At 41.5% G+C, this 72,089-nt stretch overlaps 1 long non-coding RNA gene across 1 annotated transcript; it reads right to left on the bottom strand.

The window, feature by feature from the left end:
- Positions 1-19,062: 19,062 nt before the first annotated feature.
- Positions 19,063-35,285, bottom strand: LOC126062551 (uncharacterized). The gene is made up of 4 exons (XR_007514094.1): positions 34,836-35,285; positions 22,258-22,340; positions 20,667-20,779; positions 19,063-19,182 (listed from the first exon to the last, which is right to left on the bottom strand). It is a non-coding gene; the product is annotated as an uncharacterized LOC126062551 (long non-coding RNA).
- Between the last annotated feature and the right edge of the window lie 36,804 nt (positions 35,286-72,089).

Genomic DNA, 72,089 nt, shown 5'->3' on the forward strand with positions numbered 1-72,089 from the left:
CAGAGCGCTGCAGCCCAGCTCTTCCCTCTGCCCAATCCCCCTTTCTTCCCCTCTCTTTCACCAGAGGTAGATCCCAAATTTCTCCCTAATAACCAACCTGCATACCAATCTCAGTCTTGGGGTCAGCTTCCCAGGGAACGCAGCCTGTGACGGTGCTAGGCATGGGCTGAGAAAGCAGGTGCTGAGGTGGGATTTCGGACCTTGATCACCTGCCACCCAGATGCAATCAGGACATCTTCACTGATGATTGTGGGACATAAGTAGCCTTCAGTACCAGATAACAGTGCAATTGTTAAAACTTTCCCCAGTGGTTGGAGGGGGAATGGGATGGTAGAGCCATGAAGGAAGCGCATTAGCTGGTACAATGTATTAGCCTTTGAATATAGGGGAAAGAGCAAACAGAAGGACAGTGGATTTGGGTGGCTATTGCTAAGCTTGATTGGCACTGGGAAAAAAGAAAAGCTGTGTGATGAATCAGCAATTAAGAGATAAGTAAGAACACTTCCTTGACAGCATTCAAAGAGGCTCTCTTTGCCTCCAGCAGAAGGCCGAGAAAGCAGAGGATTAAACATTATACCTGCTGTTGAATGTCTAACATACCCACAACTGAGACCAATGCAGAGCCACTAATATGTCACTTTGGGGACTAAGGTGCACCTGACCCAAGACATGATATTTCAGTCTCCTCATATGCATGCGAAAGCTGGACAATGAATAAAGAAGACAGAAGAAGAATTGATGCCTTTGAATTATGGTGTTACCAGAGAATATTGAATATACCATGGACTGCAAAAAGAACACACAAGTCTGTCTTGGAAGAAATACACCTGGAGTACTCCTTAGAAGAGAAGATGGCAAGACTTCACCTCACTTCTTTTGGATGTGTTATCTGGAGGGACCAGTCCCTGGAGAAGGAGGTTATGCTTCGTAAAGTAGAGGGTCATCGAAAAAGAGGAAAACCACCGACGAGATGGATTGGCACAGTGGCTGCAATAATGGGCTCAAGCATGTGGGCATGGTGCAGGACCAGGCGATGTTTTGTTCTGTTGTACATGGGGTTGCTATGAGTTAGAATCAACTCAATGACAACTAACAGCAACAACCTGAAGAGACCGATGAGCCATAGGTGGCAGGTTTATTGTTTTGGACTCTTTCCATCTTGGAAGCAGTAGCAATTCATTTGAACAAAATATTTGGGGTAAGGGATCGACTTTCTTGACTTCAAGGCCTAACTCAGCCCCACAATCCAAAGGCTAACAGAATGTTTAATGCATAATATGAGATCCGGAGGGATCCACTTTATAGCACAGGAGGTGTGGGAATGAACGTAAAACCTCAACACTCTCCAACTCTGAAGGGACATGTAAGCTCCAGAGTTCCACACAGGGTTAACTGAGGTCACCATTGGGGCTCTTGTCCAGGGCTCAGAACCAGTTAGTTCCAGTTTGAACTCCTGCTGTAAATTTGCATTTCTAACAAGTTCCTAGGCTGCACTAATGCTGCTGAGAACCACTAGATGAGCCCACCACTCACTGCTGTCAAGTCGATGCCAACTCATGGCAACCCCATAGGGTTTCCAAGGCTGTAAATCTCTATGGAAGCAGACTGCCACTTCTTCCTCCCATGGAGTCACTTGTGGTTTCAAACCACCAACCTTTCAGTTAGCTGTTGATTGCTTTAACCACTGCACCACCACGACTCCTTACTAGAAGAACAGTGGTTCTCAACATTTATTATACGAAAGAATCACCTGGGGACTACGCCACCAGGCTTTCCAAAGCAACCCTAGGGAGGCACTATTTACAATAGCCAAAAGGTGGAAATAGCCTAAATGTCCATCAACAGATGAGTGAATAAACAATGGGATACTGCTGAGCCATAAAGAGAACTGAAGTCCTGATACATGCTACAACGTGGACAAACCCTGGAAACGTTATGCTAAGTGAAATAAATCAGTCACAAAAGGACAAATATTGCATGACCCCACTTAAAGGAAAATGTATAGAGACCAGAGTTTATTAGTGCTTACCGGGGTGGGAGGGAGAAGGAAAGGGGGATCACTGCCTAGGGGACACTGAGTTTCTGTTAATGGTGGTGGGATAATTTGGAAAAGGATACTGATGATGGCTGCACAACATGATGAAATATAATCAATGTCACTGAACTGTACATGTGAAAATTGGTGAACTGACGAATGTTTTATTATGTGTTTCTACCACAACAACAACAACAACAAAAATCACGCTGGGTGATTTCCACGTAGGGTGGAAATGCAAATTCTCCGCAAGGGCTTGAACGGGAACAAACCAGTTCCAAGCCCTGCTGTTATCACAACACTTGTGTTCGCTCTGCCCAATTCTCCTTTCCTTGCCTGCTTCCCACAAGCGTGGATCTCAAAAGCCCTGCATATTAAACTTTCCTCATGCAAATCTCTATCTCAGAGTTGTCTTCCTGGGGAACCCAACTTGTGACAACATCTCTCAGGGGAGTCGCCTTCATTTATCACTATTGACCAGACAAAGAAATTATGCACAGTAAGCCATCACGTCTGTAGCTGGGAACGTTCTACAGTAACAGCCAGTTTTCTAATCCTGCTTCAAATGCTACCCCAGGGTCTCTAAGAAGCCGAATTCCCTTGATACGAGGTAAAGGAATTTTAGATAGGGGCAGAAAAAAAAAAAATGTCGGAGAAGAAAAATGACAGAGGGGAAATTTCCAGCTTAGGTTCCAAAAGGAGACATAGAAGAGAACATGGGCAACAAATAGGTAAGCAAGTCCTTTGTGGAATTCTCTGTTATCTGGGTAACTCTGTTCTCTGAGAGCAGAGCCATTCTCTTCTAGCTTCAGTATAGAAAGGGGCTGCACCCTGTTCTCATTGATGTAGATGGCAGGTACCTCTGCTTGGCTGAACTGATTTGCCTGGAAAGAAAAAGGAAGGACGCCGTAATGAATGAATCATCGGTTTGGCAACAGGGAGGCACATTAGCATGGAGTTCAAGAGAACAGATCTTGGCTCGGGTAGGTGCTCAGAAATTGGGAGTTAATGTGATCATGGTACCGACGATAATTATAACTTTGGGAGTTGGGAAGACCTGGCCTGGCATCTGCTATTAACCTGCCCTTGTCTTTATGGCATTAACATTGTTAGGCCATGTGGCAATATGATGCCTCCGATTTCGAATGCTGGAGCTTGATTAACATGTTGGCTCTGCCCCCTTAGTGGTTGGGAAACCTGGAACATGTTATTTCACATCTCTCTGAAATATGTGTATTCTCCCCTGTTCATGATTACTTTGGAGTAGATAATATCTAAAATATCTTCCATCTTGCTTACTCTATAACCATGATATTCAATACAGTAGCTACAGAGCTCAGCTGCTAATTAAAAGGTTGGCTGTTTGAACCCACCCAGCAGCTCCACAGGAGAAAAACCTGGTGACCTTCTCTCCTAAAGAGTCTACAGCCTAGGAAACCCAATGGGGTAGTTTTACTCTGTCGCATGGGGTTGCTATGAGTTGAAAATGACTCGATGGCACCTAACAGCAACAATAACAATAGTCATAGGTAGCTATTTACACTTAAATTTAAATTAATTAAAATCAGATAAAATAAAAAATCCAATTCCTCAGTTGCACTGGGCACATTTCAAGTGCTCAACAGTCCCATGTAGTTAGAGTCTACATACTGGACAGTGCGGCTATAGAATGTTTTCATCATCACAGAATATTCTATTGGATAGTGATACTGTATAATACCACTGTAATTTATTCCATTCTTTTTAGGTCCAATACATATACATGCATGCACGTAAATAAAAATAAGAACAAAAGACTAAACTGGTTATGCATTAAGGCTCAGAGCTAGATTTATATGCATTGTCTCACTTAATTTCCTTCTCACAACAACCATATGAAATTGATGTTACAATGTTTATAGACAAGGAATCTTCTTGATTTCTTAAAGTGATAAAGACCCTTGCCCCAGGCACACAGCTAGGAAGTGCTGGGATGAGGATCCAATTCCTTCCTAAGCCCTTACCCTTGAATACTATGCCCACCTGTCTTCCAGCATCGTTGAATATACAATGTGATGGTCGTCTAAATTCCAACATGGCCAATTCTTAGGGGCTGGAACTCAAGCACCTAGAAACTTCCCTACAGGCTTTTGGAGGCAGAGGCTGGCCTGGATTCCTTCTGGCTTCTCGGGGTAGCCAGTTGGAAATAGAGGGAACATTGTCTGGAAATTCTTCCTTGCCTCTGGCTTTCAAGTCGATTATCGCTTGCCTCAAGCTGACATTGTGACCACTTTGTGCACCTTCATACATATCCTTCTTCGTTAAAACATAATATTTTTTCCTTATACTGCAGTCTGAAAATAGCATAGAGGTCTGGATGCTGTGTTATTTAAACTCAGTAGAGCTCCATCACCCTATATGCTTCTTTTAAATTATGCATAAGTGTATGTGTGTGCGTGTAAGAGAGAGAGAGGGAGAATGAAGGCTGCCTAACCCTCAGGACTGGAGGTTCAGAAGGATTCCTTGACATGAGCAAGCTGAAGATTGGTTTTTATGTTTTAGAAGGGAAAGGGAGAATCCCAAACGAGAGCTATGAAATCTAAGTGAATTTCAACTGGCTTTAAATATTTTCTGACATGAAATGATACTATACATTTTAACGGACAATGATACTGCTTAAAGATAACTGTCTTGGAATCAGAAGACCTGCTTAGTTTTGACCTGGGAACATCGGTTAGTACTTTCAGTATTAACTCTGCCATTCATAGCTGTAGGACTTTGGGTGGACGATAAAACTACTGAATCTCATTCCCTTCATCTGAAAATGGTTGTCATGATAATACTAGCCTTACCTACTGTAGTGGATGCTGTGGTGCACTGCTCAGAGTCCTCCTTTAGGACCAAGACAGTTTTTTCTTCAGCTGTAGGAAGTGTTGACTGACAACTCACAGCTAAGTTCCTCCCCAAGAATTGCCCTCAGCCTAAAGAAGCCACCTTGTCCAATGTTACACCCCTTCCCCAAGGGCAGGCCCCATCCAATGATTGGTATATGTGTTGTACAAAGATCCAGTCTCCTCACCTCAACTTGGGACATCTCTGAAGGACCATCCCAGGTCCAGAGCTCCCTCTGGGGACAACTAACACCTCTGTTATGACTACATTGTAGTTCAATTCCTCTTGCTGCCCAATCCTGCTTTCCTACTCCTTTATGGGGGTGTCCCCAAGAACTGCAGAGGGTCAGTGAAAACGAAGAAGGCCCTCAATGAGGTGGATTGACACAGTGGGTACAACAATGGGCTCAAACATGGCAAAAATTGTCAGGATGGTGCAGGACCAGGTAGTTTCGTTCTGTTGTACACAGAGTAGCTATGAGTAGGAACCGACTCAATGGCACCTAACAACACCAACAACCCTCAAGAGTCATCCTCAATAAATCATCTGTAAGCAAATCTCCACATCAGAGTCACCTAGATCCTGCGACAAGCCAGGCTTTTAGTTTCCTCACTTGTGCCTTCCAAAATTTATACTATTAAAAATATGTTTTGTTTTTAAGCCAAAGCATTTTGTTCTGAGATATTCAAACTAGGAGAAAATTTAGAAGTTGAACTCCTTATGTCCCACCAAAATAACTGTAATTTGGATGCAACAAAGGGAATATTTAGTAGCTTGTCTATTATAGTGGTATCTAAGGTCAGAGTTCACATAACATGACCTGTTTTAGAAATCTAAAGCAATTTGGTCAGAAAAGGTTTTCTTTCCCCAAGATAGCCCATGCTCTCATACTTCTGGTGCCATCACAGCCCTGCTTCTGCTTCATGTCTTCCCCAACTCCCACAGTCAAAATCTATCATTCTTGCCATGCTGCTCCTATACCACTTTGTGAAAGTGGGGCATATTTGTATATAGACTTTTCTCCTCCCACTGGATTGTGAAGCTTCTGTGAAGCAAGGATGATATATTTTTCACATTTTCGTCCCCCTGGAATCAAAGGCAGATGGAGAACACAATAAAGAAGGGACAGCTCCCTACCCTTAGGAGACTTAGAGTTTAATTGGGAGTCTTTGTTTTTTTGTATTATGCATTATTATTACTATTATTTTAGACTCCTCTGTACATACCGTGGATACAGTGTGGTTCAGTGGTAGAACTCTCGCCTTCCATGCAGGAGACTTGGGTTTGACTCCGAACCAACGCACCTCATGCGCAGACACCACCCAAATGTCAGCGAAGGCTTGCATGTTGTTGTGATGCTGAACAGGTGCCAGCAAATCTTCCAGACTAAGACAGACTAGGAAGAAAGATCTGGTGATCTGTTTCTAAAAATCACCCAGTAAAAACCTTATGAGTCACAATGGTCCAATCCACAACCAATCATGAGAATGGTACAGGCCTGGGCAGTATTTGGTTCCATTGTATGTGGGTCAGGGGCATGCCCAACAGCAGCTAACAGTAACATATTTGCTGTAGTTTGTATATATTGATATACTGATATTTGTTCCCCAACTTGTCTGTCCATTTGTCATAGTGTGGGGGCTTGAGTGTCACTGTGATGCTAGAAGCGATGCCACCGGTATTCAGATACCAGCAGGGTCACCCATGGAGGGCAGGTTTCAGCTGAGCTTCCAGACTAAGACAGACTAGGAAGAAGGACCCGGCAGTCTACTTCTGAAAAGCATTAGCCAGTGAAAACCTTATGAATAGCTGCAGAACGTATATTGATTGAGCTTGTATATATGGCAAGGGGCCGTCTAAGCTGCATCAATTGGTCCCACCCCACCTGGAGCAAAGGAGAATGAAGAACACTAAAGACACAAGGAAAATATGAGCCCAAGAGACAGAAAGGGCCATATAAACCAGAGGCTCCATCAGCCTGAGACCAGAAGAACTAGATGGTGCCTGGCTACCATCAATAACCGGCCTGACAGAGAACACAACAGAGTCCCTGATGGAACAGGAGAAAAGTGGGGTGCGGAACTCAAATTCTAGTAAAAAGACCAGACTTAATGGTCTGAGACTGGAGGGACCCCAGAAGACATGGCTCCCGGACTCTCTGTTAGCCCAAAACTAAAACCATTCCCAAAGCCAACTCTTCAGACAAACATTAGACTGGACTATAAGACATAAAATGATACTCGTGAGGAATGTGCTTCTTAGCTCAAGAGATACATGAGACTGAATGGGCAGCTCCTGTCCAGAGGTGAGATGAGAAGGCAGAAAGGGACAGGAGCTGGTTGAATGCACACGGGAAATCCAGGGTGGAAAGGAGTGTGCTGTCATAGAGAGAGGAATCAGGGTCACATAACATTGAATGTATAAATTTTTGTACGAGAAACTTACTTGAACTGTAAACTTTCACTTAAAGCACAATAAAAAAAAGTTTTTTGTAGTTATAAAATACAAAAAGTATCTGCTGAGGGAGATTTTGTTTAGACATACTATTTATCTAAAGTCAAGGGAATAAATTAATTACTTTTCCAGGTTCTGTCTAAAGTTGGTACACAGCAGACATCAGCATATTCACCAATACCTTCTTCTTCTCTCTCATGGTATATGAAAAATGGCATCTGTCTGGCGTTCCTTGAAGTTAATTGGGCAGGCCACGTGACTAGCCCTAGGAGTTGTGAGTGGAAGGTATGTGTGCAGTTTCCGGTGAAAGTATTTGAGAGCTGGTAAGAAATCCCTCCATGTTCTCTTCCTCCGCTATGGTAATAATGAAGACAAGGCATGGGCTGATATGGAAGTGTCACAACAGTGAAGCCATCCAGAAGGTTGAGCCCCTGTGGAAGACAGCTGCCCTGGACTATAGCTCAGACCTCGGGGGATCTTTAAACAAGCTAGACTTTTGCTGTGTCAGGCCACTGCAATGGTGGCAGTGCCTGTTCCTCCAGCAGTGGGATTGGATACAGGGTTCATAGGCCTTTTATTCCTTATGGCATCTCTCTCAGAAAGTGTCTGGTTGTATAAAACCAGGAAGAAATACCTAGGTGAGGTGAGTGTCTCCTTCATATAGTCCTAGATTTCTTGCTTTTCTTGTTGAGAATATTTCAGAGTCATGTGGTTGAGATTATAAGGTACCAATCTTGAAAGGCTATAGAGATTTCCCTGGCTTAAGGTAGAATCTGATTCATGGAGTGTCACCATGAACGCAGAAACGAATATTGGACCTGTTGTTTTATCTGGAGGATCTAGGAGAGGCAGTTTAGTGTGCTATCTAAGAGCACAAACCGTGGAGCCAAACAACCTGGGTCCAAAGAGCAGCGCATCTACTTCCTAAATGTATGACCTTAGGTGACTTAGTTAACCATTCTATGCTCCTGAAGTGTGAATCATTATACTTACCTAAGAGAGTTGCAGTGAGGATTAAAAGAATTAATATGTGCCAAGTGTTTAGAACAGTGCCTGGTACACACATGGCGTGCTCCTATACCCTGGTGGTGCAGTAGTTAAGTGCTCAGCTGCTAACCGGAAGGTTGGTGGTTAGAACCCACACAGCGGCTCTGCAAGGGGATGGTACACCAGCCTGCTTCCACAAAGACTAAAGCCTTGGAAACCCAATGAGGCTGTTCTACTCTGATCTATAGGGTCTTGAGTCAGAATCAACTTGATAGCAGTGGGACAGGATTTGCTGTAGAACCAAAATAGAAACAAATTAATCAAGGTGTATTTGTCTACAAGTAGTAGACTCAAGCTGGCTTATATAAAAAGGAAATGTATTCCCATATCAACTAGAAATACAGAGATAGGGCAGGATCCAGGTAAGGTATGGGGTGTGGCTCAGGGACACCACCAAGGGTTCAGATTTTTTGTTTTTTTTAATTTCTTTGCTCTCCCACCTCCCAACATCAGCTATAGCCTAAGGCTCGTGGTTATAAGATGGTTGCAAGTGGCAGTTAGGGCTTTGTGCTCCCTTGCTCCGGTTCATCAAGAAAGACAAAAGCTTCTCTCCGAAGCGTCAAACATACGTTTTCCTTCTGGTCTGCCTCAGTTAACTTAAGGCATGCAATATTTGAGACATACTGTTGTTGGGCACCGTCAAAGTTGATTCTGACTCATAGTGACCCCATGTGACAGAGTAGCATTCCCTCATAGGGATAAATAGGCTGTAAGCTTTATGGGAGCAGATCTCCAGGTCTTTCTCCTGTGGAACTGCTGGGTAGGTTTGAACCACCAACCTCTCCACTAGCAGCCAAGCACTTAACCACTGCGCCACTTAGTTATATTAAAAAGTTATTGATTATTTATCCAGAACTCAGATTTAACTGGATAGCCTCTATTTTATCTGGCAACTCTCCTCCTGAGGCACTTAGATTAACCCAAAATGCCCTCTGGAGAGAGGTGAGGATACCTGAGCAAAATCAGGCTGCATGTCGGTTCCATTTTTAGAAAGGAAGAAGGCAAACTGGGTGCTAAAAATGTAAACATCAATGTCTGCCTCACTAGATGGTAATTAAAGGATTTCAGAACATAAATTCCAGGATGAGTAGTTTTATCCAACAGATAATCTCAAGGTTTAAACCCTGGATTAGTAAATACTAAAGCTCAATCTAGTTGTATAAATATATTTTAATACTTATTATTAACAAGGCACCATTGAAGGTTCTGGACTGCCAGGGAGTCTCTGCCTCCCAGCTGCTTCCAAACTAATGTTGTTGTTGCTGTTAGGTGCCTCTGAGTTGAGACTCCTATCAACCCCAGAGACAGAGTAGAACCCATAGAGTTTTCTTGTCTGTAATCTTTACGGAAGCAGATCTCCAGGTCTTTCGTCCACAGAGCCACTAGATAGGTTTGAACGGCCAACTTTTTGGTTAGCAGCCAAGCCCTTAACCATTTGTATCTCCAAGGCTCCTTCTATCTAGTAAAAAAAAAATTAAACATGTATACCACCCCCATCTGTCAATTTGTCACACAGTGGTGGTTTGTGTGTTGCTATGATGCTGAAAGTTACGCCACTGTATTTCAAATACTAGCAGAGCGTGATCATTAAATTGAGTGTCGACTTGGCAGGGCCGTGATTCTCAGTGATTTGGCAGTTACGCCGTAGTTTGGCGATCGTATAATAATGTGATCACTTCCATGATGAGATTTGATGTAATGTGATCACCCCCATGATGGAATCTGCTGTGAGTAGCCAATCAGTTGAAAGGCGTTTCCTTGGGCATGTGGCCTACATCGAATCTAAGTAGACATTCTGGCAAGGCTCATGGGCTTTTGCTTGTATTGGATCCTTCAGCTGGCTCCTGTTCGACTGACCTTCAGTTCATGGGACCTGAGCTAGCAGCTTACCTGTGGTCTTGCCTGCTGATCTTGGGATTCCTCAATCTTCCCAGCATGTGATCAAGAGCCCTGCTGTCTAATCTGCCAGTTTTGGGTTCCCTAGCCCCTGCAGCTGTGTGAATCAGGAGAAGCCTCCAGCCTGGCCTACGGATTCAGGACATTACAACCTCCAAAATCACGTGAGCCATTTCCTTGACTTATATCTCTATATACAGATATTTCTGTGTTTGGTTGGATCACCTTTCTTGGGAATAGGCATAAATATGGATCTCTTCTAGTCAGTTGGCCAGGTCAGTGTCTTCCAAATTTCTTTGCATAGATAAGTGAGCACTTCCAGTGTTGCATGCATTTGTTGAAACATCTCATTTGATATTCCACAAATTCCTGGAGCCTTGTTTCTGCCAATGCCTTCAGTGCAGCTTGGACTTCTTTCTTCAGTACCATTGGTTCCTGATCATATGCTGCCTCCTGAAATGGTTGAACGTTGACCAATTCTTTTTGGTAAAGTGACTCTGTGTATTCCTTCCTTCTTCTTTGGATGCTTCCTGAGTTACTCAATATTTTCCCCATAGAATCCTTCAATATTGTAACTCGAGGCTTGAATTTTTTCTTCAGTTCTTTCAGCTTGAGAAATGCGAAGCATGTTCTTTCCTTTTGGTTTTCTATCTCCAGGTCTTTGCACATGTCAATATACTTTTCCTTCTCAAGCCACCTTTGAAATCTTCTGTTCAGATATTTCACTTCATCATTTCTCCCATTTGCTTTAGCTACTCAACATTCAAGACACTTTAAGAGTCTCTTCTGACATCCATTTTGTTCTTTTCTTTCTTTCCTGTCTTTTCAATGACCTCTTGCTTTCTTATTATGTATGATGTCTTTGATATCATTGCACAACTCATCTGGGCTTGGTTATTAATGTTCAATGCATCAAATCTATTCTTGAGATGGTCTTTAAATTCAGCTGGGATTGGGTTTTTGGGGATATACTCAAGGTCATACCTTGGCTCTTACCGACTTTTTCTAATTTTCTTCAGTTTCAACTTGAATGTGCATAAGAGCAATTGATGGTCTGTTCTGCAGTTGGTCCCTGGCCTTGTTTTGACTGATGGTATCGAGCTTTTCCATTGTCTCTTTCCACGATGTAGTCGATTTGATTTCTGTGTATTCCATCTGGTGAGGTCCATGTGTATACTCATTGTTTATGTTGGTGAAAAAAGGTATTTTCAATGAAGAAGTCATTAGTCTCGCAAAATTCTATCATGCGATCTCTAGCATTGTTTCTATCACCAAGGCTGTATTTTCCAACTACCGATCCTTCTTCATTTCCAACTTTAAACATTCAAATCACCAGTAATGATCAATGCATCCTGATTCCATGTTGGATCAATTTCAGATTGCAGAAGTTGGTAAAAATCTTCAGTTTCTTCATCTTTGGCCTTAGTGGTTGGCGCATAAATTTGAATAATAGTCATATTAATTGGCCTTCCTTGTGGCAGATAGATATTATCCTATCACTGGCAGCGTTGTACTTCAGGATAGATCTTGAAATGTTCTTTTTGGGGATGAACGCAACGCCATTCCTCTTCAAGTTGTCATTCCTGGCATAGTAGACCATATGATTGTCTGATTCAAAACGGTCAACACCAGTCAATTTCAGCTCACTAATGCCTAGGATATTGATGTTTATGCATTCCTTTTCACTTTTGATGGTTTCCAATTTTTCTAGATTCATACTTCGTACATTCCAGGTTCTGATTATTAATGAATGTTTGCAGCTGTTTCTTCTCATTTGAATTCATGCCACATTAGCAAGTGAAGACCCTGAAAACTTGACTCCATCCAGGTCATTAAGGTCAACTCTAATTTTTTTTTTTTTTTCCTACTTTGAGGAGGCAGCTCTTCCCCAGTTGTCTTTTGAGTGCCTTTCAACCTGAAGGGCTCATCTTCCGGCACTATATCAGACAGTGTTCTGCTGCTATTCATAAGGTTTTCACTGGCTAGTTTTTTTCAGAAGTAGACCACTGGGTCCTTCTTCCTAGTCTGTCTTAGTCTGAAAGCTCGAAAGCACCTGAAACCTGTCCGCCATGGGTGACCTGGCTAGTATTTGAATGCTTGGAGAATAGCTTCCAGCATCACAGCAATAAGCAAGTCCCCACAGTACAACAAACTGACAGATGCATGGTGGTATTATTGAAGTCACACGCAAGTAAAATTTTGCTGAAGATCATTCAAAAGTGGCTGTAGCGGTATATCATCAAGGAACTGCCAGAAATTTAAGCTGGATTCAGAAGAGGAGGTGGAACCATGGATATCATTGCTGATGTCAGATGAATCCTGGCTGAAAGCAAAGAATACCAGAAAGATGTTTACCTATGTTTTATTGGCTATGAAAAGGCTTTCAACTGTGTGGATCATAACAAATTATGGATAACATTGCAAAGAATGGGAATTCCAGAATATTTAGTCATGCTCGTGAGGAACCTGTACATAGATCAAGAGGCAGTCATTCAAACAGAACAAAGGGATGCTGCGTGGTTTAAAATCAAGAAATGTATGTCATCAGGGTTGTATCCGTTCACCATACCTGAACCCTGGTGGCATAGTAGTTAAGAGCTAGGGGTGCTAATGAAAAGGTCAGCAGCTTGAATCTACCAGGCACTCCTTGGAAACCCTATGGGGCAGTTCTACTCTGCCCTATAAAGTAAGAATCGACTAGATGGCAACAGGTTTTTTTTTTTTTTAATTCAATTTGTATGCTGAGCAAATAATCCAAGAGAGTCGCTGCGAGTTGGAACCAACTTGATAACACCTAACAACAACATATAGATGTTTATACACTTTACTGGTTTTGCTTCTCTAGAGAACCCAGCCCAAGGCACAGGGTCACCAATGGTGGACAGGTTTCAGTAGAGCTTCTAGACTAAGAAGACTAGGAGGAAAGGCCTGGCAATCTACTTCTAAAAAGTAGCCAATGCAAACCCTACAGAGCACAGCGAAATAGTGTCCAATAGAGTACTGGAAGTTGACCCCCCTAGATGGGAAGACACTGAAAATATACAGCAACCACAACAATAGATTTGAGCATAGCAATGATCATAAAGATGGCACAGGATTGGCAATGTTTTGTTCTTTTGTACATGGGTCAACATGAGTCAGAGCTGACTCAACGACAGCTAACTAGAACAACAAGTACAGGCAGAATGTGAGGGTCGCCATGAGAAAGATACAAAGAGCTGTAGGCTCCAGTCCAAGACTTTCCTGGAAAAGTTGGCTTCTGAAACATGTGTTAAAGGAGAGTGGATAAGAGGTGACGTGATAGACAAGTGGGAGATAAACCTAGGAAACGATCTGAGACTAGTTTTTGGAGAGAAATTTCAATCCAAACCCTACATGTCCTCAAGTTATCCAGTACAAAGCGTGGTAAAGAAAGTTTCTGAGCAGTACCCTGGCATGATCAAAGTTGCATTTTGAAAAAATTAATCTGACAGTGATGTGTAGGATGAATTAGAGTGAAGAGAGAGTACAGGTGGGGAGAACGTTCTCAATCCTATCAGACACAATCACCCCTTTTGGTAATTTAGATTTTTGTAAAGTTTACTGTCTTGAAATGAAATCCACAGAGGATTTAAACTACCCGTATACGTAATTCCAGAAAAATCAGTATAATGCCCTGGTAAAAAAAAAAACCTGTTGCCATCGAGTCGATTCTGACTCATAGCGACCCTATAGGACAGAGTAGAACTGCCCCATAGAGTTTCCAAGGAGTGCCTGGTGGATTCAAACTGCTGACCTCTTGGTTAGCAGCTGTAGCACTTAACCACTACACCACCAGGGTTTCCAATAATGCCCTAACTAACATAAAGGGAGAACAAGAGGTGATTATTTTATAATGGAGCCCTGGTGGAGCAGTGCTTAAGAGCTCAGCTGTGAACCAAAAGGTCATCAGTTCGAATCCACCAGCTGTTCCTTAGAAACCCTATGGGGCAGTTCTAATCTGTCCTGTAGGGTTGCTATGAGTCGGAATCAACTCAGTGGCAACGGTTTTGGTTTGATTTTGGTTTATTTTATAATGAAAAATATTTTCTAGTGTAGGGTTCAGCAAACTATAGCCCAAAGACCAAATACAACTTTTTACCTATTCTTATATGTCACACAGGATAAGGATGATTTTTTCTTTTTTTCTTTTTAAATGTGTATTTTAAATGGATATATAAATTTCTGTATAATATCCTTAAAGCACTCTTGGCCAGCAAATCCTAAAATATTTACTCTCTGGCCCTTTACAGAAAATATCTGCCAATTCCTGTTTTTAGGAAAGTGTACGGAATCTGCAGGTCCCAGAACAAAGTGGAAATATGGGCCCCTTATCCAAAAATGATTAAGAAATTTTGACAACAAAGCCATCAACCATGAGGCCAGTCCTTCCTGTTCTAGCATATAAATATTGCCGTCGAGTTGATTCCAACTCATAATGACCCTATGTGATAGAGTAGAACTGCCCTAGGGTTTCCTAGGCTGTAGCTTTTTTAATCTTTATGGGAGCAAATCACCAGGTCTTTTCTCCCACAGAGTGACTGGTGGTTTTGAGCCACCAACATTCCAGTTAGCAGATGAGTACTTTAACAGTTGTACCACCAGGGCTCCTTAGTATATAAATACCCAGGTGCAACTCCAGTACAAACATAATGGACTAGTGAGCCATATATACCTATGGATGCACACTGACACAAGCAGGACCACGCACACTGCACAGCTCTATACAACAGTCCCAATACAGAGGTGTTCCATCAACAACTCAAGTGCCATGGTGGTTTTTCCATTCTTGGTATGGTTTCTTAAGATGGCAATCCCTCTGAGGGAATTTTCAAATAATGCAAAGTATAATCCTCTTTTCAGCGTCTGTGAAATTTGCATTTCTGGAATATTCATGAAATATTAAAACATAAAGGACTCTGTACTTACATGTGAGATGGAGTTAGCTTCTAGGCTCAGGTAATTGTGAACAGATGTTATATGAATGTCAAATGAGATATTGCAAGGGTCATGTAGGAGTCAGAGCAATTCTTTGTTCTGAAGCACACTGGCTAACATGTTCCAGAATGACCAGCGTTACTGCAATTAGATGTCACATAAAGTCACCACCAGGAGTCCCTGGGTGGTGCAAATGGTTAAGTGCTCGACTACTAGCCAAAAGGTTAGCAGTTCAAACCTACCTAGAGGTGCCTCAGAAATCAGGTGTGGCGATCTGCTTCCAAAAGGTCACAGCCTTGAAAACCCCCTAGAGCAGCTGTATGCCACATATGCAGGGTTGCTATGAGTTGGAATCAACTCGAAGGTCCCTAGCAAAAATGTCTCCACCTTTCCCACATATTGCCACGTCCCAAAATGTCCACAGTCATTTTCAAGCCATTCTTTACAGAACCAGTTGAGATCCACTGGCCTAGAGGCTCCAATGATAATTCAGTCTTAGGTGGTGAAGGCGAGTTATTTCAGAGACGTAGTTTTGGCCTTTGGCAATTGGTTGAAATGGAGAGAGCATGAAAGGGAAGACTTAAAGATGAAAATCATGGCATTTTGCACTGGGGCAGTCTTTTTTTAAACATATCAGATCAAAATTGCATAGGTGATCTCATTTTCTCTTTGCAACATCTCTTTGAGATAAGTAGGACAAATGCTAATACTATCAGTAACTTAGGTCAATGTAGAGTTAACTTCATCCAGCATTCTTTATTTACATTTCACAGAATGCAAAGTCAGCATGAAGGATCCAAAACCCATTGCCATCAAGTTGATTCTGACTCACAACGACCCTATAGGACAGAGTAGAACTGCCCGTAGGGATTCCAAGGAGCAGCTGGTAGATTCAAACAGCCCACCTTTTTGGTTAGCAGCTAAGCTCTTAACCACTGTACCACTAGGGCTCAGCATGAAGGATAAAAATCAAAAAACCAAACTCATTGCCATCGAGTCAATTTCAACTCATAGCAACTCTACAGGACAGAGTAGAACTGCCCTATATGGTTTCCAGGGAGCAGCTGGCGAATTTGAACCGCCGACCTTTTTCGTTAGCCTCTGAGCTCTTAACCACTGTACCACCAGGGCTCCCAGCATGAAGGATAAAAAAAAAAGTAGTATTAAATTCTTTTAAATATTTTTATGAAAAAAAATGTATATTCATTGTAGAGTCAACTATTAACACTCATTATATGTAAGACACTTTGTTTAGGGATATTGAAAGAAAGAGTCTGAGGCCTAGAAAGATTAAGCAGCTTGCCCAAGTCCCCATAACATAAGACATGAGCTGAGATGAGAATTCAGCTTTTATTATTCTTAATTCTATAACCATTCAATTTCCTCCCCCCACCCACCCCCCCTTGGGATAGAGAAATTGGCCCAGCACCCACTTTGGCTAGTCAGACATTTCAACTCATAAGTTAGAAGAACTAGGAAAACACCATCAAGAATGATGGTGCCTAATTCCCTTCTAAGTCTTAAAAAAAAAACTAACTTGGCAAGGATCTGTAATTGAGGGAAAGAGGGTTGTTCACAGATGGTTGACAAGAACTATGCCAGTAGCTCCCATGAAGAGACTATTCATATCTCTACTTAGGTAAAGCCCATGGAAAACACAGAGAAATGAGACATTGGAGTGTTTTTTAAAATTATTATTGTTGAACTAGGCCCAAAATCCCACTACAGAGCTTATAGGTCTAGAACTTGGCAAGGACCAAAATTAATAGTGTCTTCATAGCATCAAAAAAATACAGATAAATATCTGTGTATGTTATATACATGCATACACACATAAATAGATATTTTAAAAATCTGGATATATATGTGTGTGTAATTAGGAGGCTCATACAGTGTAACCACCTCATCCCACCCGTAAATAATACACATTAGTACCCTAAGAGCGGTCGCAGACTGGAGTAATGTGCTGACATCTGGCTGCTGGCATGATAGCATGTACGGTCTAAACAGATGGTCTTTAATTAATGCTAGGTTGTCCCAGCAAAGGGCAGCTTGGGCAGGAATGGTTATTTGGACTACCGACCTCATGCCTGGCTCCCAGAGCTCTTGGCATACTTTCAGAAGTGCCACCACGGTTACTGCCAAGAGGTCTGATGTCAGCGGGTGGCAGCCTCTTGGGCTACCATCATCATGGAGGGAGGCCTCCTGTACGTCTGAGCAAAGGCGCCATGGTGCAAATGGGCTAGGGAAATTTGGGAGCTGGATGAGGGTGGAGAGAACCTGTGGAATAACTTGTCATCAGGGGAGTTCCCTAGTGGAATCTTTGGGGTTTGAAGCAACAATTGCTGCTTATGCTCTTTGAACTCAACACTCTCGGAATCCTTTCAATGGTGGGGAGAGGTATGAACTAGAGAGCAAACTTTTAGACTTGATTCCTGCAACGTGTGAGTTAAATGGCAGAGGAAAGTCCCCATAGGTCGTAATAAAGAGCCAAGCTGCTGAAGGACTGCAACTCGTACTGCCCAGATCTGAAACAATCAGGCTTCTTTTCAGATCCAGAGAGAAAATGGCTGCCTGTACCTGGAAAGGAACATAACAGCAGGCAAAACCATGTCTTTAATTCACCAGCTCCTGAAAATCCTGAGAACACTTCAGGGCTGAGCAGAGCGAGGCAAGCTCCTTGGTCAACTAAAATAATAAAATAAAATACCCCTGTGTGGCCTGTCCCCGGAGAATAGGTCATATTCTGCTCGTTGGTTCAGAGCTAGGTTAGTTGTGGGTGAAGACCAGAGCTGAGCTCTGCTGTTCACAGTAAAAGCGTGGAATGGTTTGTGGACCTGTGAGTATTTAGCGAATTTCCTATTGAGTTTTTGCAATAATGGCCTCGGAGTTTACTTTTCAAGATTTGATGGTAGTGGAAATCACACTCGTCCAACTCAGGATCGTCAAGCTGAGTGGAAACAACAGAGCAGCATGGATCACCATGCATCGTCAGAACTTTAAGCAGATGCCTTTGTTCACTGGTCTGCTTCCTCAATATCTTGCTTGGCAATTTTTATAGGCCAAAGCTCACTCCAGTGCCATTTCTAAGAATTAAGAATTGGTATGATTTGCTCCATTATACAGAAATTTGAAAAGGTCAGAAGGCATATTTACACATGGAATTTAGGGGATTTGACATTGCCTGGGGAAGTCAATGGGTGGTGAAAACAATGCGACTCAGGAGCTAACAGAAAGGTTGATGGTTCTAGTGTACCCAGAGGTACCTCAGAAGAAAGGCCTGGCCATCTACTTCCAAAAAACCAGCCATTGAAAACCCTATGGAGCACAGTTGTATTCTGACACACATGGGTTTGCCATGAGTCAGCATAGATTCAACAGTCATGGGTAAACTGCTGCATTGCCTGGGTGGGAGTGATCTCTTCCCTCCAGCATAAAGAATAGTGTACAAAGGCCTGACCAGAGATGGGAAGTCTCCTTCTGTTTTGGACAAGGTGACCTTTGAAGAAATCTGAGGGAACCAAGTCATATCTTCTGGATTACTGGGAGATTTTTGGAAGTCATAAGACCCTGGAGAAGTATAGATAACAAGGAGAATCTGGTAAATAAAAGCAGAAGACTTTCCATTTCCACTATACATATGCAGAACATACCCAATCGTATAGGGTATTACATGGACTAAGAATATACAGTCACATGGAATATTACATGGGCTGAGGGTAAGAAACATTGCAATGACTTCAGATGTGAATTTCATGGATTTGAGTTGTAAGTTATCTCAGGTTAAAAGTTCCACAGGTCAAATCAAGGCTCAGGATATTCTTGATTATCTGAATGCCTTCATTATTCTACATTGTTGAGCTCAAGTGGAAGACATCTGGAGATCCTGGTTTGCATTTTGACTCAGCGATTTATTGGTTGTACTATAAAAAAAAAAAAAAAAAAATAGGTGAAACTTTCTGAGCCACCGAGTCTTCATCTATAAAACGGGACCCATGTATACGTTTTTTGTCCCTTCATTTAAGAGATATTTAGTGTACATCTACTGCATTTGGGGCACTGTTTTAGATGTTAGAAATACTGCAAGAAACAAAAACAACAAAAGACAAAACCCATACTTTCTTGGAGTTTATATTCTTGTGAGGGGCTAGATAATAAAGGTATTAATAGGTAAATATATAATGTGCAGGTAGTGGTAGATGATAACAAGACAAATACTGCAGGAAAAAATAACAGAGAGTGACTGGAGTAGTCCAATCCCACTGCCATCGAGTTGATTCTGACTCATAGGGACCCTATAGGGTACAGTAGAACTGCCCCACAGGGCTTCCAAGGAGTGGCTGGTGAATTTGAACTGCCAACCTTTTGGTTAGCACCATAGCTCTTAACCACTGCACCACCAGGGCTCCGACTGTTGTAGAGGCACCATTTTAGATTGTTTGCTCAACCAAGATCTCTTTTCAATAAATTAAATTAGAGCACATATTTGAATAAAGTAGTGGAATGAGTCCGAGATATATCTAAAACAAAACAAACAAACAAAAAAAAACTCGTTGCCATAGAGTCAATTCGGACTCTTAGCGACCCCACAGGACAGAGTACAACTGCCCATAGAGTTTCCAAGGAGTGCCTGGTGGATTCAAACTGCTGACCCTTTGGTTAGCAGCGAGAGCACTTAACCACTATGCCACCAGGGTTTCTGGGATATATCTGGGAGTAGAATATTTCAGGCAGAGGAAACAGCAAGTGCAAAGGCACCAAGGCAGTATCGTGCTCGATGTGTGTAAAGGAACTGGAAGCCAGTGTGGCTGGGCCAGAGGGAGCCAGTGCCTCAGGGAATGGAGATAGAATCACAGTGGAAGTGAGGACCGGAGCACATAGGGCCTCACATGTATTTTTCCTTTGTGATATTTAAATGAGAGACTTTATTTCCACATGTGCATAATCGGTGGAACTCTGAAGCTACGAGAGCTACCATTTACTGAGCGCTTGCTGTGTGCCAGGTTCCACACCAAGTGCTTGCCTTCAGTTACATCACTTACTTTTCACTAGGACCTTAAGAAGTAGGTACTATTATTATTCCCTTTTACAAGTCAGGAAACTTAGGCTTAAAGGTTAAATACCTTGCCAAAGTTGTCCCACCGGTAAATGCTAGAGACTCCAAAGTAAATAAGAAGATACCACAGAAGGGTTAAATGACACACCTTGTTGGTTGAAATCCCCTGCTCTGTGACAAATTTCCAATAGGCCTATCCTTGGCAGTCCTCCTCTTCAACCAGGAAGCAAGACGGGAGAAACCAAAAGAAAAACCCTTTGGAAGAGCCAATGTCTCTCTGCAGACATTCAGCAGACTTGTAAACCCCTTATTCTCAACAAGCCATAGCTCTTTGCCGGCCCCTGGCCTTACGTTTCCATTGATGTTGAAAATCACTCCATGAGCTGAGAAAGGCCTCTGTATTCTTCTACTCATGTGGTTAGAGGTGAGGAAGACTCTGGGTGGCAATGCCAGGGGCCACACCTCTTTGCCAGGAACATGTAATTATAAAAGAAAGAAAAAGGAAAAAAAAAGGCAAATAAATAGCAACCCCCACCCAATTTTTCTTAAACACACGTGCACACACACACACACACACACACACACACGCAGTGGTGGTCCATCACTGGGGTCCTCTTGGATTCTGATGAAAACATATTCCACCTGGCACAGTTAGGCATTAAACACCCCTCAAACCCAACCTGAGACTTGGACCGTCAGTGGAGATATTTTTAAAACCATGACACAGAGGACTGTGACACACTTGGTTTTCTCAGTGGGTGGGTAGAGTGTTATTTCATGTTGTTCTTGTCACTCAGCCCAACATTACAAGTGTGCACTTTATGACTACACTGAGAAGGCCCTGCAGCCCAACACAGCACAGTGTGTTCCCAGAGAGATGGCAACCTGGATGCGTGCAGGAAAGGGCGAGTGGAAAAGGGCTGGGATAAAAGGTGCACTCTTGGGTTCTCCCTCCAGCATTCATTTCATGTTTTGCGGGATAGAAAGTATCACAATTGTTGTTCAAAACTTTGTATCCATCGGAAAAACTCTGAATAGTCAAGTATTTCAGGCCACCTAACTATTACCTTCCACCACCCAACTGACAGTTTGTTGTGCTGTGGCAGCTTGCACGTTGCTATGATGCTGGAAGGTGTGCCACCAGCATTTCAAATACCAGCAGGGTTACTCCTGGAGGACAGGTTTCAGCAGAGCTTCCAGACTAAGACAGACTAGGAAGAATAACCTGATAATCTACTTCCAAAACAAGCCAATGGAAACCCTATGGATCACAACAGAATATTACCCACTATAGCGCTGGAAGCTGAGCCCCTAAGTTAAAAGGCACTCAAAAGACACAGTGGACGCAACAATGCACTTGAGTGTACCAATGATAAGAAGACCTGGTGGTGAAATGGTTAAGCACTTGGCTGCTAAAACAAAAGGTCAGCAGTTCAAAACCACCAGCAGATCCGTGATAGAAAAGACCTAGTGACCTGCTCCCATAAAGATTACAGTCTAGAAAGCCCCATGGGGCAGTTCTACTCTGTCACATACGGTCACTATGAGTTGAAATTGACTCAACGACACATAACAACATACAAGTGACAGTGAAGATGGTGCGGGACCACGCACCATTTCATTCTGTTGTACGTGGTGTCTTTATAAGTCGGAGCCAGCTTGGCAGCTAACGGGGGATTTTTCTCAGCACCACCCATAAAATTTAGGGTATAATTAGGACTAAGTATCCATGCCTCACCATTTGCTTGTAAAAGTGCTAGTCGAGAGCTTTCATTGTTTCCTAGGGTCAGGTAGGATAACAATGCACCAAGAGCGTAGGGGGCAGTGGGTCGTCTACCCTGGCTGCAGGCAATAAAAATGTGAACGGAAGGTAGGGAATTTAAAAGCAATAAATAAAACAATTAACAGTCAATCTGTTTGTTTTTTTTTTTTTTTTAATCACCTTGCACTGGCAATTCTGAGCAATTTCAATGATAAAAGACTCATCTCCATCTGGGAAGACCACTGGCCTGGATGAATCTGGGCCTGGTTGGGGATACAAGATTGGGTTCGGGTAGAATATTTTTTTTCAGCAGAAAAATCATGGGTCTGTGAGTGGAAATCATCTTATTTCCAGCTACTTAGACTCCATACTTATTTTTTCATTGATACCAGCCTTATTTTAACAATTCAACATAATAGGAATATAAATGCAAGGATCCTCTGAGGGGAGTCCCTCGGTGGTACAGTTAAAGAACTTGGCAGTTAACCAAAAGGTTGGAGGTCCAAGCCTACCCAGATGCACCTCAGAAGAAAGGCCTGGTGACCTACTTCTGAAAAATCAGCCATTGAAAACCCTGTGGAGCCCAGGTCTGTTCCGACACACATGGGGTCACCGTGAGTCGAAGTTGACTCAAGGGCAACTGGTTAGTCTCTGAGGAATGACAAGAAACATCTGCAGAAGCAGTGTGGCAAGTGGAAAGGCTAAACAGTGAAAGTGCACAGGTATCCTTGATTCCAGACTTTCCCTCAGCTCCTGGTTTTAATCCACTAGCAGCAAGACTGCCCAGAGTTACCCGCTCAAACAATCCCAAATGCTGCCACATCTTATTATATCCTATGCTATCGGGCTAGGCCAAGGTGATTTAGAACAGAGGTCAGCAAACTACAGCACGTGGGCCAAATTCAGCCCACTGCCTGTTAATAGGTGTCATTAGAACACAGCCATACCCATTTGTTTATGTATCACCTATAGCTGATATTACAAAAGGCTCCATACAACCTTTCACTTAGCGTCCCTTTTGATAACATCTTATCACAACTAAGGAACCAATACTGGGGCATCGTTGGTAACCAAAGTCCACAGCTCCTTCAGATTTGACTAGTTTTCTCCTAATATTAAGGAGCCCTCATGGCACAACAATTAAGCCCTGGACTACTAACAAAAAGGTCAGCGGTTCAAACTCACCAGCAGGAAAATGGAAGAAAAGGCCTGATGATCTCTCTCCTAAAGATTTCACCCTAGGAAACCCTATGGGGCAGTTATAGTCCGTCCTATAGAGTCACTATGAGTCGGAATCGACTCGATGACACACAACAACAACAGCACACAGCTCACTTGGTGCTGAAGGGCTGAATCCAACAGTTGTGGCAGGGCCTGTATTCCCTGCAAAGCCTAAAATATTTACTATCTAGCCCTTTATAGAAAAAATTTGGCAACCCCAGCAGTAGAATGATGTAATAACCTCCTAACTGGACCTATGGCTTTTACTGTTAGTCCCTTACAATCCACTCTCCATCAGGCAGTCACTGATATCTCTATAAAACCAATTAAATCATGATACCCGCCTGCTCAAAGCTGTCCATAGCCTCCTATAGCAATTAGGATAAAACACAAACTTCGGGATTATCCAAGCCAAGATCCTTCATAGTCGGACCTCTGTTGACCTTCATCACCCCTCCATCTGCTTTGGGCACCTCTGAAATGTTTCTGATGACCTCACCACTTTTATATATGCTGTTCCCTCTGCCTGGAACACTCTTCCCCCAATCCTTCTTAGAGCTTGCATGTTCCTACCTTTCAGGTCTTTGCTTAAATTTCATTTTTCTCGAAGAATCTGTCCCTGACCATGTTTACCAAATAATACCTCTTGTTCCTTCCCTTCTGGCACATTCTATCCCCACACCTGGTTTCACCACAGCTTTGATCAATCCCTGCCATTATCAGCTACTGCAAGCAGCCTTGTTGTACAGTAGGAGAGAAAGAAAGGGCCCTATACTTGGGACCTGAACAGCTGAAGAATGGTGACACCATTTACTGAGATCGGGAATCCTGTGGGAGGAGCATATTTGGGGCGGGGGATGAAGGAACTGAGATTGCCATTTTGGCCATGTTGCATTAAACATATCTATTAGATGTCAGGGTGGAAATGTCTGGTAGGCAGTTGGATATACACGTCTGGAATTCAGGAGACAGATTGGGTCTGAAGATAAAATTCTTGAGTCATCAACATATAAACGGTATTTAAAGCCATGATCCCAAATCAGATCGGCCATGAAGTAGATACAGAAGAATAGAGTGCCAAGAGCTAAACCCTGGGGCAAATGAGTATCTAGAGGACAGGAAAATGAGGAGAGACAAAGCAAAGGAGATTAAGAAAGAGAACCCACCGGGGTAGTTGGAAAACAAGGATCCTTGGTGATGTAATAGTTAAGAGCACAACTACTAGCCAAAAGGTTGGTGGTTCAAACTCAGCCAGCAGCTCCATGGGAGAAAGACCTGGCGACCTGCTGCTGCAAAGATTACAGCCTAGAAAACCCTATGGGGCAGTTCTACTCTGCTACGTGGTGTCACTATGAGTCAAAATCAACTCAACGACACATAACAGCAACAAGTAGGAAAACCAGGAAAGCGCTGTGCCCAAAAAAGCTCAGGGAAGAAAGTTTACCATTTCAAATGCTGCTGAAATCTGCAGACAAAAATTGAGAATCAGCTCTTGCTTCTGGCAAAGGGCTGAAGCAGGAGCAAAGTAGTGAAGACATGAGCCTGGTGGAAGAAGTTCGAGAAGAGTTCATAAGTTGAAGCAGAGGCAGAGGTACACACAACATTGTCAAGAAGTTTTGTTACATGCTGAGGCTAGAAGAGGCTACAGGAAAGGGAAAGATTATCCAGGATGTGAGATGTTCCAGTGCATTTACAGGCTGATGGGAATAAGACACTAGAGAGAAGAGATGGTACCGCAGGATGTGGAGAAGGAAATTGCTGGAGCAGTCTAAAATAGGCAACTCAAGACAGAGCTTGGTGCACCAGCAATGAAAGAGGGCTAAGATGGGACCAGGGATGTTTTACTCATTGTAGCAGAGGGCAAAGCAGAACATTTGAGTCCTAAAGGAGGTGGCAGGTGACTCATTTGTAGGTGGTTAAGGAAGTTCCCTTCTGCTTACTTCTGTTTTCTCAGTGAATAAAAGGTGAGGTCATCAGCTGAGAGTGAGGGGGTGGGTATAAAGAGAGAGAAGATGGGTAGTAATGGCTTTGGCGAGTGGGAGAGTGAATTGACCAGAGGAAATGTAATCGGATTACCAGGCAGTGCTGAGTGCCCCTGTGAGGTTTGTGGTCAACAGTTAACATGTGCCAGGACAGGCCTGCCTTGTGTCGTTACCCAGCCATATTCAAATACCCTGGTGCAGGCTCAGAGGAGGTGTAGAGCTAGATTGGACCCGGTAGGAGATTTTCAGACAAATAGGCTGGAGGGAGGGAGGGGCAGGGGAACAAAGCAGTGATTATAATAATGGGATAAAGGACATGAGTTGAGGGGCAGTGCCAAGTGAAAGGGTCAATCGGTATAAGTCTTAGTAGGAGCAAAGAGTTTCTGAGGTTAGGGTAGTACAGAAAATGACCTGGAAGATGGCTTATTGTGTTGGAGAAACCATTAAAAAAAAAAAAAAAAACCATTGCCATCAAGTCAATCCCAACCCATAGTGGCCCAATAGGACCAAGTAGAACTGCCCCATAGAGTTTCCAAGGAGTGTCTGGTGGATTTGAGCTGCTGACCTTTTGGTTAGCAGCTGAGCTCTCAACCACTAAGCCACCAGGGTTTCCTGTTGGAGAACAGGATCCTTAAAAAAAAGATTTGGGAGGAATAGCAGCTATCGAATGGTGTGGGCTGGAGAAGAGTAGATGACAAGATCACTGGAGAAGAATAAACCAAAAAAAACACCTGAGTAGGAAAAGGACTATCTATGTGGGTACTGAAATCACCAAGGATTATGATAGGTGTACTGTTAGCAGAAGGAGGCCTGGTGGTACAGTGGTTTAGCGCTCAACTGCTAACAAGCTATCGGTGGTTTGAACCCATCAGCCGCTCCATGGGAAAAAGTCGTGGGCGTCTTCTTCCGTAAAGATTACAGTCTTGGAAACCCCATGTTGCAGTTGTACCCTGTCCGATGGGGTCAGTATGAGTCAGACGTTGGTAGTAAAAGTGAGCCAGGGGTCAAGTCCACAACAGATGAGGGGAAGACCAAAAGGAGTAGTTGGTGCAGACAGTCGAATGCTATTGGCATCAAAGAAGCTGGGGTGGAGGATGGAGAAATGGGCTGGAGGATAGATTGTAGTGCCAGGAAGACGCATAACCACCTTCCATATCCTGTGTCTATGAGGACAAGAGAAGAAAGACTACTAAAGAACTCTGCAACTAAACCAAAAGCAAAGAAGTTTCCTGAATAAACCGAATGCTTCAAAGGCCAGTGTAGCAGAGGCTGGGGTTAGGGGACCATGGTTTCAGGGGACATCTAGGTCAATTGGCATAATAAAATCTATTAAGAAAACATTCTGCATCCCACTTTGGAGAGTGGCGTCTGGGGTCTTAAACGCTAGCAAGTGGCCATCTAAGATGCATCAATTGGTCTCAACCCACCTGGAGCAAAGGAGAACGAAGAATACCAAGGACACAAGGTAATTACGAGCCCAAGAGACAGAAAGGGCCACATAAACCAGAGACTACATCATCCTGAGACCAGAAGAACTAGATGGTGCCCAGCTATAACCGATGACTGTCCTGACAGGGAACACATCAGAGAACCCCTGAGGAAGCAGGAGAGCAACGGGATGCAGACCTCAAATTCTCGTAAAGACCAGACTTAATGGTCTGACTGAGACTAGAAGGACCCTGGAGGTCATGGTCCCAGACCTTCTGTCAGCCCAAGACAGGAAACATTCCCAAAGTCAACTCATCAGACAGGGATTGGACTGTACTATAAGATAGCAAATTATACTGGTAAGGAATGAGATTCTTGGCTCAAGTAGACACATGAGACTATGTGGACAGCTCCTGTCTGGAGGGGAGATGAGAAGTCAGAGGGGGACAGAAGCTGGCTGAATGGACATGGAAATACAGGGTGGGGAGAGGGAGTACGCTGTCTCATTAGGGGGAGGGCAACTAGGAGTATATATATATAAGTTTTTGTATGAGAGGCTGACTTGAGTTGTAAACTTACACTTAAATCACAATAAAAATTCAAAAAAAAAAAAAGAGAGAGAGAGAGAAATCAGCCAAAGAAAAAAAGAAGTCTGCAAGGGAAACCATGACCTCAAGGGAGGGCTACTTTCAGTTGCAGCAGGCGTTTGAAGACAACATTCTTAGAAAAGGGTAAAGATATGGGGGATCTTGATGGTGGGATGACTTGAGCTAGATTGTTCCAGCCTTGGGAACTTTGCCCTTGCTATCGCTTTGCCTGTAAAACTCTTCTCTCAGAGCTCATGGTTGCTCTCCTCATCACAAAGAGCTCATCTCAGAGGTCACCTGCTTAGGGAGGCATACCTAAAGTATCACAACCTCCTTCCCTGTTTTCATCATCATTTTCTGAAAAGGCACCATTTTCACATTTTTTTACTTGTTTAATATTAGTTTCTCCAACTAGTAGTAAGTTTCAAAAAACAAGAACACTTTCTGCCTTGTTCATCACTCACTCCTCAGGGTATAGATCAGCACCAGATGTGTTATACGTGCTAATAATAACAACAACAACAAAAAGAGCAACAATAATAGTGGATCAATTGACTGGATCAGTAAATCCAGGCATATACAAAGCCTAAGTCATCTGACTTCCATCAGCTTCATTCATAAAGACTTAATTCCTAATTTAAAGATCTAGGTATTATCTTTAAGGTCCTTTCCAATCTTATAATACCAGTTATATAACAGCCTGATATGATCTGAGAGACCACAGGAATGGTAATACTCAATGTACATGCTGATATCTCAAAGCAAGGAGAAGAAAGGCCCCATGTATTATACCTAAAAAAAAAAAGTAGTAGTAGTCTCCTTATGAGGTCATGATAGTTGATCTAATTTGAGCAAGGAATGGTTTTCCTTACACATTTCCTTCCATATCACATTAATCCTTTAAGCTGGAGCTAGACTACATGCTTAAAAGGTAAGGCCAGAGGACAAGGTGGTCCCACAGGTGCAGCTGTTGCTGACTCAGCCACCATCTTCAAACTTTGGGTAAGTTCTTTTCGGATGTGATTGTCCCTTCTCATAGACGTAGAGTATAATTTGAGCATTCTAAACTCAGAAGTAGTCCTGTTCTCCCAAGAATCTCAAAGGCCTTTATCAATTGACCTTAGTCTGATTTTTTATAAAGGAGCTGAAAAGAACTGAGTTCATCCATTTACTTCTTTCTTCAGCCAGTATTAATTTAGTGCCTACTATGCGCTGGGTATTTCCCAAATGGAGCCCTGGTGGGGCAGTAGTTAAGAGCTGTGGCTGCTAACCAGAAGGTCGCTTGTTTGAATCCACCATTCACTCCTTGGAAACCCTATGGGGCAGTTCTACTCTGTCCTATAGGGTCGGTATGAGTCGGACTCCACTCGGCGGACCCTAACAACAACATCCCCCCAAACCATTGGAGGTTCAATGGTAGAATTCTCGCCTCCCATGCAGAAGACAAGAGTTTTATTCTCAGCCAATGAACCTCATGCACAGGCACCACATGTCTGTCCATGGTGGCTTGTGTTGTTATGATGCTGAACAGGTTTCAGCCGAGCTCCCAAACTAAGATGGCCTAAGGAGAAAGGCCTGGGGATCAACTGCCAAAAAACGCCCAGTGAAAATTCTGTGGATCACAGCAGTCTGGTCCACAACAGACCGTGGAGATGGCGCAGGACTGGGCAGCATTTTGTTTCATTGTGCATGGGGTTTCCGTGAGCTGGGAGCTATCTGAATAGCAGCTAACAACTGCTCTGTCCCAGGTCTTTGACCTAAGTAGGTGGAAATGTCTCTCTCTCCTTTTCCTTTCTCAAGCTCTAACATGTCTAACATTCCCTTCTAAACTCAGCTCAGCATAAGGAAGTTGGTATTCTATACTCTATCCGTTCATTCTTTGGCCAAAGAATCCAAATGCCTAGAGAGAGAGTTCAAAATAGCCAAGGTGCTAGTTATTTAGTAAAAGGCTCCCGTCAGTGCCGGTGGTCTTTTGTTGCCTCCTACATTTTCCAACCCTGTATCCCATTTCACATCATTCCAGAGTTATCCTTCCTTTCCCTCGAGTAGTTTCAGGACCACCTCCCCTCTTCCCTCCCTTTCCCCTAAACTCCAAAGCACAGGTCCAGAACCCCCTCATACGCCGGTTAATGTGCCTTTGGTAGTTGTAGGATCTTTATGAGGCTGGGGGATGGAAAGCAGCAGCCTCACAGCTCTGCTGGAGGGGTGGAAGCTGCCACCAAAGCAGGGCAAGAGGCAGGAAGAGCGCAGGAGGCGAAATCTGCCTGCTGACTGGTCTAAAGCTTCTTACGTGAACTTTTGGTTTTATAGTTCTATAAAAGGCAGCTGACAAAAGAGATCCCGTTTTGGGAGGGTCCAGCTGGCCGACTGAGCTGGGCGGGGCAGCCCCACACTTCAGAGCCAGTGCTGATTTTCATCCATGATGTCAGAAAGGCCATGGGATTCCCACTGAGCCAGAGGGTGGGAGCGCAGACAGCCCAGCCCACGCCCTGCTGGTGCCAGCAGCTCCGAATGCTGCCTTCCTGGCTCCCCTGCAAGAGTCTTTCCTCCTCGGAGACTCTTTGCAGCACTTGGAAGGGAAGCTCCCTTGCTCAGCTCCAGGGCGTCTGCTGGGGCAGGAGAACCCCCAGCCTCCCTCCTCAGCTTCCCGGCTCCCCCCACAGCCCTCCTTGGCCCAGCTCTCTGTTTCTTTTCGTTTCTTGGTTGGATGCAGGAAGGTTGAGCGGCTGGCTGAACTGAGGCCCACATCTTTGCTTACACTCCTGAGTCCCCCACTCCTGGACTTGGGGGGCTTCTTCTGCCCTCTCCTTTGACCTGGAGGCTGACCCTGGGCCACTCTACTGCTGCTGCAAAAAGGAAAGTGTTTGGGGATGGGCGGTTGTTTTCAATTAACTCCAATCTGAAAAAAACACTTTTCTTTTTTTTCTTTTTTTCCTTATTCACATCAAACTCCTCCAACTGCTGGCCCAAGTTCTGCACCTTGCTGTGGACAAAGCAAGTCTGCCCTCCAAGCCCTGGGGGAGATAGAGACGAAGCAACTGCTGCTAACCCAGCCCCAGCTCAGAGGAGGTTCCTTGCTCCCTGGCCAGGAGCAGCGCTGCCCAGCCACGGGAGAGGCTCGAGGAAGGGAACCGGAGGGAGCCCAGAGGGAAGTCGCCAAGGGGTGCTGAGTGCTTGCTTTATGATTCTCGCAATGTTTGAGAAGCAGAGGGCCTCCAGCCAGCCTGCAGGACCCAAGATGGGTCTACTCTGCTTGCTAAGCTCCTTCCATTGGAGTCTTACGAAATTCAGAGGCCAGCAGCCAAGGTCAGAGGAACAGGTTATAGCAAACCCCCAGAGTGACATGCTGAGGGGCCTGAAGCACTAAGACCATCCATCACTGTCAAGCTTATGTTATACAGTTAAAATTTCCTCTGTGTTTTCTCAGTTTTTCCTTGTACTGCACAGGGGCAAATAAGTCCTGTGCTCATTCATTTGTTCAATTGTCAAACGTTTTCTTCAGGGCCTACTAGGTACTTTTGGGGACAGTGGTGGCTCACTGGTAGAATTGTTGCCTTCCACGGCTGAGAACTGGGTTCGATTCCCAGCCAGTGCTCCTCATGTGCAGCCTCCATCTGTCTATCAGTGGAGGCTTGTGTGTTGCTGTGACGCTGAAGAGGTTTTAGCGGAGCTTCTAGACTAAGATGGACTAGGAAGAAAGGCCTGGTGATCTCCTTCAGAAAATCAGTCATTGAAAACCCCATGGATCACAATGGTCCAATCCTTAGCTCATCATGGGGATGGTGCAGGACCAGGGAGTGTTTCATTCTGCTGTGCCTAGGGTCATCATGAGTTGGGAGCCTACCTGACAGCAGCTTACAACAACTGTGTACAAGATAATACTGCATTATAGAAAGATGTTCAGTAAGCGCGTTTAAAGGAGCCCTGGTAATGCAGGAGTTAAAGTGCTCGAATGCTAACAAAAAGGCCGGTGGCTCCAACCCACTAGCCACTCGGTGAAGTGTTACAGTCTGCTTCCATAAAGATTACAGCCTTGGAAACCCTATGGGGCAGTTCTACTCTGTCCTACAGGGTCGCTATGAGTCAGAATGGACTCAACAGCAGTGGATATATACATCCCACTCCACACCTATCAACATGGTTAGATTCCAAAGACTAGGTCATTATGCAAAAATCGGCATTATGCAAGAGTTTAAATCAACTCAACAGCACCTAACAATATATATATTGTTTTATATATACATATATATATATAGGAGAAAGATGTGGCAGTCTGCTTTCATAAAGATTACAGCCTTGGAAACTCTATGGGGCAGTTCTACTCCGTTCTGTAGGGTCACTATGAGTCAGAATCCACTTGACAGCGATAGGTTTGGGGTATATATATATATATATATTTATATATATATATAACCCAAAACCAACCAATGCTGTCGAGTTGATTCCGACTCATAGCGACCCTATAGGACAGAGTAGAACTGCCCCATAGAGTTTCCAAGGAGCGCCTGGTGGATTTGAACTGCCGATCTTTTGGTTAGCAGCCGTAGCACTTAACCACTATGCTACCAGAGTGTATATATATATATATATATACACACACAAATACATATATAAAGATACATAAACATATATATAAACATGTACAAGCACATATATGTTTGTATGTGTTTTTATATGATTATATATGTTTATGTATCTGTTTATATATGTTTATATGTTTTTATATGATTATATGTATTTTATATGTTTATATATATTTCATTTTTATTTTAAATATATTGTATATATAAATATATTTTATATATGTTTATATGTTTTTATATGATTATATATATTTTATGTTTATATATTTTTTATATTTATTTTAAATATATTTTATATATAATCCTATGAAATATATATATATTTTATAAGAGTATATTTTTTCTTTATATATATATGTGTCTATACATATATATATCTGTAGCAACAGAGCAACCCACGAGCTTGGTAGAAGCAAATGGGGTGAGACATGGGAGCTGTGCAGTGGGTGAGGGCAGGCAAGGACCTCTCTTCTACCTCTCTTGGTGAGGTCACAGAAACTGCTTAATTAAACAATGACATCTTTTTTAAAGCACTTTTTCATTATCTCGCAGGAGAAAGATGTGACAGTCTGCTTCCATAAAGATTACAGCCTTGGAAACCCTATGGGGCAGTTCTACTCTGTCCAACAGGGTCACTAGGAGTTGGAATCAACTCGATGGCCATGGGTTTGGTTTTGAGTTTTTGGTTTTCATTATCTCATTCACCCTTACAATAATTCTAGAAGGTTGGATTAGGGGAGTCATGCCCACTACAAAGATGAAGCAACCGTGGCCACCGTTGTTAAGTAACTTGCCTTTTTGTAGCCAAATAGTTATATCAGCACAAGAAGAACCTGACCCCAGGACTTAGAGTCAGTGCTCCAGCAGCTACACCAGACCAGGTAGATACAGCTCCACTAAACCTACTGCCTAGAGGATGTTTATTTTTCTTTCTTTTTCTCTTAACTAATACCTTGGGTGGAGATTACACTTAAAAGAATGTTCTAGTTGTCCCATACCTTACTGTTGCCTGGATTAAAAGTCAGAGAGACGGCAGGGTGAGAAGGACCTGCCCACTGTCGCTGACTTAGAAGATGAAGAAAGGAGCTATGAACCAAGGAATGCAGGAAGGCTCTGAAAGCTGGAAAAGGCTAGAAAAGTGATCCTCCGCTAGAGCTTCCAGAAAGGGAAGCAGGCCGGCCAACACCTTGATTTCAGCCCAGTAGACCCCTTTCATACTTCTGACCTTCAGAACTGTAACAAATCTGTGTTGTTTTAAACCTTTACATTTGCGGTAATCTGTTAGAGCAGCCGTCGGAAACAAATATGTACTTTTTCACTCAGCCTGGATCCAGCCAATCAAACCCACGGTTGTCGAGTCGTTTCTGACTCTTAGTCGCCCATAGGGCTCCCAAAGCTGTAAATCTTTATGGAAGCATACTGCCACATCTTTCTGCCTTGGAGCGGCTGGTGGATTTCGAACTGGCAACATTTTGGTTAGCAGCTGAATGCTTTTAACCACTGTGCCACAAGGGCTCCTTCAGCCTGGATAACCCTGGCTAAATTTGCATTGGTCACACACCCAGAGCATATCTCTGGGTTATTGCATTGTGCACCTGGGTCATCAAACAAAGGAAACTGCTGTGAGGTCTTTAGGAATTTCTCTGCCCATCTAATTCCTTAATGATGCTTACTGTTCTCACACCAACAGCATTGCGTCTGGCCCCTCTCTCCTTCACTCCGTCCTAGTAACAATGGTCCCCCACTGAGGCTGACCCCAGATTAAGGGCCACAGCTTGCAGTACATAGACAGAGCAACTGCTCTGCAGCTCAAATGACCTCATGGCTCACATGTATTGGCAAAACGCAGCTTCAAGGAGTCACCACTAGTAAAAGAAACCACAAAACCCAGGGCTTCCCAAGAAGGTCAGGACCATAGACATCAAGCGGGCATTTAGGCTGGATCTGCACAAACTCTTCATGCCAAGATGTCTTCTCTGACCTGCCTGGGGCAAAGGGTCATTCCCAATGGGATGCTAACTTAGATAGTCAAGTAGAGCCTGCAGGAGATGGTGGCTCCTTCCATGGAACTCCCAGACAATGATGCAGAAAACTCTGGGCTCTTTGCCTGGAAGGCCATGGAAGCAGTTGTGAGTCAGAACCATGGAAAGGCCCTGGCGCTTGGCTGATAGATAAACTCTAAACCACAGGATGCCTCCTTGCTCACTTCTGCCTGTTAAAAAATCCAATTTCATAACATAACTGTACTGATTAGCAAGTAAAATAGACGGCAGGCAGAGAAGGGTATGAGTTGTCCTTGTTCTCTGCATGATATAAGAAAAGAGCCCAAAGACCTGAGTCTCAGTTTCTTCTCCCCCTCTCACTGGTGATGGGTCCCCTTAACCTACCTGAGCCCCACCTTCCTCTTCTGAAAAAGGAAGATGATAATTATAATCTCATGGTATGATTTGCAAGATCAAATGAGTCAATGATTGGAAAATGACTAGCACATGATAACCAAAAAAAAAAAAAAACCTGTTGTCGTCGAGTCGATTCTGACTCAAACCGACCCCATAAAACAGAGTAGAACTGCCTAAAGCGTTTTCAAGGAGCACCTGGTGGATTCGAACGGCTGACCTTTTGGTTAGCAGCCAGGCTCTTAACCACTATCCCACCAGGACTCCTAGCACATGATAGGCAACCAATAAATATTAATTTCCTTGCTTCACCCCTTCTTGTCTACTTTGGATTAAAGTATATTATCCATAGAGGTCCTGATCCCCCAACTAGGGTCTAGCCTTCTGCCTTCAAGAATGACCATAATTAAATCATTTTAAAAATGGCAGATCACATTTTAAAAATCTACTGTGGGAGATACAGATTCTACTGTCTCCTTTGACCTATATTTCCGTCTGTCTCTCCCAAGCCCACTTGCTCTTACTCTGTCCCCAGCAGCAGTAATACAAACCGGTTCCTACCTCCTCTTTGCAGTTTCTTGAGACTGTTCCCTTCATGTCACAGGGATGGTATTTGGCAGACTCTTTGTTGAAGCTATTTGTTTATTAAAGTGTTAGTCGTTGGTGTTCAGGTATTCAAACCCTCATGTCCAATGTCATGCTATAAAAAAGGATAGTTCATTGCATCCCCATAACACAGTCTTTCCCTCCACACTTCTATGTCAGAAGGATGCCCTGATGGTTTCATCAGGGAAACATGCCCCACAAGTTTTTACCTCTAGGCTCATGGTTCTCAGATGTGACCTAAGGCTGAGACAATGGAATGTCATTCCCATCTGAGAACATGTTTGTTGGCTCCAGTGAAACCAATTTCTCAGAGGCAGAAACCCAAATCCCTGGGCCAGGTCAGCATCAGGCATTCCCTTCTATTTCGTTCACTTGTCCAGTAAACTTTCTCACTGAGGATAGAGATAAGTCTCCAGAACAGGGACAGAATTAGCCTAGCGAAATGATGAGTTCTCTGAACTCCCCCAGAATGACAAGAGGTAGGAAAAAATGAGTGGATGGGAGAGACTTCCTGAAGCCTACAGAACCAGCGTGGGTTTTCTAGGGTTGATCTTGGTTCAAGGTCTGCCTCTGCTCAAGCACATGCGGGGCCTACTCTTGGCCTTCGTCTCTTGGTTTTTTTGTTGTTGCTGATTATGAAAAATAATATTTAGAATAATTAAAAGCACAGTAGATATTAAGAAGAAATAAAGTCAATCTTATTCATGCTAATTTTTCTACAATATGTAAAAAAATTGGCATAGTGATGCTTACAAAAAGTCCTCACAAAGGGGAGGGCATGGTTGGCAAACAGAAGTAGAAGGCACACTTTACTTGCGTAAAATATGGTAGGTGCCATTTTTAATTCCATTTTACAGACGAAAATACTGAGGTTTAGCAGTGTTTGATGGCTTGTACAAGGTCATCCAGCTACTAAGGTTGGGGCCAGGCATATCATTACTTGAGGGAATATTCTTACCTTTGCATATTTATATCTCTAAATAGTTTCTCAAGATAGCTCCTTAATTAGAGCAATATCCCCAACCAAAAGTGAATTAAGCTGTTCAGTTCACACAACATCCTTGCCCCAAACACTGTTGCATTATTGTGGTTTATTTTGCTGCTTTCTGACCGCTAACTAAGCTGAATTTTATTTGTTCATCTGTTGATAGGTTTGTATTTTTTGTCAATGAATTATCCGTTCATGTACTCTGTCTCTTGTCAACTGGGAGTTTTCATATAAATTTGGAAAAGCCCTTTATGTATTTAAGAGATCATTCTTTGCTTTGATGTATTTGTGTCAAATATTTTGTTTTGTTTCCAAGTTCACTGTCTGCCTTTTAATTACCTTAGGTGGTTTTTATAGGTAAACCTGGAGTTACCAAGCTTTTTCTGTGAAGGGCCAGGTAGTAAATATTGTATAGGTTTTGCAGTTCATCCAGTTCTCTGTCTCAACTATTCAACACTGTCCTTACAGTATGAAAGCCGTTCTTGTTGGGTGGCCTCGAGTCAATTCCAACTCATAGCAACCCCGTGTGGCAGAGCAGAACTGTCCCATAGGGTTTTCTTGGCTATAATCTTTACGGGAGCAGATTGCCAGGACTTTTCTCTCCTGGAGCCTACAGTTAGCAGCCAAGCACTTAACTGTTGTGCCACCAGGGCTTCTTAGTGTGAAAGCAGGGATAGAAAATATATAAGCAAATCGGTGTGGCCAGGTTTGGATCGTGGGCAATAATTTGCCAATCCTGGATTTTAAAAAAAATTCTAATTCTTATGTTAGAAAATCCACCAGTTGCTCCTCTTTGTGATTTCCTATAGTATTTCTTTTTTTTTTTTAACGTATGCTTGTGTAATCTAGATATTTCATGGACTACAGAGCTCTGGTGAAATCCAACCAAACTCCAGTTTCGTAGTTGGTGAAAGCTCAATACCTGGATCCTCCTAGTCATTCATTCCCTTCCCCACCACACACATCATGATATCTTCAAGTTCCTTTGCTTTACCTCCTCTTACTTCCCTTCACCTCTTCTTCCTTCCTTTTTGCTGAAGCACCAAGCAAACTCTTCTCCTTGTCTCCAGCAGAGAATGTCCTGTCTCCCTTTCTGCTTCATAAACTTTCTCCAACAAATTAGTTCTGCTCATAAGTGGAAATGTGGTGAATAAAATTTTCCCCATCTCATTATACATAGATAGACTAAACCAAACTCAAGATTAGAGATAAATTCATCTATATTTTATTTTGGTTTCTTTTGGTGCTTTCAACTATTCAGTCCTTTTGGTCTTTATATTGTGGCATACGCCTTGAGAAAAGAAGCCAACTTTATTTCAAAGAGTTAACCACATATCCCCAAAATAGACTTTAGTATATAGAAGGGTGACTACATGATTAAATTTGGCAGCCAAAATTAGAGGAGAAAGAATCATTAAATAATGCTGGAACATCTTCTCTGTGCATTTTTCGGCCTATCAGTCTTTCTACCACCACCATGCTGTTCTGATTACAATCTACAATAATAGCTCTTAAAAACGTTGTTGGCTACGTTCACTACATAGGCTTCGGATAAATGTTAGGTTCACTTTTTCAAGGCCCCTTTCCCCTGTACTCTTAAGATTTCTGTTAGAATTATTTAAATCATTATTTCGTATAGGAAAAATGTGTATCTTTATACTATTTGATTTTCGGACCCAGGAACAGCTATCCAAATCTTGTTTCGTGTCTTTTTAGTAATTTTTTTAGCTTTAATCAAAAAAAATCTTAATTTCTTATCTGAATTGGAGATTTTGAAAAGGTACGAACCGGTGATTGCTGCTTTAAAAGCATAGTTTACTAAGATTTTCACGCGTGATTTTCGCATTGGTACTCATTAATGAAAAGGCCTTTATTTCCTTCTATAAAATGTCCGAAGTTCTTTTATTGGGTCTTTGTTATCTCTCCTCCCTTTTTGTCTTCTCCCATTCTCTTTAATCTTTCCCTCTGCATTCTGGGAGGTTCTTAGCTTGTTCAACATCATTGAATCCATGTTCTACAGTGTCAATTCTGTTCTTTACTACCTCCAACGTAGACACTATTTCTAGTGTTATGACTCTGTTTCTTTGCATTTATTCTTACTCTCTTCCATCTCTTCCTTATTCCCTGTTTGTTGACATTCTTCTCCTCAGTAGGATGCAAAAACAACTTAGGCTATATGAAACAAAAAAGAGAAAATCATGAAAGAACAGGTAAAAATGAAAAGATTGAGGTACAAAGACTTCCCTTCTTTTTTTCTTTCTAAATTTCTGCTAATTCTTATAAGAAATTCAGAGGTATATTTTTTTTAATAAGTTTTTAGGATAAAGCTCTGCTTTCTTTGTTTACATTATTTTTCTTCCGTAGATATCATGTGGATTTGTTTTCTCTTGATTTCTTCTAGAAGAAAGAGTGCTGCATCCAGAAGCATTGTTTTCAAACAGCTTTGATACCTGGACATCCTTAGCCTCTCTCCTTATTCACTTCCAGGCTGATTGAAACTGCATCTTACTTGGAGGGTAAGCTGAAAAATTAAATGAATCCACAAATCAATTAATTATCAAGGGGAAGGTGACTGAAAACATCCCCCAACCTCCTTCTCCAGAAACTTGAAGGAGCTTTCTGCCAAGATGTTTATATCTGAGACTTCTACACCTAAGACCACTGTACCTGTCAGATTCAGATGGTGGTTTGTGAAACACTCCTCTGAGATGTCAGAGCTGCTCTCCATAAGGCTTTGCAGCAGGAATGCTTGGAGCCCCAGGAGCCTGCCAGAAGTGTGGGTGGCAGATATACTCTACCGTACAAATCCCATTTCCAGGCATACAAGGTGCAAGCAGCGACTCAGCCCGTGACTCAGTGATTTCCCAGCTGTGTGGGTGCTGCTCACACGAACCCCAAAGGTTAACCATGGGCCACGGGGTGTTGAGTATTGGCCTTGATCAGCACAAAAACCAAACCAAACCAGTTGCTGTCGAGTCGATTCCAACTCATAGCCACCCTACAGGACAGAGTAGAACTGCCCCATAGAGTTTCCAAGGATCACCTGATGGATTCAAACTGCTGACCCTTTGGTTAGCAGCTGTAGGACTTAACCACTCTGCCACCAGGGTTTCCTTGAAGAGCACAGGAGCTAGTTAAAGGCCAGAAGTACCCCTGGCAGGAGGTCCTAATTGTGCTTCTTTGGAATCCAGTGTCAAGGATGGTGAAATTATGATGGATGGGTAAGAATAAAAAATGAGGTACCATATAACCAATTTGGGCTTCTTATCTAGCATTAAGTCAATCTTATAAAAGGCAGTGTGGTGTAGTAGTTAAGATCTCAAAGTCTGCTTCTAGCGTACTGACTTCTATATTATTCAGCCATGTTGGTTGCCCTCTTCTTCAAAGCATGCTTGCCATTAAGCAGGGCCATGTGGCTGGTTTTGGCCAATAGGCTGTAAGCAGAGTGATATATCTCATTTCCAGAATCTCACTGCTCTTGAGAGACTCTCCAGTATTCTCTTTCCCACCAGGGCAATCAAGGGGCCACGTCTGAGATGGTGCAGCTTCAAGATGGTGAAGACTCTGTCAGCCTAGGTTTTTAAGTAAAGAAGCCTTGGTGGTGCCGTGGCATAGCAAGATAACAAGCACCCAGGGCAGTATCTAAGTTTGTGCCCTCCCTCCCAACTCTCTGGCCTCATCAATGGGTGAGGGTGGTTGATTCATCAGCTGGCCTTGTCTGAAGCCCCCTTGGACTTTCATCAAGGGCAAATGCCCCCATCTAAAGCCCCCTTTTCTACACCTTTGTGGTGGCACAGTGGTTAAGCACTTGGCTGCTAACCAAAAAATCGGTGGTTCAAACCAAGGCTTGGTAATATAAATGAGAAACAAGCTTTTGTTGACTTAAGCCATAGAATCTGAGGGTTATTGGTGTGCTTTAAGGGTTATTGATTACCACAACATAATCGAATTTATTCTGACAAATACAATCTTTAACTGATCATGAGTGACTCCTCAACCTCTCTGAATCTCAATTTCCTCACTCTTCAAACAGAAAAAATAGCAGTGCCCTGCTACTAACCTAAAGGTTGGTGGTCGAAATCCACCCAGGAGTATCTTGGAAAAAAGGCCTGGCAACTTACTTCTGAAAGATCATAGCCATTGAAAACCCCATGGAGCACAGTTCTCCTCTGAAATACGTGGGGTTACCATGAGTCTGAATCAACTTGACAGTGGCTGGTTTGCTTTTGCCTCATAAGTGAAATAAAAAATATATGGTTTGTAAAGTGCTTAGCAAAGTGTCCAGCACTTAAGTGCCTTACAAAGATGAACTCTTAGCCTTGGTATTGATTCTCCATGGGATAGGAAGTAAAATGAAAGTTCTTCTGTCTGTCAAATTGTCTCAATTCATGTCTGTAAAGGGAGTCAAAAAAAAAAAAAAGAGAGAGAGAGCAAGAGAGCGAATTCTATGGAAATAGATCTCATTTACAGAACAATTATGGTATCCTCATCAAGACAAGCAACACCTAATTGCCCAAGTCACATATGCCAATGTGCTCAAGGTCCCATAAGATCTGAGCCACTTGAGCAACTTTCAGATAAATGAGAATAAAGATTCTAACTCCCCAGAGCTGCATTCCCCCACATCATTCCTCTTCCTCCTCAATGTGTCCCAAGGTGGTACTGGCGAATCTCTGGGAAAGCAGGAATAATTTCTACAAGATCTTCCTTATTTTCTCACAGGAGGGAGGGAAGGGACTCAGGGTGTGGTGTCCCCGCCTGCCTGTTCCACACACACATTCTCCTGGGGGTGTCTCAGCATACCAGAGGTGTGGTTAGGTGATACTCACTCCACCCATGGGATGTCTTCTTGGCCAAGCCTTACATGACCCAAACTCTCATAAACAGGACTGCACAGTAGCAGAAAAGATGGAGATATTTTTAATGTCTTTCATTGCCCCCACCAGTATGTGGATGTGCCACAAAAAGATGGGATAAATGGTACTATTGAATTGGTTCTATACATTGGCTCCATCTGAGTGTTCACGCATCCACTCCTATCTCCTTTGACAAGGGCAGAGAGAAGTTGAAGCCTGGACCAAATTGGAAAACTTCATCAGAGAAGACCAGGAAGCCTCCAGTTGTGGGACCCACCTACCTGCAAGCCCAGTTCCAACAAGACAATAGACTGAGAGGCAGTAAAAAGGGAAGAGTGTGTTTCCTGATGCCCTCTCAATCTCGTAGTTATTTTTCTTTCTCCACTTAAATAAGATACAGTGATACTCCATTGATTTGGGGAACATCTAATACGACATAGCTGAACCTGCTTTCTCTTTTATGGACTCAATGCTCCTCAGTCTCACAAGAAAGTCCAGAAGCATCCTTGGGAAAATTGGGCTAGGAATAATCTACCGTTGTTTCTCCTCACAATCCTCATTTATTTATATATTTTGCCTCACCCATAATTCCTTCAAGAAGCCAAAAACCAAACAAAACCCAGTGCCGTCGAGTCAATTCCGACTCATAGCGACCCTATAGGACAGAGTAGAACTACCCCATAGAGTTTCCAAGGAACTGCCGACCCTTTGGTTAGCAGCCGTAGCACTTAACCACTACACCACCAGGGTTTCCCTTCAAGAAGCAATGAGATATAAAATAGTCTTTGATCGACTATAATTTCTCTTCTAGTTCAAAAACTCAATAACCCCCGATTTAAATGACATTAAGATCATCCGAATCTGTAGTTCAAAAAGTAGCAATTGGACATTTGACTTTTCTCACTGATATCTCCAATAATATGGCTTAACGACAAAAAGAACTTGATCCTTCCTTGTAAATACTATTTATCTAGGGTTAAGCTTCTGAGATGAGTTTCTGTAACCCATAGAACTCATTTAAAACCCCAGATCACCAGCCTTCGTTGGCCCAACATGGCTTTTCTACAGGCTGCCTTGATTTTCTAGGACAGTTGGGAGGTTCAATGACATTCACTTCCCGGCCTTTCCACATTAAGACTCAGTCAGTTGGCTTTATAAATGGTTGTTATTATGTGCCATCGAGTCAATTCTGGCTCATAGCAAGCCTATAGGACAGGGTAGAACTGCCCCATAGGGTTTCCTATGCTGTAATCTTTACAGGAGCAGACTGCCCGGTTTTTTCTCCCATGGAGCTGCCACTGGTGGGTTCAGACCCCTGACCTTTTGGTTAGCAGCCTATTGCTTAACCACTGTACCACTAGGGTTCTTTTATAGATGGAAATCTCACTAAATATCTACATACCTATTGCCATTGAATCCATTCCTACTCATAGCAACCTCACAGGACAGAGTAGCACTGCCCCATAGGGTTTCCAAGGCTGTGATTTTTATGAAAGCAGATTGCTACATCTTTCTCCCACGGAGTGGCTGGTGGATTCAAACCACCAATTTTTCATTTAGCAACCAAGCACTTTAACCACTATGCCACCAGGAGCTCCTATATACATTACATTGCCTTGTAATTCAGAGATAAGAGAAAGCATTTTTATGTAGTCAAACTTTCAGCTACAGTGAACTCTATCAGAAAAGCTACAAAATTTTGACTTGTGGTGAGTATCCCTATCCCTAATGGAATCCCCATATTACCAATAACAAAATGAGGACCTGTTCTACGCAAAGAAAATTTTTTCTTTGTATGTTTTTCCCACGGTACATTAATTTTTCATCTACTTCTGCCTGTCTTCTATCTCAAAACCCCATATTCTGAAAGGAAATATTAAAAAATAAATAAATAAAGCAAACTTCCTCACCCTGCAACCTCAATCTAGATCATTAAAGCAGCGGGCAACTGTCCCGCCGAAGTCTCTCACCACCACCACCACCATCACCACCACCATCACCACCACCAATTTTCAGGGGATGATAAATCACTGATTTCCACACTGAAACTGTACCTGACAACTGCCAAGTCTGTCTGCCAAGAGGTGTGTCTTAGCCAAAGGCAGTCAGAGTCTCGACAGGAATCCTGTTCTCAGACTTGGGGACCCTGAGATGCCACTGGAATTTGCCTAAATGCCAGAATCAATAATCACAGAGCTCCCAGTGGTAAGCTTGACACTTCCCTAGGCAGCTCCTTCACCCTGCTATGAAATGGGCTTCTTGCAAAAAGATGCCGTGGTTGTCGACAAAACCAAACCCAAACCAAACCCAGTGCCGTCGACTCGATTCCGACTCAAAGACCCTCGAATATTCTCTCTGCAACCAGCCAGAATCTGCTGCCCCCAATGGGAAAGTGCTTCTATTATTTCTGTCATTTTTTTAATGATTGGATAACCATCTTTCTGGTTCATAACACTGTTGGAAATAGTTGCTTTTAATATATACCTTCCTTTAACAAGGATGTTAATTTGTTGACGTCCTGCTGTCTCTATTTACTTTATTACTATGATTTTGGTGAAAGTACACAGAGCCAAGCGTATACCATTTCAACAATTTCTATATGTACAATTCAGTGGCATTGGTGACATTCTTCAAGTTGTGCTACCATTCTCACTACCTTCTTCCATGTTATTCTGCCACCATTATTTTAAACTCACAGCCCCTTAAGCTTCCCATCCAACTTTTCAAGTTGCCATTGTCAATTTGATCTCACATGAATAATTCTTTAAAAGAGACAATGCTCAAAGATGTACTTTACTGATAAAAATAAGCTATTTTGGGGGTTCAAAGAAGAGTTCAGGGGATAATTCTGGCTTAAGGTTTAAATTTTAAAGATTATCTCAGGGCAATAGTTTTGGGGGGTTCATTCAGCCTCAATGACTCCAGAAATTCTGGATTCCTTTGAGAATTTGAAATTGTTCTACATTTTCCCCCTTTTGATCAGGATTCTTGACATTTGGTCTTCAAAGAAGTCCATGGAAATCCAAAATAGTTCACAATCACAGAATTCTAGGCAAGTTTAAGATAGTGAAGCTTGATTTAGTTTGATGTGTTACATCAGTTTAAAGGATGAGAACCATATTCCTTAGATAGAATGAATTGCAAAAAGAAATCAATCAGAAGACCGATGGAGAAATCAGATTGCCTTCCAGCTTCTTCCAAGTTAGTGGAATCACAGTGAGGCTTTGTTGTTTAGTTTAAATTCCCACTACACTGGCAGAAAGACATAAAAAGATGATAAAGCTAAACAAAAAAAAAAAATTTTTTTAATAATCTGCATTTATTTCTTCTATAATCTCAAAATCCAATTTATCCAATTTGGGAGGGTTGTGATAATCTGTACACATACATACAAATAGTTAATTCATTCTCCAGAGAGATGAGACAGAAGACTGGGATGGACCTTCCATTGGAGATAAATAAAAGAAGGCTTTACAGAAGTTAAGCAATTTTGCTAGAGTTTTAAAAGACAGATCCTGGAACCAACACTAAATTCTTATGTGTTCTCCATTTTAGAAAGGAGAGAGTAACTTAAAATGCCATTATTCTGTGGTTTTGGGTTTTTGTTTTTGTTTTTTTTACTATTTCATGGTGTCTTGTTTTACAAGGTCCTTTCCCTCACCTCTTCCCCCAGCTGTGGCCTGAAAAACAAAAATGGCGACAACAACAACCAAAAAGAAAAAAAAAATACATGAAAAACTGCAGAGATATAGATTCTTTTCTATATTCTTGCTATACCCAGCATCCTCTGGTAAGAGAAATAGCCCTCGTCAGTTCCCTAAGTATATTCTTTATTCTACACCATCCAACACTGCTCCCGTCTTGGGTGCATCTGTTTGGACCAACAGCAGTCATCTGACTCAATGACAGTCATTCCTTACGCTAGCCAGCACCTCATGAGATGGCCTAGCAAAAAGGAAAACTGATCTGATTAACTAAACCTATAAAACCCTTTCTCCTTCAAGCTCAAATAACTCCAGAGACAGAGACAGAGCAAGCTGGTAATGTGAGCAGGAACAGAGAGACACAGATGGCAGTAAGCAGAAACCAAGAGGCAGTTAGAGTAGATATGAGAAAGGAGAGGTTATAAGTAACCAGGAGTCCCTGATGGTGCAAAAGGTTAGTGCACTCGGCTGCTAATTGAAAGTTTGGAGGTTTGGGATCAACCCAGAGGCACCTTGGAAGAAAGGCTTGGCAATCTACTTCCAAAAAATAAGCCACTGAAAACTCTAGAGAGCACAATTCTATTGTGATGCACCTGGGGCATCCATGAGTCAGAATCTGCTAGATGACCACTGGGTTTTGTTTTGTTTTGTTTATGAGTAACCAAGAGAAGAAAGAGAGACAGAGGAAGAGAGAGATGGTAGAAGGGGACAGAAAATGGAAAGCACTCAAAAATAGTAGAGACAGAGAGCAGGTGATTCCTAGTAGTTCCCAAGCAGCAACAGGGAAGGGCTCCATGAAATGGGCTAAGGGAGCCTTCAGCTAAGCTTGTCCTTAGAACTGTGATAAATCATGACTTAGAGCTGTGATGAATCTTGGATGGACTTCCTGTTTCTGCAAGACCCCGTTGTGTGACTATTCCTGTGATTTCATGATGCCTGGTGGCAAAGCCGAGATTTCTCTCTCGTTACTGCCAAGCATATTCTTCCAATAAACTCAAAGTTATTTTAGGTAAGACTTGAGAGAGCCTACGACATTTGAAAAAGTGTTCAGCTTATAATTCTGGAAAGCCTAAAGAAGGTGTTTTTTATTTGTTTGTTTTTTTACTTGTTTGTTTGTTTAAAGAAAAGTTTATTGTACCAGTGAAAGAAAGAGCAAGAGTAGGAAAGCAGTAATTGTCTTGGGAAAGCCTGCCATGTCTTTTTTTTCTTTTTACAGGTAGTTCAAACTGGAGAGAGAGCATTTTGGTAACCTTCACAGGTGATCCCTCCCTATAACTAGGGCTGAGAAGGACAATGCTAGTGTTATAAGACAGAAGTCCGTCAAATGCATTCAAAGTCCAGACTTACTGGACTAGTTGAGACTGAAGGACTTCCTGAGACTATTGCCGTAAGATACTCTTTGAACCTTGAATCAAAACTATTCCCTGAGATCACCTTTTAGCAAAATAATGAATTGCCACACAAAATGAAGGATATCACCTATTACTATCGTGCTTGCTCCATGAAAAAACCATCTGTATGAGATGAAAAGGTCAACAGTTACTCTAGAGCAAAGATGAGAAGATAAGGGGGCAGGGAAACTAGAGTAATAGAAACAAAACAACCAGAATGCAATTAAAAAAAATGTTGACATATTGTGAAAAATATAACTAATGTCACTGAACAATTTGTGTAGAAATTGTCAGATGGGAACCTCATTTGCTGTGTAAACTTTCACTGGAAACACAAGGAAATATTATTGAAAAAAAAAAAGTCTCAAGATTTGGCTCAAAGGTGTGTAAAGTTATATACATTTTATGTAAATTTATGCTTTCTTTGGATTTCTAAAAGGTCTATGATATGAAACAAAAAAAATTAAGAACAATCCTTTTACCAGATAAGTAGAAACAGAATGTATAACCTGAAGCTATGAAGATGTCTACAGGATATTAGTCTAAGAGAGTGGTTCTCTTCTGGAGAAAACCCCTCCACCCCTGCAGAAGATATGTGACAGTGTCTGCAGACACTTTGGATGTCACAACTTAGGGATGGTATTGCTACTGGCATCTAGTAGGTAGAGGCCAGGGATGGTGCTATAAATTCTACAATGCACAGGACAGCCCCTCCCCCCGCCAAAGAATTATCCACACACAGTTTCAACGGTGCTGAAGTTGAGAAACAATGGCCTAGGAGAATGTTCGCGACAACTCACCAGGGATAGGTTAAGGAAAAATACTCTGCTAAGGTACCCATCATGTGTAAGACCACCACCTGCAGCTACTTCACACATACAAACTAACTTGTTTGCTTACCCAAGTGATGCTAGATTTAACTGGATAAAATAGTACTTAGAATAAAAGGTGAATTATTTTAGCAAAATAATATAGTAAAATAAAATTTAGAAAATTTGAGTTGCTTCCTTTAGTACCCATGATTATTATGCACAGCCTGACCAATCTAAAAATGTTGTCGTCTTCAAGATTCCATTTTGCAATCTGCTTCTTTTCCTCATTTCTCACCAGAGGTCTCAAGCTCTAATGCCTACAGAGACATGTATTATTTTTAAATGCATAGAGCAAACCAGGTACAAAAGAGAGAGACCTAGCTGTTTATGTAGCAAATAAAAATATCCAGGAAGAATATTGATGGTTCAGTATCAAAATTCTTGACTTCCATGTGGGAGACCCAGGTCTATTCCCAGCCAATGCGCCTCATGTGCACCCATCAACCATCTGTCAGTGGTGGTTTGCCTGTTACCATGGTGCTGAACTGGTTTTGGTGGAGCTTCCAGATTAAGACTGTCAAGGAAAAATGGCCTGGAGATCTACTTCTGAAAATCACAATGGTGAAAACTCTGCAGATCACAATGGTCTGATCCACAGCCGATCATGGGGATGGGACAGGACCAGACAGCGACTCGTTCTATTGTGTATGTGGTCACCGTGAATCGGGAACCACTTGACATCAGGCTGCTAACAACAATAGCCAAGATCTGTTTCAACCATTTTCCAAATTGTTTAGACAGCTTTAGCTGCACCCCATCCAAGCTCACTTCCATTATAGAATCTTTCACATTATTATAATACTCTTTTTACATGTCTGTTTTCTTCTCTTAGAATATGAGGGCTTTGAGGGGCTATAGCTTCACCTTTGTAGTCTTTGCATAGGGCCTAGCACTTAGAAGGTACTTTGAAATGTTTGTTCTTCTTGAATTAATAGGTAGAGGGATATCATTAAATATACTGCAGATAGATTTTGTGGTAAGTTTTAATCAATTATAATTCTCTGGAATTTCTTGTTGACATGTTGGCTTCTGACTACAAGCCATCTTTCAAATGCTGAAAAGATTACAACTCCCATAAGAGCATCTGTTTTGGGCTGGGCTTGTGTTGAGGGCTCCAGTAATCATTGCAGAAAATGTGATGAGGGGGCCACACCCAAGCTCTGCTGGCTCCCAGCCCTCCCCACTTTAACCATTTAACATACCATTTGAATGTGCTTCATCTTCTTAGTTTCTTGCATAGCATAGCCATTTACTTTAACTTCTAAACATGAGAGGAAATTTCTGCTTCGAGCTGTGATGGAATAACTGTTATTGGAATTCTCTCCTCCATAAATACCTGTAACATTGGACAAAATATATAAGGCACCTGTTTTCGGGTGTTGGAAAATAGGCAGCCCTAGATTGAGAGTCCTGAGATAAAGACAATGCATGAGGTAAGCCCCTTGTTCACCTGGGCCCTCTCTGGAGGAAACTTCCCAACCATGGTACAGTGAGGTGGAACCCAAAGAGCAAGGCAGTCCTGCTGAGCTGAGGAGGCAGACATCAGAGTTTAGGAATACTTATGCAATGGACCAATAAGCAACATCACGATAAACTGAGAAAATAGTAAAATTATCATGAATTTCATTTTACTTGGATAAACCATCAATGCCCATGAAAGGAGCAGTCAAGAAATCAAATGACATATTGCATTGGGCAAATCTGCTGCAAAAGACCTCTTTAAAACCTTAAAAAGCAAAGAAATCACTTTGATGGCTAAGGTGTACCTGCTCAAACCTGGTCTTTTCAATCACCTCATATGCATGCGAAGCTGGTCAATGAAAAAGGAAAACTGAAGAAAATGCATTCAAATTGTGATATTGGCAAAAAATATTGAATATACAGTGGACTACCAGAAGAACAAACAAATCTGTCTTGGAAGATGCATAGCCAGAATGCTTCTTAGAAGTGAGGAGGGCAAGATTTCATCTTGCTTACTTTGGACATGTTAACAGGAGCGACTGATCCCTGGTGAGAAGGACATCATTCTTGGTAAAATTAAAAAAAAAAAAAAGGGTCAGTGAAAAAGAGGAAGACCTCAAAAAAAATGAATTGGCACAGTAGCTACAAAAATGGGCTCAAACATACCTACTGTTGTGGGAATAGCACAGGACTGGGCAACCTTTTGTTCTGTTATACATGGGGTTGCTATGAGTTGGAACTGACTCAATGGCATCTAACAATAACAGTGCAATAGGAACTTTCAGGGCAAGGTACTGGACAGGGTAGAAGTGCGTGGAAGGGGAATGGGAAATGAAATTAGAAGTCTGTATGAGGTTCTTTTCAGAACCTTAGCTAGTGCTGGGATGCAAAAGTGCATGACACGATTCATTGTGGTCTCGCAGAGAGAGGCTCCTTCAGGACTGAGAACAGAATGGAGATCCACAAAGTCACACAGTACTTGAGTGACACTGGAGTTCCATCCCGTCCAGAGTAGAGTCATACTTTTATAAACCCAGACGTGCAACTGGACACCAGGGAGGCCATTCCTTAGGAATAAGGACCATACCCTGTAGCAGGTATCAGCAAACTAGGGCCCATGGACTGGCAGTCTGTTTTTGTAAATAAACCTTTATTGGAACACAGTCATGCCTATTTGTATATGGGTATGTGTGTGCATGTGTGTGTGTGTGTGTGTGGATTTTTTATGTTTCAGTGGTGGAGTTGAGTAGTTACAGCAGAGACCATATGGCCCACAAGCCTAAAATATTTACTCTCTGGCCTTTAGGAAAAATTTACCTACACCTGCTCTAGAATAAAGGCTACTCTAGATTCTCCTAGTAAAGCCTCAAACCAAACTCCAACAGGATCAAGGAGAGCCTCTAGCACATTATCTGCCTGCCACAACATAACATCTTCTAATGGAAGACAATATAATCCAGACTCTTTACAATGTATTATCAACAATATTCACCAGAAGGTTAAAAAATATTGACTATGCAAAGAAGCAGGAAAGCATGACCCATTATCAGGCAGGGGGAGAAACTAGACAATCGAAACAGACCCCAAGATTCTAACCCACATGTTGGCATTAAGCATGTATTTTAAAATGTGTTCAAGATCTTAAAGAAAAATATAGTCTTAATGAGTAAATAGATGTAGAGGGCCAACAGAGAAATATAAACCATAAAAAAGGAACCCAGTGAGAATTCTTGAACTCCAAATTAATGTGTTTGAAATTAAAAAAAAAAAATCACTGAAGAGACTTAACGGCAGATTGTAGTTAGCAGAAGAAAGAGTCAGTGAAGCTGAATACAAATGATAAATAACGGTCTGAACATAAGAACAGAGATGGGGAACAAAGATTGAGAAAAATAAAGAGCCTCAGTGGCCTGTGGGAATATACCAAGCAGTCTAATACATGTAAAATTGGTGTCTAATACATGTAAAATTGGAAGGAGAAAGTAGTGTGTGAGGCAAGCAAAAAAAAAAAAAAAAACTTTGAAAAAATAATAGTCAAGTATTTCCCCAATTTGGTGAAAAATATCAACCTACACACCCAAGAAGCTGAGCAAACCCCAAGCAGAATAAATACAAAGAAAACCACACCCAGGTACATGATAGTCAAACTACTGAACTGAAAGCTGAAGATAAAATATGCTGAAAACAGCCAGAGAAAAATGGCACGTTACATAGAGGGGAACAACAGCACAAATTTCAGCTCTCATCAGAATGGAGGCTGAAGTAATGAACAAAAAAAAAAAGTGTCATCCTCTAATACTCTATCCCATGAAAATGCTATTCAAAAAATGAGGATGAAATTAATACATCATCACTAGGGCTACAATAAAAGAAATACTAATGGAATTTCTTTAGGCTAATAAAGCACAGTGATACCCAAACATGTTACTGCTGAGTCAGTTCCAACTCATAGGGACCCTATAGGACAGAGCAGAACTGCCCCATAGGGTTTCCAAGGAGCAGCTGGTGGGTTTAAACTGCTTACCTTTGGTTAGCAATCAAGCTCTTAACCACTGCACCAGGAGGGCTACAAACAGCAATGCTACAAGATGGAAATTTATATGTATAGGAAAGAAAGGAGCACACTAAAAATAGTAAATATACTAACTTTTTTCTTCCCTTAATTTTCTTAAAAAACAAATAACTACTTAGAACAAAAATAATATCCACAGTGATTGCATAACTCGAAGAATGTAATCAATGTTGCTGAATTGTACACATAGAAACCACTGATCTGGTGTACGCTTTGCTGTGTACATTCTCAACAGCAACAGCAAAATAAATAAAATTAAAAAAAAAAAAAGCACCTCATAGGTTGTAGCACTATTCACAATAGCCAAAAGGTAGAAACAGTATAAATGTCCATCAACAAATGAATGGATAAATAAAATGTGGTGCATACATACAATGAAATATTACTCTGCCATAAAGAGAAATTAAGTCCTGCTACAGGCTAAAAAAATTTTTTTTTAGTTACAGGCTACAACATGGATGAACCTTGAAAACACACTGAGTGATATAAGTCAGAAACAAAAAGACAAATATTGTCTGATCCCACTTATGTGAAAAATCTAGAATAGGCAAGAGTATAGAGATCAAAGTTTATTAAGGGTTCCCAGAGATGGGTTGGAGGAAGGGGAAAAAGAGGACCCATTGCTTATAGGACACTGAGTTTGTGTTAAGAGTGATGGAAATTTTGGGAATGGATAAGGGTGATGGTTGAACATCATGATAAACATAATGTCCCTGAATTTTACATGTGAAGAATGTCAAAATGGCAAATGTTTTATTAAGTATATATTTACCACAATAAAAAAAAAAAATGCCTCATGGGGATCTATTTTTGGTCCTGTCCATTCAACACGTTTATCAGTGATTTAGAATGAAAAAATGGAAGAAATGCTTATCAAATTCTAAATGACTCAAAGCTTGAAGGAATAGTTAGTTCTTTAGATGAGACCAACCAAAAAGCCAACCTCTGCAGACGAGTCAATTCCAATTCCTAGCGACCCTAGACCTGGTTTTAGTGTGATCCCCAGGGGCTGGAATGATGGACTGAAAAGTACAATAAAATTTAACAGGAGTGTGTTAACGGCACCTAACAACAACAACAACATGTGAAGAACAAAAAAATATATATATATATATATATCCAATTTGGCATTTATAGCATATGTAGAAGTAAAATATCTGACAAAAAATGGGGGGGGAGTGTTGTAAATGAAATTATTCTGCTTTTTTAAGGTTCTTATATTTTTGGCATGTATTAGGTGAAGTGGTACAACGTTAATTCTAAGTACACTATGATAAAAGGTAAGGATGCACGTTGTAATCCCTGAGCAAAAACTAAAAAATAATAATAATTTTAAAAGGTATAGCTAAAAAGCCAAGAGAGGAAATAAAGTAGATGAGTAAAAATTTTCAACTAACTTCCAAAAAAGATGTGAAAGGAAGAACATACGGAGCAAATGGGAGACAGAGAGCAAGATGGTTGACTGATACATCACCAAAGCCATAATGATATTAAACGTAAATGGACTAAATGCTCCAATTAAAAGATGAAGATTGTTAGATTAGGTTAAAAAGCAAGACCTAATTATATGCTCTCTACCAGAGGCTCATTTTAAATAAAAACAACATGAGTAAACACTGCCAGTAAATACATACAAAATTTAGACTGTGTGGAAGGAGCCCTAGTTGCGCAATGGTTTAGCCCTTGGTTCCTAACTGAAAGGTCTGTGGTTCAAACCCACCAGCAGCGCTGTAGACTTTTTTTTAAAACAATTAATTGAGCTTGTTTATGGCTTGTAAATAGAAAACTAAACAGTGTTGTTATCTAAGTAAATATATGTGTCTATATATATGTATATTTATACATATACATACACTCACACATATATGTCGTATGGATATAAAAAAAGAGAGACAGATAAAGCTATGATGTGTTTTTTTTTTTGTTTGTTTTCAGAACAAGAATAGGCATCTTATTTGGAACATCTGTCTCTTCAAAATTCTAGTAAATCTCTGTTCATCTCTTATGGCCGCCTCCTGACCAACATACTATCCTTTTTTGTTTACATCTTATCTTCCTTCCTAAATTAAAAGCTCACTGAGAGTTCAAACATCAAAGAATTCATGACTTAGTACTTATTACCCATAAATATGTCAGGCACTGAATATACAACTAGGAACAAGATACACCAGGAGCTTACAGACTAGTGGGGGGAAATGACAAGTATGGAATAATTGCCACAAAATTATGATAGATATTTGATGGATAAATAGATGAGTGGACGAATGAATGGATAAATATCCATGACGTAGTGGTTTTAATTTCTAAATGAAATCCAACCACAACCTGAACAGCTCCGAGGCATCCCTATGCAGAGGCAGTAGCAGAGAAAAGGCAAAATATCAGGCAGGAACTAAAACCCCTTAACAGGATTTGCCCTGAATACATGGCATTTCATAAAGCAACAAAGTGAAGGCATTCTACACCCTCTTTCAGTAGAGCACGAACAATATCTTTCAAATGCATCATATGGACGATAATGTCTTTGTCGTTCCCAAGTCTTAATTGCACAGAAATGTGGTATCATGTTTTGTTCCACGAAGACGAAAATAACCCGTGTACTATGCCATCCAATAAAAACAACTCAAAAAGAGGTCTAAACTTCTAAACATCTCCAAAAGAGGTCTAAACTTCTAAACATCTCCATTTCCTTCAATCTGAGTTTTTTGGGAGGATTTGGCATTAAATCAAACTTGAGTCTAATGCAGGTCTTACACAGTATTGCTACTGTTGCTTGTTTAGGAGATGGGTATCTAGAACTTGAAAAGGCAGCGATTCACCATGTCCTAGCTTTGGCAATGGCCAAATTACAAGCAATTCAAGGTCACTTCCTGTAACATTACCCAAGGAACCTATGTCATAGTGTTATAAAGGGGAGACAGGGCATTCAAATAATATGGAATTTGGAATCCACTCATCTAAGCATACAGTCCTGAGTATTTCAGGAAGGACACTTGGCTGACTTTAAAGAAATCAATTACCTGTCTCCCTCTTTCAACAGAACTATTTTTACCTATTCTCAGTAAAAACGTTCCACAAGCCCCTTGTATAATACATTTACTATAAGGCAGACATGTCCTTTATCGACCACATTACCCACCCATCCCTCACACTTCCAGACTGTTGTTGTGGTTGTTGGGCGCCATCAAGTTGATTCCAACTCACTGACCCTGTGTAACAGAGCAGAACAGCCCTGTAGGGTTTTCTTGGCTGTAATGTTTACAGAAGCATATCGCCAGGCCTTTCTCCCAGAGAGCTGCTGAGTGAGTTGGAACCAATAACCTTTTGGTTAGCACCCGAATGCTTAACCATTGCGTCACCAGGATTCCTTACCCTTCCATACTGGTCAACCCTTACTTTGTTCAGCTATTCATTCCTCTTGGAAAACCTGGTGGCGTAGTGGTTAAGAGCTATGTCTGCTAATGAAAAGTTGGCAGTTCGAATCCACCAGGCACTCCTTGGAAACTCTACTGGGCAATTCTTCTCTGTCCTATAGGGACACTATAAGTTGGAATCAATTCGATGGCAACGGGTTTGGTTTTTCTGGTTTTTTATTCATTGCTCCAGCACTTGACTCCAGAAGAACTAATCCTGATTTGTCCAAATCATGATAATCCTTTTTTTCCTTGAGAGGGATTGGTTTTAAAAAAAAGGACACGTGACCCAATTCTTACCAATGAGATCTAAGGAAAGCCTAGAAGGGGAAAGGTTTCAGGGAAAGGTTTCCTTGTTACTAGAAAGAGACAGAAAATGAAGGCCTCTTTCTGCTAAGTGGTAGTGAGCCTGCCTGTGACTCCTGGAACTGCAGCAGCCACCTTGTGAACTTGAGAACAAAGATAATCTGTTAAGGATGACACATCAGTCAGAAGGAACCTAAATCCTTGAAGATCACCTTTGAGCAGATACCTGTATTTCCCTATCACAGGATGTTTTATTATATAACTTAATAAATATTTCAGATTGTTTAAGACCCACCACCTGTCTACCAGTTTGTCATATTACGGTGACTTGCATGTTGCTGTGATGCTGGAAACTATGCAACCAGTATTTCAAATACCATCAGGGTCACCTATGGTAGACAGGTTTCAGAAGAGCTTTCAGACTAAGACAGGCTACAAGGAAAGGCCTCACAATCTACTTCTGACAATTGGGCAATGAAAGCCCTATTGGATCACAACAGAACATTGTTGGCTCATTTGCTTTGGACACATCATCAGGAGGGATCAGTCGCTGGAGGAAGACATCTCGTTTGGTAAAGCGAAGGGCCGGTGAGTGTAAGGGAGGCCCTTGGCGGGAAGGACTGAAACAAGAGTCATAACAATGGACACAAACATGCTGACAATTGTAAGTATGACGCAGGGTCAGGTACCATTTCGTTGTGTTGTACATAGCGTCACCATAATTTGGACCCAATGGAACGGCATCTATCTATCTATCTATCTATTTATCTATCTATCTGTCTGTCTGTCTATCATCTATCTATCTACCTGGAGCCCTGCTGGTGCAGTTGTTAAGAGCTTGGTTGCTAACCAAAAGTTCAGCATTTCAAATCCACCAGCTGCTCCTTGGGAACTCTATGGAGCAGTTCTACTCTGTTGCATAGGGTTTTTATGAGTTGGACTAGACTCTACAGCAACAAGTTATCTGTCTATTGTGTAAGACGGTTGTGTCAGTATTTTTTCCTTTTCTGCACCCAAAGGGATATTGATAAAAGTTTCTCTTCTCGTCTATTTCTAAGGTGATCACTCTGACTCAGGATTGCAGAGGAGCAAAGGTGAAGAGGAGCAGTGGGAAGGAAGACCAGGAGGGCAAGTGGACTTGAGGTACCACGCCTGAGATGTGACTTGAGATCCAGGTCACAGGCAACATCACCCCCAAAATGTTTCTTTGAGGATAATCCACCAAGCTAGTGCCCTTCAGTTTGCATCCTGATCCACAGGTTACCAGACGAGAGCAGGACACAGGAGTTTAACCCTAAAGCCATTTCATTTAGTTGCAAATCAGTGGACCAGGAGCTGGAGCAACCCTCCACAGAAGGTAACCAGATTCCTCTTTCATCTCTTTCAGCTTTAAGAAGCTAAACTCCAGTTAGAAAATAAGCTTGATATTTGAGACTAATTGTTTTCTTGGCCTTACCACATAATAATAATAGCAATTCTTAATCAAGAGCCTTCGTTCTCAGCCAATTTAGGCTAAATTAAGCAATAAAATTCACTGTGAACTTAGCATTAGAAATATGAGACCAAGACATTGTTCTATAATCATTTTTCATATAAAATCAAGTAAATTCACTCCAATACTTCTCTTATCCAAAGATGCCTATTATGTGATAAGCATGATTCTAGAGTCTATTATTCCTTTGTTTAATAGAACATTAGAACATAATCCCTGATTTGGGTATTGGTATTATCTAGAAGGAAAGGAAAAATAGAAGCGAATTAACTAATTATAAATGTAAATAAAGCAAGAGTGTTATACCGTGTTATACCATAGTTCAGACTATATGTTAGTGTGGATAAAGCAATGAGGAAGAATTCGGTTTGGAGGATTTAGCTATTGAACCAGGTTACAAATGAATTAATGCAAATGGATTGGAAGATACTGACCTGAGTAAGAAAATCAATTCAGGTAGGAAAGGTACCCTGAGCAAACCTACATGGCAATAAAAAAGAGCAAGATATATCCAGGGAAGGATAAGGAAAAATTAAGTGATTAAAACCAAAAGGGCCACATTTTAGAATATTGAAATACGAACTTTGATATGGAATTAATATTTTTAAACATCTATTTTTTCATTTAAACACCTAACGTGTGCTGAGTTTAAGCATACATTATCTCATTGATTCCTCTTTGGGCATGTAGAAAAAATGCCACCCCAACCAGTTTTCCTCCCGTCAAATTCCAGATCATGATGGTCCTGTGCGTATCAGGGCAGAGCTGTGCCCCTCAGGGTTTTTGGTGGCTGATTTTTCAGAAGTAGATCTCTAGGCCTTTCTTCTGAGGTGCCTCTGGGTGGGCTTGAACCTCCAACTTCATGGTTAGTAGCCAAGCATGTTGACTGTTTGCACTACCTGGGGCATTCCAGAAAAAAAGACAGCCATCAGGAGCTTGAGACTCAACGACGTCGAGCAGCTTGGCCAATTGAGTACAGCTGCTAAATGAATCCTATCATTTTATCCTATCAGAATCCAACTTACTTTTGTCTGACACTAAAATCCAGGCTTTTTCCACAGTATCTCTTCTTGGTTAATAATGCAGCTATCTGAAGTCTCAAAGTCCAGGGGAAAAACAAACAAACAAACTCTATTTGAGGAAAAATGCAAGAGAGATTTCCGGTAGTTGTACTTGGTGGAGAATGTTCATCCCGTTCACCTCCTCATTTCTAAATAACTTATACACACAAAGCTTTACACTTTAGACATGAGAATATTTTCCTAGACATGACATATAGACAGTGTCATTTCATCATTTTGCTGTCAGTACAAGACTTCCTTATATCTTATCTTCCTTATATACTGCTTCTTTCTCATGGCTTCCTACCGTCTCAAAAGGCCCACTTAATTTGTGTGTGTGTGTGTGTGTGTGTGTGTGTGTAGGCTCAGAGGAAAACTAGCCTATCTTAACACCATCCTGTACTAGCCATGACAGTACTTTTTTAATAGTTTAAGAGGAAGATTTGACAATATGCTTATTAAGGCTGGGAAACTGTTCCCAAGTTACCTGAGTTCTGATTTCACTCTATTTAAAAAAAAATTTTTTTTCTTTTTTTTTTTTTAATAAGGGTTATGTGCCCGGTCACAGCTCTGAAACCCCGATTCCTCAAGCCATGATAGAAGAATAAATGGGGAGAACCTCAGAAGAGATCTGATTCTGGAGAAATGAGTGCATAACTTAGGATAAGTTTGCCTAGAACCTACCCATTAAAATTATTCAAGAGTTTGCAAGAGTGGGCACTGATATTTATATGCCAAATGGTGCACTTTTCAGCAGGACAAAAAAATCAAGTTCGCAAAAAAGACCAGACTCATTATTCTGACAGAGACTGGAGGAATCCCCAAGACTTCGGCCTTAAGATGCCCTTCTGAACTGGAACTGAAGCCATTCTTGGAGACCACCTTTCAGCCAAACCATAGACAGGTCATTAAATAAACAATAACACCCAAGAGGGATATGCTGCTTAGAACAACCAGTTATACAAGATCAAAAGAGCAACATTTGCCCAAAAACAAAAATGAGAAGGCAGGAAGGGGTAGAAAATCAGGACAAAAAGGAACAGGGAACCTAGGATAGAAATGGGGAAAGTGCTGACACATTATGAGGAATGAAACCAATATCACGAAACACTTTATGTACAAACTGTCAAATGGGAAACTAATTTGCTCTGTAAACGTTCACCTAATGCAAAAAAAAAAAAGAATCAGCATTTTATCAAGATCCCTGAGTGATTCTTACATATAATAATTTTTGAGAACCACTGCTTTACTAGTGATTCTCAGAATTGGTCCCAACCAGCAGCATTAGCCTTGCCTGGGAACTCATTAGAAATGCAAATAGGTTTTCATTTCATTCTCATTTGAACTCTCTATTTTTAGATTTGGTATCATAAGTCTCGTGGAGATTAAACCATTTGTTCAAGGTCATGGATTAAAACTTAAATTGCTTTTTAACATCGGAACTGAAGAACTATCCTGGGAACCATTTTGACAAATTTTCCCCAGAGAAAGAGAACATAGAGAACATACCTTTCCATCCTATCACCTTTCCCAAAAGAATGTCTGAATTCATCAAGTACGCTTTTAAAATCTGATACTTTAATCACAAGGACAGAATGCTGTCTTCAAACTTGTTCATCTTCTTTAAGGTCTGCGACTTACTGCCCTTGGTGCTGAAAATGGGTCTCAGGTTGCCCTGATAAGATCTAACCATTTTTCTCCAGGCTGGTCAAACCTACAGCATGTATCTGAAGGCTGAAACCAACAGAGGACTACCATACTCTTAGGGCCAGAGCCACGGCAGTGGAGGCAAAACTTGTCTTTACATACAGTAACCGCTAAATAAATAAATGGCTCAGATGAGCATCATTTTTCGGAGTTATTGGTTCAGATGCTTGACTCCAGGACTCCACCGATTTATCACAGATCAATTGCAGAAAATTTATTCCAGAAAGCTACTGGTTTCAAATCAAACTCGGGGAGCAATTAGGAAAGAGAGCAAATGGAAGCATTTGGTTTTCAGGAAACCATTTCTGGTCTGTCCCATTTGCAAACATGGGGGTAGCAAAATTCAGTCTTACAGAGATCTGGTTGGGGGGCAGGGTGGTGGGAGGTGGGCAGAAAAAGAGGACTTGAAAAATGCAGCCTGAGTATGAGACCTCCTGTGGTTGGTCAGATTCGATTGCTAAGTCTCAGGAAACCCCGAACTATTTCTCCTGGAAATTAAACTGAGATTTGAAACTAATGAGGGGCCCAAGTATAGAAGAGTGTCGGATAGCATATGCAGCTAATTATTTCAACCAGAGGGGCCAAAGGGACCTTGGGATATTTCCATACAGCCTATAAACTAGAGGAGTTAATCCTAAAAGCTTGGAGGGAAAAAAAAAAAATAGAGTCCCATCATAAGAAAGCAGAAATTGAATCTACTAATAATTTCTCCTCACCTTCCTCGGAGGTTACATTAATGCCAGGTAGGAAGGTTTCAGTCCCAATTAAGGTCAGCTGGAATTTATTGTGAAAATTTGGCCAGAAACAAAAGATGGCTGTCACCTAGGCCAGTCCCAGACTACCCTAAAGATTTTCATCTGAGAATTCAAAGTTTTGTGGGTGAGATTTTATTTTAACAGGAAAATTCTTTCATAAGGAGGTGAAAGAAGCCAACCCTTGCTACCAGGAATCACTCAATCTGGTCAGTCAGGTATGGTGGTTTAGGCACCCTTGATGTACACAGAAAGTCTTGTCTTGGTAACCCGGTGGGGGAGGTCATCAGAGATTGGGAGGGGGGCTTCAAACCAGTTCGTTCTGGTTGGAACCCCTGCTGAGAATTTGCATTTCTAACAAGTTTCCAGGTGATGCTAACACTGCTGATTAAGGACCGATTCTGAGAACCACTGAAGGCAAAACCAAACCTCCTGCTTGGGGAATCGATTCCAACTCACAGCAACCCTATAGGACAGAGTAGAACTGCCCCCACAGGGTTTCCAAGGCTGTACTGTAATTTTTATGGAAACAGACTGCCACGTCTTTCACCTGCTGAACAGCTGGTGGGTTCGAACCACTGGCCTTTTGGTTAGCAGCAGAGCACTGTAACCACTGTACTACCAGTGCTCATATACATATGTATACATATGTGTGTGTGTGTATATGCACATATACATACAAATTCAGTTTTACTGTCAAGGAGTTCTGAATCAGATGGTAAGATGGTATCTGCAATACAGGAAAAATGCCTCTGAAAAGTGAGTGCGAAATAATGGTCTTGGCCAGCTGATCTCAAATCAGGCTGATTCTTAGCATCACTGATGTTGCTTAAAAATGAAAACCAAGCAAATAGAAGTTTTGGGTTCCATTCTCAGACCCTACTTCATTAAACCAAGGAATCTTTATCTTTTACGTTCCCCTGGGAATACCAATGATCACCAGGCTTGTGAAAAACTTACCTAATTCATAAAGCATCGAACATCTGGGACTATGGTAAAATTTGAGGAACTAAAAAAAAATCATTCCAAATTATCATTAACATCTAGAGGAGCAGACAGACAGAGGGTCTATACAAGTGGCAATGCCATATACAGTTAGCAAATACAATTGTTTTTCACAAAATTAAAATTAATATATGACACTCCGTGTGCTGAAGAAGCAGGTGATATATACGTACCTGAAATGGCAAAACAACCAATAAATGCTAGCTAATGTTTTAATGCTTTCATTATCATTATCACAAGTAGTATCATTACGTACGGACTCTCTAGAGAATGGTCAGTCGACTTTTTTTCACAAAGAGCCAAATACTAAATATTTTAGGCTTTGTGGACCCTATAGTCTCTGTTACGCCTATTCAGTGATACCACTGTTGAGCAAAAGTGGTTGTAGACAACACATAAACATGGAAGCGTGGTTCCGGTACAACTTTATTTGTGGAGACTAAAATTTGAATTCCATATTTTTTTTATGTGTGATCAAATATTATTAGCTTTTTCAACTATTTAAAAATGTACAAACCCTTCTTCTCTGCAGATAGTACAAAATCAGGCATTGGGCCAGATTTGGCCAGCCCCTGGTCTACAGTCTCACCAGTCACCGGTTGTGTTGAGTTGATTTCAACTCATAGAGACCCCATGAGTGTCGGAGTAGAACTATGCTTCATAGGGAAAACTCAGTGCTTATTTTTAGGAAGTAGATCACCAGCTTTCTGGGTGGAATCGAGCCTCCAACCTTTCAGTTAGCCCCTGAGTGTGTTAACCTTTGTACCCAGAGACATAGCCTAGAGTCTACAATGAAATGATTAGATTTGAGTGTCGGGTGATCCAATAATCATCCAATGGCCTATTCCATCATTGCTAAGTTTGGGCATTTTCTACGTTAGAGAAACTGTGTTATATTCTTTCCGAAGACTGCGAAGTTATAATTGCTAATCACAAGGCCTTTTAACATACAAACAGGAATCTCGCATCTGTGGGTGGTGCTTTAGGGGTGCACCTGCCCCTGAGAAGAAAACCTTGCCTTCAAAGTTTTCCCAACTCCTGCTGCAAAGAACATCTGATTTCCAGAGTCATGTAAATCCCAGTTTTGCCTACCAGTAAATTCATGTACATCATGTTAACATCGGGTTTATATTAAACAGTTACATTAAGGATTGGACTAGAAGATTAAATTGTTTGCATACGTTGCAGCCACAGAGGGACTGGCCCCACCACTGTGCCTGCCAGTGGCACTGAACAAGGATCAGACAGTTCCTCATCAGAGAAGTGGGTGAGACACTAAGCTGGGCAGCCTTGGTCCATTCAGCTTCTGCTCTTAGCTCAACAACTTCCAGGCAGGCTGTCTGCTATACCCTACCAAGAGTGGTTTTAATTTATGACACTGGAGAAAATAATTTCCTGCAACAGAAAGAAACTTTCTCCAACTCTATACTCAGCCACATCAGCTCCGACTCGTTGCAACTTCATATGTGTCAGAGTGGAACTGTGCTCCACAAGCTATACCGATGGCTGATTTTTTGGAAGTAGACCACTAGGTGCCTCTGGATGGACTCCAACCACCAACCTTTCAGTTAGTAACTGAGCACATTAACAGTTTGCACCACTCAGGGACCCCTGATACTCGGTAGTGGTGTCTTTTCCCCAGCACTAGTATTTTCCTTTTGTATTTTGATGCCAGTTATGGCATTGCTAGATGTTGTGGGTTGGGAATGACATCAGATTTTTCAGCTTAAATATTCTGCAAGAGATTGAGCTGGGGAGAGAGTGAAGGTGGTTCTAAGCCACGTCACTAAGGAACACTGTTGCTCTTTTCCTCTGAGATTCAGATCCAGAGAGAGTGACAGCTAAGAAGAACTTGGGTTTGCAGCCTCCCCTGGGCTATTTCTCTTGCCATGAACACGCAGCGTTGCCCAGGACACTCCAACAAGCAAATGGTCTGCAGAACAAATGTTTTTGTGGGGAAAAAAATAAGCACCACGGACGCCAAGTGAAGTGTCTGGAGAAGAGTGTGTTGTTAAAGTGGGTGATTCATTAGGTCTTGTCTCAGTGTCAGATGTTCACCGTTCGATGCTATTGCCTCCAATTTCAATCATTTTTAAAGAAGTGCCGAAAAAGGTGGTGAAAGGCACCTCACTCTGTTCCCTCGCTTGAAAAACAGTCTGCTTGTACGCTGTGGTAAAACTTTGCATTTTGGCTAGACACCCTGTGAGGAGCTGTGCTGGAGCTTGGCTTTCTACATTTTTCCCCCAAGTTTATACAGTCACCCGAAGGCAGGAAGAGAAAAGAGTATTTCAAGAATCCCTCCTGGTGGCATCTGGGAAGTAAAAAAAAAAAAAGGGAGGCCGGCATGGTAAGCCCTGCTTTGCAGAGAGAAACCCCATCACTACACTAATCGCCAACTCTCCGGAAAGTGACAGCTTTCCCGCAAGGGCTGAGGGTGCATGCTTTTCTGCTGGGAGTCCTTGTCTCCTAGAATTCATTTCAGAACCCCTGGAAAGTCTGGAACTGCTGATGGTGGTTTATCATCACCAATTATGAGCAGGGCTACTGTTGCTATCATAGCCCCGATTGCTGCCAGTCTCCAGTGACCTCATGGTTCTCTGCCACCCCTCCCAATGCCTCTGCGAGGCACAGCGACCACTCCCTCTACACGACGACGGATGATGCAGGTCAGAAAGTGGTTAGGAACATTCCAACCAACACTCCAAGGTCTTCCATAGGTAAGGGGGGATTAGCAGCCACCAATGAAATGTGGCTTTGGGGGATTCTCATCTCAGATCTAGGCCTCCATATTCTCAAACATTTCTTGACACAGTTGATATCCATTTTATTAGAAGTGCAATTCTTGCCTATAGAAACTTTCTGAGTTCTGGTGGGCTGTCTCTGACTCAGGCCTTTAGCAGTAGGCTGTTGTTGCCAGTTGCCATTGAATTGGCTCTGACTCGTGGTGACCTCATGTACAACAGAACAAAATGCTGTCTGGTCCCATGCCATCTTCATGATTATTAGCCTGCTTGGGTCCATTGTTGCCTGCCAACCTATGGGGATCATCTTCTAGCATTATATTGGACAGTATTCCATGGTGATCCAGATGGTTTTCATTGGCTAATTTTCAGAAGTTAATTACCAGGTCTTTCTTCCTAGTCTGTCTTAGTTTGGAAGCTCTGCTGAAACCTGTCCACCATGGATGAATTTGCTGGTATTTGAAAATGGTGGTAGCATAGCTTCCAGAATTATAGCAACACACAAGCCACCACAGTATGACAAACTGACTGACACCTGGAGTAGCAAGTTATAGGATGTTTAAGATTTAGCTAAAAAGTTAAGTGGTAATGTTTCCTACAAACCAAAGGCAGCATAAAGGATAATTGGTTGGAGCTGGAGGTGGGATGGAGAGTAGGTAGATAAACATGACTAGGCAGATTAAAACCACCAAGGCCATTTGAAATATATGTAGGCCAAGAAATAATAATGCTGCATACTTTGTTTAGCAACATACAGGCTTCCATATATTTTCACAAATATAAATCACATAGTGCTCACAAATGCATGGTTAATTGTCACTGATTAGTGAGGGTCTACAAAGTGTCAATCATCATCTTTATACATCACCTTATTCCATCTTCAACCTAGATTAAGAGGCTTAGAGAGACCAAAGCCATTTAGCCAATGAGTGGGAGAGATACAACTCTACAACAGGGCTGTTTGTTGTGGTGGTGTTTTTTTAACCTCCAAGTCCTGTACTTTTCCTTTTTCTATAATACAGATCAAAGAAGAAAGGAAATCCTAGGGCTCTCTACATGATAAGATGGATTTTACACCTTCCAGTGAGCGAGAAAAGAATTTCATCCCTCCCATTTCTCCAAGGCTTTGGGGAGCATCCTTGTGGTAAGAAATCACAATCAAAATCAAGGTCCCCAAATGACACACTCATGGGGTTAAATACTAAGACTTTCCTCTTAATCTCATTGTACCCTTTCCTTTTTTCACAGCACAACCTGCACAGTGAGCTGAAAGAAACACCATGAAAAATACAATAAAAAAATAAATAAACTAGCAACAGTTAGCTCCACCATCTGATGGCCAATCACTGCAATAATTCTTTAGGTCAACTGTTTGTGCGCCATCATCTAAAAATGCAAACTTCTTGACATGACCACCCTCCCCTTCCTCCTACTCTTGAGTCCAGATGTTCACCTATACTTACTATAGACAGTGACTACAGGCCGATATTCCCAAATCACAGACTCACTAAAGTAGAAGGAGCCTGAGAACAGAACCCAGCAGGTCTGTTTTTAATCCTTTCCAGACAAATGAGATAAAATTTCAAAAGCTCTTCAGAGAATGTGAATCCCCTCCCTGTTTGGTGACCTGTTTTGAAGCTTTGCTCCCTTGATCAGAGAGAACTTCATTATCATTGCTCTCAAGTTCATCATGCTGAGATTTCACCTTCTTTAAAAAAAAAAAAAAATGGTGTGTCCAATTTTACGAAACCCCTTCAAGCATAAATCTGAATTTGTAAGCACATATATTGGGTCTTGGTGATTAACTTACAAAATAATACCGTATTCTACAAAAGACATTACATAGGGAGTCTTTCAATATGACTCATTCTAAGATATTTAAAATATGACTCAGTGCAGGAATGTTTGTGATACAGAAAACTTCATAGAGACACAATTATTAAGTAAGGTTAAAGACATTTGCACATACGAATATATTTAGACAATGCTTTCTTCACGTTCATGTCATCTGCCTAGATCACATATTTGTGTAAGGAAATAAAGTTTCCTCGATAGATACACGTGGATGCAACTTTGCTGGTCTGTATGCATCTGCATCCGCCCATGAATGAGGCCATTTCAAGCACATGTATGTGTCTGTGCGTGGGTAGAAAGATAAGCTTAGCAATTGTGTGATTTGTTTCTGCTTAGGCAGTAAGTTACTAATCTCCTGATTGGAACCAGATTTGTATGAATGAGGAGTTGAAATTGGAACAGTCACTGCTGTGTGCAGGATGTAAAGTGAATAAAATGAATGGGGTATTAACCTTTAACCACTGAATATTAATCAGCTTTTCATAAGAATGAAAACACAGAGCTTGCCACACAAAATATTTTCAGCATTTATTGACAGGATATGATTTCTTTTCTCACTCGGCCCTTTTACTTCCAGTCAAGGACCTGAACACAGGACAATAGACTTGACACAGACTAATGTACCATTTGAGAAAGCCCAGTTACCGCGGGTGGGTCTGACTCCACGAATGTGTCAAACCTGGTGAAATGATATGGCTCTATCAGAAGCAAGGCTCTCTTCCAGGCACTGTTGCCAGCACAGGCCAAACTAAGCCCAAAGGGAATTCACAGAAAGACCATGGGCAGGAAACTCTGATGGCCACAAAATGAACATGTTAAAGGAATATATTTCCTAGTACCCTGGAGAAGACTTGCCATTGGGAATAGCTTCTGTTTGGACGAGACCTACATTCCCTCCAAGAAAAAAAAAAAATCAGAGTCATATCATAATGGAATCTGGATGAAAACAAAACTTGAAATAGTCTTCTTTGTTCTTACGCAATATTGAAATCACTTTTGTTCAAGAATGCAAGGTCTTACACTCAGATCCATATAATGATAACAGCATGGGAAGCTGGACAATGAAAAGAGAAGACAAAAGAAATGATTCTTTCCAATTGTGGTGTTGGTGAAGAATTTGAGTATACCATGGACTGCCAGAAGAATGAACAAATCAGTCTTTAGAAAAAATACAACCAGAATGCTCCTTAAAAGCAAGGATGGCGGGACTTCATCTCGCTTACTGTCTACATGTCATCAGGACAGACAACTCACTAGAAAAGGACATTCTCTTTGGTAAAATAGAAAGTCAGCAAAAATGAGAGAAACTTTCAATGAGAAAAAAAAAAAAGGCGGCAACAAAGGGCTTGAACATAACAACAATCAGGAAGATGGCACAGGACTGGGAAACATTTTGTTCTGTTATATATAAGGTCACCATGAGTCAGAGCAAATTCAACGGCAACTAAAAAACAACAACGATAATATCTGTTGTTGTTGTGTGTTGTCAAGTTGATTATGATTCAGAACATGTACTATATCAATTTCTAGATTTCTCTCTCTCTCTCTCTCTATACACACACACACACAGACACACACACACACACATATATAAGTAGTCCCCAATTCACCACATAGTCATGTTACGACAAATCACACTTTGAACATCTGTTGTTGTTAAGGTTTTTTTTTTTTTTTTTGGTACATCTTATCACTGGTAATATGTACACCTGCAATATTGGAGCACATAATTTATTGATGCTATCATCCTCAGATGTTCACTCACAGATGTTTAATGTTATGATTTGTTGTTCAAAACACTGCCATAAAGCAGGCTATGATGACTGAAAAAGAGGTATTCGACTTACTTCAGAATCAACTTATGACAGAGTCCAAAGAATGGAACCCTGTTGAAAGTCAAGGACTACCTGTATATATACCTATACTTATATATATATATAGATACTTATATATATGGACATTTAAGATACACATATAGATATGTAATTGTTATGTCTTCCTTCCACCACGGGTCTGTCAGTTTGTTCTACTGTGGTGGCTTGCATGGTGCTGTGATGTTGGAAGCTGTGCCACAGATATCTCAAATACCAGCAGGTCGCCCATGGTGGACAGATTTCAGTGGAACTTCCAGACTAAGACAGACTAGAAGGAAGGACTTGCGGTCTACTTCTGAAAAAATTAGCCAGTGAAAACCTTATGGATAGCAGCAGAACATTGTCTGATATCATGCCAGAAGATAAGCCCCTCAGGTTAGAAGTTACTCAAAAGACGACTGGGGAAGAGCTGCCTCCTCAAAGTGGAGTTGAGCTGCCTTCTCAGAGTAGAGTTGACCTTAATAATGTGTATGGAATCAAGCTTTTGGAACCTTCATTTGTTGATGTGGCACGACTCAAAATGAGAAGAAACAGCTGCAAACGTCCATTAATAATTGGAATGTGGAATGTATGAAGTAAAAATCTAGGAAAATTGGAAGTCATTAAAAGTGAAATGGAATGCATAAACATCGATATCCTAGGCATTAGCGAGCTGAAATGGACTGGTGCTGGCCATTTTGAATCAGATAATCTTAAGGTCTACTATGTCAGGAACGACAAATTGAAGAGGTATAGCATTGCATTCATCATCAAAAAGAACACTTCAGGATCTATTCTGAATAACAGTGCTATCAGTGCTAGGATAATATCCATACACCTACAAGAAAGAGTAGAATACAACTATTATTCAGATTTATGCACCAACTACTAATGCCAAAGATAAGGAACTTTAAGATTTATACAAACTTCTGCAGTCTGAAATTGATGAAACATGCAATCAAGATGCATTGATAATTACTGTTGATTGGAATATGAAAGTTAGGAACAAAGAAGGATCACTGATTGGAAAATATGGCCTTGGTGACAGAAAATATGCAAGAGATCGCATGATAGAATTTTGAAAGACCAATGGCTTACTCATTGCAAATACCTTTTTTCAACAACATAAATGGCAACTATATGAGCTCACTGGATGGAAAACACAAGAATCAAATTAACTATGTCTGTGGAAAGAGACAATGGAAAAGCTCAATATTATCAGTCAGAACAAGGCCAGGGGCCAACTGCGGGACAGACCATCAATTACTCATATGAAAGTTCAATTTGAAGCTGAAGAAAATTAAAACAAGTCCACAAGAGCCAAAATATGACCTTGAGCATATCCCACATGAATTTAGAAACCATCTCAAAATAGATTTTCATGCATTGAACACTAATGACCAAAGACCAGACAAGTTGTGGAATGACATCAAGGACATCATATATGAAGAAAGAAAAAGGTCATTAAGAAGACAGGAAAGAAAGAAGAGACCAAAATGGATGTCACAAAAGACTCTGAAACTTCTTGAATATAGAGTAGCAGAGTAGCTAAAACAAATGGAAGAAATGATGAAGTAAAAGAGATGAACGGAAGATTTCAAAGGATAGCAGAAGAAGACTAAATTATTATAATGAAATGTGCAAAGACCTGCAGTTAGAAAACCAAAAGGGAAGAACATGCTTGGCATTTCTCAAGTTGAAAGAATTGAAGAAAAAATTCAAACCTCGAGTTGCAATTTTGAAGGGTTCTGTGGGCAAAATATTGAATGATGCAGGATGCATCAAAAGAAGATGGAAGGAATACAGAGTCATTATACCAAAAAAGAATTGGTCAACGTTCAATCATTTCAGGAGGTAGCATATGATCAAGAACTGATGGTATTGGAGAAAGGAGTCCAAGCTGCACTGAAAGCATTGGTGAAAAACAAGGCTCCAGAAATCGATGGAATATCAATTGAGATGTTTCAACAAACAGATGCAGTGACGGAGGTGCTCACTCACCAATGCCAAGAAATTTGGAAGAGAGCTACTTGGCCAATGGACTAGAAGAGATTGATATTTGTGCCCATTTCAAAGAAAGGTGATCCAACAGAATGAGGAAATTAGCAAACAATATCATTAATATCACACAAAAGTAAAATTTTGCTGAAGATAATTCATAATTGGTTGTAGCAGTAAATTGACAGGGAACTGCCAGAAATTCAAGCCAAATTCAGAAGAGGACGTAGAATGAGGGATATCTTTCTTGATGTCAGATGGATCTTGGCTGAAAGCAGAGAATGTCGTAAAGATGTTTACCTGTGTTTCATAGACTATGTAAAGGTATTCAACTGTATGGATCATAACAAATTATGGATAACATTGCAAAGAATGAGAACTCCACAACAGTTAATTGTGCCCATGAGGAACTAGTACATAGACCAAGAGGCACTCGTTCAAACAGAACAAGGAGATACCGTGTGGTTTAAGGTCAGGAAAGGTGTGAGTCAGGGTTGTAACCTTTCACCATACTTATTCAATCTGTACACTGAGCAAACAATCCAAAAAGATGGACTATATGAAGAAGAGCGTGACATCAGAATTGGAGGAAGACTCATGAACGATCTGTGATATGCAGATGAAACAACCTTGCTTGCTGAAAGCGAAGAAGACTTGAATCACTTACTGATGAAGATCAAAGCCTTCAGTATGGATTGCACCTCAATATAGAGAAAACAAAAATCCTCACAAGTGAACCAGTAAGCAACATCATGATAAACACAAAATACTGAAGTTGTCAAGAATTTCGTTTTACTTGGATCCACAATTAATGCCCATCAAAACAGCCGTCAAGAAATCAAAGACCTTATTGCACTGGGCAAATCTGCTGCAAAAGACCTCTTTAGAGTGTTTAAAAGCAAAGACGTCACTTTGAGGCCTAAGGTGAACCTGACCCAAGCCTTGGTATTTTCAGTCACCTCCTATGCATGCAAAAGCTGGACAAGGAATGAGAAAGACCAAAGAAGAATTAATGCCTTTGAATTATGGTGTTGGTGAAGAATATTAACTATACCATGGACGGCCAGAAGGACAGACAAATCTGTCTTGGAAGAAGTACAGCCAGAATGCTCCTTAGAAGTGAGAATGGTGAGACTATGTCTCACATACTTTGGACAAGTATTCAGGAGGGACCAGTTCCTGGAGAAGGACATTATGTTTGGTAAAGTAGAGGGTCAGTGAAAAAGAGGAAGACCCTCAAGGAGATGGATTGGCACAGTGTCTGCAGCAACGGGCTCAAGCATAACAATTGTGAGGATGGTGCAGGACCGGCCAGTGTTTCCTTCCGTTGCACATAGTGTCACTATGAGTCAGGACTGACTCAACAGTACCTAACAACAACAACATGTCTTCCTTAAAGATGTTTTGAAACAGTATATATTTAAACATTATATATTTATATCTATAAAACTCCTTGCATAGTGCCACAAAGAGTAGATTTCACGTGACCAGACTCAAGTGGCAATTGAGCTCAGTTGTGAGAACTGGGGGGAGGAAGGAGGGAAGGGAAGGATTTCTTCAATACTCATGCAAATTGCTTTGAATGTTTTCACAAATATTTCTGAATGTCTTCACAGAATTGAAAAGTCTTCAATTTTTTTCATTTATTTAAAAGCTATACTTCAAATGAGGGCAATGGTTTCTACGATACTGTATTATTTAGAGTAAGCTTTCTGTATCATTACCTTTAATCCCTACTTACTGTAAAAAGTGGCAAAAATGCGAAGATAATGCATTTAATGAATAAGCTGCAAAAAAGTATGTTGTGTTAGTACATATAAAAGAACTACAGACATTTGCCTAGCTTATTTATTGCCCAAGTCACGTCATCGATAGGCAATGGTGGTTTCCTGACTTATCAATAACGAAGACACAAAAAAATTAGCAAAGATATCCAGATCCAGGAGGATATGGGATTAGATTGTCTAAACTGGTGCTTCAATAATTCTGTGCTGCGCTTTTCCCAAGATCTCATGACCACTTCTCTGTGTTAAATAGCCTTGGTCCTAACCAGGGTTTCATTCTGGTTTGACCCTTGCTGAGTGAGAATTTGCATTTTCACCCAGATGTACTGAATAAGAATCGACGTTTGAACAAGATCCCCTGGTGATTCTTATGTATACATACGAATTTTAATAAGATCCTCTCCTGGGGGTCTTGCTAAACTATAGATTCTGATTCAGTATATTCAGTATATCTGAAGTGGAAATCCAAATTCTCAGCAGGGGGTCAAGCTGGAATGAACCGGTTGGAAGCCCTGATCCCAACAAGCCTGAGTCTGCCTTAGCAGATAAGATCAGTTTGTAATCCTGGAAGGCAAAGTGGAAGCCCCAGGAAGAAAATGGAATGACTCAGCATACATGCTGAGAATGGGATCCGAAACTTGAAATTCAAAGAGGCAAATGCTCAGTTTCTTGAAGGAAGACTTATTTGGAGGATGTCATCGTCTACCCCTCCCCGCCCATCTGAATTCCACTGGCATTGCCAGCATTCTCCCTCTCTCTTTGGTCCCTTGGGTTTTCCCCTTTCTGTCATTCTCAACCGTGAGCCAAACACCTCAAAACCCAGAATCCTGAGGCAAATAACTGTTGCAGTCTTCTGGGTTTCAGGACCGGACCACAGTTGCATCTCCATTCCAAGTCACCTCACCAAAATACCCAGAACCGGAGATTCAGGCAGTTTCTGTGGGAGGAACTTATAAGCTACCTAGCATGTGAAAGGAGCCTTAACAAGAGGTTTATACAATACCTTGGCTGAGATCATAAATAAGTGGAGTGCTCCTCCCCTTTTTGGAATCAGAATGTTATAGATTGAATTGTGTCCTCCCAAAATACGTATCGAAGTCCTGACCCTTGTACCTGTGGATATGATCCTATTTGGAAATAGGGTTTTTCTTTTGTTATGTTAGGTCATGCCAGGGTAGGGTGTGTCCTAAACCCAGTCACTTCTGAGTTATAAAAAGAGCAGAAGAGACACAGAGGCAGGCACACACTGAGGAAGACAGATACAAGGTGAGGATCACCAAGGAACAAGGATGGAATCGACGTGGCTGAGTCCCTAATTTGGGCTTTTAGCCTCCAGAACTGTGAAAGCATAAATTTCTGTTCCTGAAAGCCACCGGCTTGTGATATTTATGTTACAACA

This window comes from Elephas maximus, chromosome 19 (genome assembly GCF_024166365.1).
Source record: "Elephas maximus indicus isolate mEleMax1 chromosome 19, mEleMax1 primary haplotype, whole genome shotgun sequence".
Lineage (NCBI taxonomy): Eukaryota > Metazoa > Chordata > Mammalia > Proboscidea > Elephantidae > Elephas > Elephas maximus.